Source organism: Myodes glareolus, chromosome X, assembly GCF_982192425.1.
Source record: "Myodes glareolus chromosome X, mMyoGla1.1, whole genome shotgun sequence".
NCBI classification, from domain to species: Eukaryota; Metazoa; Chordata; class Mammalia; order Rodentia; family Cricetidae; genus Myodes; species Myodes glareolus.
In genome coordinates, this window is record NC_142053.1 from 78,760,676 (window position 1) to 78,832,764 (window position 72,089).

At 39.5% G+C, this 72,089-nt stretch overlaps 2 protein-coding genes across 2 annotated transcripts; one reads left to right on the forward strand and one right to left on the reverse strand.

The window, feature by feature from the left end:
- Positions 1-36,635: 36,635 nt before the first annotated feature.
- Magee2 (MAGE family member E2) lies at positions 36,636-38,916 on the reverse strand. The gene has a single exon (XM_048418024.3). It carries the CDS (start codon positions 38,698-38,700, stop codon positions 37,129-37,131), a length of 1,572 nt encoding a protein of 523 aa, XP_048273981.1. The 5' UTR covers positions 38,701-38,916; the 3' UTR covers positions 36,636-37,128.
- Positions 38,917-65,315: 26,399 nt separating this feature from the next.
- Positions 65,316-65,644, forward strand: LOC125389316 (large ribosomal subunit protein eL38). The gene has a single exon (XM_048417829.3). The coding sequence runs from the start codon at positions 65,369-65,371 to the stop codon at positions 65,579-65,581; it is 213 nt and encodes a 70-aa protein (XP_048273786.1). The 5' UTR covers positions 65,316-65,368; the 3' UTR covers positions 65,582-65,644.
- The last annotated feature ends 6,445 nt before the right edge of the window (positions 65,645-72,089 follow it).

Here is a 72,089-nt window from a genome sequence, read left to right on the forward strand (position 1 = left end):
TTCTCAAATTATTCCAAAAACTGAAAGGGAGGAAATTCTTCAAAGCTAAATTTATGAAGCCAGAATTATCTTGATGCTGAAGCCAGAAAAGTACACAGAAAAGAAAAAAAAGCTATAGAGAACATAGAAGCAAAAAATCTCAATAAAATACTACCAGTTTGAACCAAATAGCAAGTTAAAAAAATTCATCATGAATAGATATTGTTCAATACAGGTAAATTAATACATGTATCAAATCAACAACACAAATGACACAGTGATACATATGATAATCTCAATAAATGCAGGAAAACATTCTGATGTGGTATTCCCTTTTGTATGCTCTGAATATATTTTATTACCTTTGATTAATAAAGAAGCTGCTTTTGCCTATTACAAAACAGAATAGAGCTAACGGGGGGAGATCAAACTGAATGCAGGGAGAAAAAAGGTGGACTCAGGGAGATACCATGTAGCTGTTGAAGGAGAAAGATGCCAGAAACTTTCCAGTAAGCCAGTCTTGTGGTGATATACAGATGAATAGGAATGTTTTTGTTTAAGATATAAGAGCTAGGTAGAAATATGCGTAAGCAGTTGGCCAAGCAATGTTGTAATTAATATAGTTTCTGTGTGATTATTCAGGTCTGGGCATCCAGGAAAATAAAGGAACAATCTGTTTACAACATTCAGTAAAATTCAGCACTATTTTGTGAAAAACTCTGAACAAATTATGTATACAAGGAATATTATAAATGCTTTACAAACTCTCAGTCAGCAGAGCACTGAATGATTATGAACAATAGAAGGATGTCCACTTTCACCCCTCTAGTTTAACATAAAACTGAAAGTCAACCAAAGGAATTAGACAAAAGAAAGAAATAAAGGACATGTGACTAGGAAGTGACAATGTCCTTGTTTGTAGATGACAAGATTTTACATGTAAAAAAACATGAACTCTGTTAAAAGACTAGTAAAACTGATAAATGAATTTAGTAAAGTTTAAGCATACAAAATCAGCAAACACAATTTGACAGCATTTCACACACAATATTGAGACTTCTGAGAAAGATAACATGAAAGAAGTACTACTCAAAATAATTACAAAAATACATAGGTATAAATGTAACTAAAGCAATAAGAAATTTCTACAATTAAAATCACAAAATTCTAATGCAAGAAATTGAAGAAATATAAGTGAATGAAAAGACTATTTGTGTTCATGGATTAATGTAACTAATATTGCTAACATTTCCCTTCTAACCAGAGATCTCATTGAGTATATTTATCACCCTTTAAATTCCTTTTATACATTTGCATAAGAAGAGAAGAGATCCTGGACTCATGTCATAGAAGCCAGCAACCAATCAGAACAGGAAGTTGCTTCAGTCCCTGGAAACCAATGCTTACTGAAATATGTGCTGCAGAAGTACTAGCTTTGGGGAAGGATATATTCTTAGCTAGAGACAAGTGATTCATTAAGCCCCCATGATGGCTGATATTGTTTATCAACTTAACATGACCTCAAGTAACTTAAGAAACAAACCTCTAGGACTGACTGTAAGGGTTCTAAAAAGTTTAACTAAGGAGGGAAGACTTGCTTTGATTATGTGGCTCCATTTCATGCTCTATGGTCCTATATTGAAAGCAAGCAGAGAAAGAGTTATTCTTTGCATCCTGCCTGTGGGTAAAATGTGACCAGCTACTTCCAGTTCTGTTATAAGGAGGTAACTTGTTTGTTTCCAAACCACTCAGCAGCTCAGACATGAAATAATCACGCAGAAACTATATTATTTAAAATACTGCTTGACCCATTATCTCTAGCTTCTTAATGGCTAACACTTATATCTTAATTTAACCCATTTCTAGTAACCTATGTATCGCCACATGACTGTGGCTTGCCAGGTAAAGTTCACAGCAACTGTCTCTGGTGGGACTACATGGCTTCTCTCTGTCTCTGCCTCTGTTCTCCCAGCATTCACTTTAGTTTTCCCAGCCTAGTTCTATTCTACCCTATCATGCCAAGCTAGTTTCTTTATTAACCAATGATATTCACAGCATACAGAGGGGAATCCCACATCACCTCCCCTTTTCTGTTTATATAAAAATGAAGGCTTTATCTTTAACATAGTAAGATTACATATAACAAAACAAGTATCAAGCAAGAATTGTTCATTTATCTTTTATCACAACTAGGGAAAACTATAATTATAAATTCTTCAACTCCATCAAAGACTCCAGAAGGAGATAATATTACCTAAGTGTAACAGGAGGAGCGGGCTGCTTGTCATCCCAGTCATCCCGCTAGCTTAAACCCGAAATAATCACATAGAAATTGTATTAATTAAATTACTGCCTAGCCCATTAGCTCTAGCCTCTTATTGGTTAACCCTCACATCTTGATTAACCCATTTTTATTAAATCTGTGTATCACCACATGACTGTGGCTTATCGGTAAGATTCTAACCTATCTGTCTGAGGCAGGAAATTTATGGCGTCTGCCACTCTGCCCTTCTTCCCAGCATTTAGTTTTGTCTACTCTGCCTACCTAAGTGCGGCCCTATCAAAAAGCCAAAGCAGTTTCTTTATTCAACCAATGAAAGCAACACAAATACAGAAGGACCTCTCACACCACCTAAGTAAACATGAAGTACATTGTAAGCAACTACCAAAACTCTAGAGTTGACAGAGACTTCTCACTGCCTGGACAGTCACCCAAAGTTCTTTTGAACCATTGGGGCATCCATATTCAGCCTACAGGCTCATAGTATTCAGCAGACTTCTTCATGAAGCTGAGAATTTCAAAGACAATTCTGCCTATTGTAGCAGTTTGTCAGTCACTTTCTCCTGTGTTCAGAAGAATATTTGGCAGATTCTTTCATGAAGCTGGAACCCTGAAGGGTGGTCTCACCTTTAGGCAAGTTCAGCAGTCATTTTTCTGTGGGTCCTGCATGTCCAGTTTACACAGCATACCATCAAAGCAGTCCAAGCAAGAACAGGTTCTTACCCAAAGTGCTAGTAAACTCCATGAGGAGCCTCTTTGATGCCCATCTTCCTCTTGAAGCAGCTTGGTACTGCCAGGAGCAGATGTATCTCACTGTCATGAAAAGTCCTAAGTTCTTAAAACATTTTAATGCCAAAGTCTATAGTCTTTAGAAGGTTTGAAAAATGCCTTTCCATCTGAAATACATTATTTGTCCATCTAGAAAATCTAACTAACATGATTACAAGCTTGACTATTATAGGCAATTATTTATTAGCCTATATTTCTTAATTGTACATTACATTTTAAATGAACTACACAATCAGAATGCCTTAATTAAGAGCAGAAATATACATATTAACAAAATTTATCTGAAATTTGCATCAACAAATCAAGATCCATACCAATACAAATCTCTATAGTATATCCCTTTTAAAATGTAAACAAACATTTATAAACGATCATTTAGGGATTTGGGGTATAGCTCTCTCCAAACTACTTCCTGCTGTTTATTGGGCAAAGTAATTTTTGAGGGGTGTTCAAGGCAACCTTTCAGGGGGTCTTGGTCCATCAAATCACATTAGTCTGGAGGGATTCCACAGGTTCTCATCTCTTGTGGAAACAAAAGAAGAATCTCTTTTCTAAAACAACATATCCTTAAACTCAAATTTTTGAATCAAGATATCTTTAAAATATATATGTTGGTTACTTAGCTTCTTCACAGTCAAAAATTCAAAGAAAACACAATAATATACAAAATACAAGCTCTCTGTGAATTTTCTATCTTTACATGGGTTCCTTCTCTTTTTCTTCTCTCTCCCAAGCCTACATACATTTATCCCAAACACTGTGACCCATTTAGAGGTCTTTTTCATCTGAATTTGTTGTTATTGTGTATCTGAAATTCTTTTCTGACCAGAAGTGTGTCATAAAATACTAAGTCCTTCTTATGAATATAAGCAGTGCCATTGCTAGCGGAAATACAGCACTTACTACTTGCCCTGCCTAGTCCATCATGGTGGAGCTGTTTGCTGCCTCTGAGAGCCATGCTCACAGCCTCATTTTTAGGCATACAACCAGTCTATGTTGCCATTAAGCAAGTTGTAACACTCTGTTCATAAACCCCATTTAAATGCTACATAGCCAGACTTCCAGAAAGAGTCAGAGTTCATGCTGGCAGTATGGCCCAGAAATCAAGCATTTCAAAGCTGCATGGCTTTTTTTTTCTACCACTGAGTCAGAAAAACCTCTTTTAAATGAACTGGAGCATGCTGCCAGCAAACAGCAAGAAGCTGTGTTAAACTCTGTATTTTTGTGTCTAGAATTTCTTTCCAAGGTCTCTCAGATTTTTAAGTTGCCTTAGTCCACCAGTTGCCTTAGGCACACCAATTTGCTGTATGGGGGTCATTTGTTTCCTGGCTGCCCAGCAGCTCAGACCCGAAATAATCACACAGAAACTATATTATTTAAAACACTGTTTTGCTCATTAGCTCTAGCTTCTTATTGGCTAACACTTAATATCTTAATTTAACACATTTCTAGTAATCTGTGCATTGCCACATGGCTGTGGCTTACCAGGAAAAGTTCGCAGGATCTGTCTCTGGTGGGGCTACATGGCTTCTCTCTGACTCTTCCTCCTTTCCCCCAGCATTCACTTTAGTTTTCCCTACCTAATTCTATTCTACCTATCATGCCAAGCTAGTTTCTTTATTAACCAATGATATTCACAGCACACAGAGTGGGAATCCCACATCAGAACTCCTCCTGCAATGGCCAGTGTTTCTTTTGCCATGACAGACTACAGCTCCTATTGAATAGTAATCCAAATAAACCTTGTCTCCTTAAGTTGCTTCTTGTTGGATATCTGATTACTTTAGTGAGAAAAATAACTAATGTAGTCCTTCAGTTCTCAACATATACCCAACATCATCCTTCATCCCATGCCTCAAAGTGAAAAAAGCAACGAGGGCACACTTTGTTTTCTGTGTAGCCAATGTTTATATTTCTACTAGTGTTGTAGGAAGCTGCTTGTTCATTCCCGGAATCTCAGGCCCAAAACAATCACACAGAACCTATATTATTTAAATCACTACTTAAATAATCACTTAAGTGTATTGCTAGCTAGCTCTTACATCTAGAATTAACTGATTTCCATTATTTTATATTTTACCATGAGGCCCATGGCCTACCAACAATGTTCCAGCTGGCAGCTTGTGTCTTTCCCCTCTGGCAGCTACATGTCATCTCACTGACTCCTCCTCCTCCTCCTCCTCCTCCTCCTCCTCCTCCTCCTTCTTCTTCTTCTTCTTCTTCTTCTTCTTCTTCTTCTCTCTCTCTCTCTCTCTCTCTCTCTCTCTCTCTCCTTCTCTCTTTCTATCTTTTACAGCCTGGCTATATTCTGTTAAGCCATTGGCTGAAAACAGTTTCTTTATTCATTAACCAATAAAAGCAAGACATATACAGAAGGACTTCCTATACCATTTCCTCTTTTCTGTTTAAACAAAAAGGAAAGTTTTATCTTTAACACAGTAAAATTACATATAACAAAACAAGTATCAAGCAAGAATTACAAATATAATATTTAAATCTACTTCATCTTTTATGATATCTAAGGAAAATTATAACTATCTATTCTTCAACTCCATCAAAAATCCCAGAAGGTAATATTACCTAAGTAAACATGAAGTGCATTGTAAGCAACTTCTGAAACTCTAGAAATGACAGAGATATCTCACTCCCTGGACAGTTTCCCAAAGTTCTTTTGTACCATCGGGGCATCCATCTTCAGCCTACAGGCCCATGGTATCTGGCACACTTTTACATGAAGCAGGAAATTTCAAAGACAGTTCCGTCTACATTGGCAGCTTGTCAGTCACTTTCTTCTGTGTCCCATAGAATGCCTAGCAACCTCTTTCATGAAGCAGAAACCACATTGCATCATCTCACCTTTAGGCACCTTTAGCAGTCATTTTTCTGTGGGTTCTGCTTGTCTACTTCACACAGTATACCATCAAGCCATCAAGCAGTATACCATCAAGAAAGAGCAGTTTCTTGCCCAAATGGTTAGCAAACTCCATGAGGAGCCTCTTCAATGCCTATCTTCCTCTTGAAGTAATTGGTGCTGTGAGGAACTTATGTGTTTCACTGTCATGAAAAGTCCTAAGTTCTTAAAACATTTTAAATGATATATTCTGAAGGTCTCTGAAAGATTTGCAGAATCCCTATCTAACTGAAATAAATCTCTGTACATCTAGAAAATCTAACTAACATGACTACAAGCTTGACTATTATAGACAATTATCTATTAACCTATATTTCTTAATTATACATTACAGTTTTAAATGAGATGTGTCGCGTCCGCCTTATCAGCAATGAAGACGCAACACCGGACTCTTCTTAACTGTGGTTTATTCAGGCCCTTAAAATAATCTTCTCATCTTTTCACTACCTCTCGCAACCTCTCACCCTGGGGAAAAGCCAGTCTACAGCTTAAATAACCTCTGGGTAGCCAACCCCAGCAAGCCATGTGGGACACGCAGATAGGTCCAGAAATGCAGAAGCAAACCAGATCTTAGCATTAGCCATATATGGAGTTGTTACACATCTGAGAGCATTCACCGTTGGAAAGGTGGAAGGTGGGAATCAGTGCCACCTGTAAGGCGTGGCATCACGTGGCTCTCTACAGAGATGCACAAACACAATACCTTAATCAAGAGCAGAAATATACATATAACAAAATGGACCTAAAATTTGTAGCAATAAACCAAGATCCATACCAATGAAAATTATTCATCTTTATAACATATCCCCCTTTAAATGTAAACAAACATTTATAAACAATATTTGGGAATTTGGGCATAGTTCTCTTCATACTGCTTCCTGCTTTTTGTTGGGTGGAGTATTTTTGGGGGTGTTTATGGTGCCCTTTCAAGGGTCTTGGCTCATCAAATCACATTAGTCTGGAAGAAATCCACAGGTTCTCATACTCTGTGGAAACAAAAGCAGAACCTCTTTTCCAAAGCACCATATCCTTAGACTCAAATTTTGAAGTCAAGAAACCTTTAAAACATGTATGTTGGTTTATGTTAGCAGTCACCAGAATCAAATGTCTCTCTGTAGTCAAAAAATTCAAAGAAAACACAATAATATATACAATCCAGACTCTCTATATATTTTCCATCTTTATGTGGCTTATTTTTCTTTATTCCTTTTAATCTATGACTGTTTGTACTCTGTCTCTTTAAAGACTTTGTTTCCTTAAATGATTTTCTTCCTTTTATAACTCTCTATACTTTTTCTTTTTCTTTCTTTTTCTTCTCTCTCTCAAGCCTATGTACATTTATCAAGCACTGTGACCCATTTAGAGGCTTTTCCGTCTGAATTTGTCTTTATCACATATCTGTAATTAACTTTTAACTAGGAGCACTTTTTTAATGCTAAGTGGGCATGGCTAAGACCAACTCTGCAGTCCTGCCTGCTGGCTCCACCCAGTCAAGCATGGTGGAGGCATGTTCTCTGCCTTTGAGAGCCATGCACATTGCCCCATTTTCAGGCACACAGAGGGTCTATGTTGCCTTAAGCAAGTTGTAGCACTCTGCTCACAAACCCCATTTAAATGATCCATAGTTGGACCTCCCAAAAGAGTCAGAGCCACTTGTGCTGGTGAACCAGGAAGCCAGCATTTTTAAAGAAGCCATTCTGGCTTTACTGTACACTTCTTAAAACAGCCATGGCACCCCTGATCACCATGAGTCCATCTAGGAAAAATAAATGTAACAACCAAGAAACTGTGCTAAACTCTGTTCTTTTTTACCTAGTTCACCATGTTGGCATGCCAATTTGTTGTAGGAAGCTGCTTGTTCGTTCCTGCCAGCTCAAACCCAAAATAATCACAAAGAACCTATATTATTTAAATCATTGCTTGACCAATCACTTGAGTGTATTGCTAGCTAGTTTTTATATCTAGAATTAACCCATTTCCATTATTTTATATTTCACCATGAGGCTTGTGGCCTACCTACAAGGTTCCAGCTGGCAGTGTGCATCTTTCCTCTCTGGCAGCTACATGGCGTCTCACTGACTCCACCTACTCTCTCTATCTTTTCCAGCCTGGCAACACTCTGCTAAGCCATTGGACAAAAACAGCTTCATTGTTTATTAACCAATAAAAGCAACACATATACAGAAGGACCTCCCATACCACACCAGAACATGGCTCCTTTCCTTATAGCTGGGCAGGGATACTATGCACCAGTTCCTACTACCAAACAAATACATAAATGAACATATGTTCCACAGATGAATTTCCATAGCTGCATCTTCTTCACCTAGAATTGTCATATATATTTCATAAAAACTACAAGATAGTACACTTCTCTGGCTCACTCTACCATGTCCACCACAGTTCACTCCTTAACCTATTTCTGCAAAACTGTACCTACTTACTTGAATAGCAAAAATATTGGTTGATGATACCTAGAATGTAGAAGTAAGCAATCTTTACAAAATGTTTTCAAAACTTTCCACCCATCTCTATCTGTGAGTACATACTTCTTGTTGCTTTGTGTGAACTATACATATTCTTGTCAATACCAGGACCCATGCTTTGATATATCTGGTGGTTTCTCGCTCATCATTGTTTTACCTTTCTCTGCTGGATTCTTAATAATACAAACAAGAAAAAAATTAATACAAACAAGGCTGAAAACTGCATCACAAAGAAAAAGGAGGAGCAAAGGGAACGGGGAGGGGGCTGTAGTGATAGCTTAACAGTTAATAACACTTTCTGCTCTTGCAGAAGGCCTTTGGCCTCCCAAGTACTAGGGTTTTAGGCATGCATCACTGCTCCTAAATATAGGATTGTTTTCCCACACTTTGAAGATACCACTCTCTTCTTGCTTTCAAAATTCTCTCCTTCTTGGTAACTCTCAGCAAATTATAAAGTCCTGCTCAGACTTTAAGTTCATTTATTTTGGGCTTCTTTAGGCTTCATGGTGATGAATGTTAGTTTCTGGTTCCAGTTATAGGAGGTTTTCAGGTAGTATTTCCTTAAATAGATTAGTTACTTTTCTATTGTTATGATAAGACACCATGACCAAGGAAACTTAGAGAAAGAAGCACTTATTTGATCCTTATAGTTTCAGAGGTTTAGAGTTGGTGACTACCATGACAAGGAGCATGAAAGCAGGAAGGTAATGGAGCAGTAGCTGAGATCTTACATTTTGATCCACAAGCATGAGGCAGTGAGGCATGGGATTTTGAAGTCTCAAAGCCCACCTTCTATGACATACCTCCTCTAGCAAGCTCACACCTCCTAATCCTTTCTAAATGGTCTGCCAACTGGGAAGACCATTCAAGCATATGAGCCTGTGGGAGCCATTCTTATCCATAATAACACATTCTACTTTCTGCCCCCATTGGCTTATGACCATATCATAATACAAATGCATTTAGTCCAAATTCAAAAGTTCCCATAGTCTTTCAGTCTCAAGATTATTTAAAAGTACAAAGCACAGAGTCTCTCCTGGGACTCAAGGCAATCTCTTAATTATATCCTGTAAAATTAAAACGCAAATTATATATTTCCAACTTACAATGGCACAGAATGCACTTTACCATTCCAAAAGGGAGGAACCAGTGCACAATGTAGACATACTGAACCAAAACAAGACCAAAACCCAGCGAGGCTCATTTCAAACACTGTAGCTCCATCTCAAAAGGCTTAGATGGCTCTGCCATTTCCAGCTTTGCTGACTATAACATACTTTTCTCTCCTGGGCTGGTTCTACTCCCTACATGCAGCTCTCCCTGACAGACATCCCAAGGCTCAGGCATAACCAACATTCTGGGATCTCCAATGTAATCCAGGCTTCATTTTCACAGTTTAATGCAACAATATCTTAGACCTTTCGTGCAGAAACTTCTCTGTTACATGCCAGAGACCCCAGCAGCTCTCAACTGTGGAAAAAGATTCCAAAGCTCTTTTCTTGTGCATCCTTTATGATTCATTCTAAAGCCAGAATCACATTGCCAATGCTTCCAAGTTTTGTTGCTGACTTGGGATCGAGCCTGGGCCCCAGCTTTAATTATATTTGCATAAGATTTGATTTGTTGCTGCATTTTAGCAGAAAATTCCTCAGGTCTTTTCCTTTCGCAAATTACAGGACTAGTTAGGTGGAGTCTTGTCTTGAAGGCACCACTCCCTTTATTTCATTTTTTAAAGTGTATTCTTTTCTCATACAATGCATCCTGATCACAGTTTCCCATCTTTCCATTTCTTCCAGTTCCCCCACCTTCATCATCCCTCTCCCCCAGGTCCACTTCTTTTCTTTTTCCCCTTCAGAAAAGTACAGGCCTCCCAGGAATATCAACCAAACACAAATAACAAGTTACAATAAAACTACCCACATACCATCACATATCAAGGCTGGAGAAGGTAACCCAATAGGAGGAAAGGGTCCCCAAAACAGGCAAAAGAGTCAGAGACACTCCCCAACTCCTACTGTTAAGAATCCCACAGTAACACCCAGCTACACAACCATAAAATATATGCAGAGGGCCTAGCTCAGACCCATGCAGTTTCCCTAATTGTGGCTTCAGTCTCTGTGAGCCCTTATGAGCCCTGCTTAGTTGATTCTGTAGGCCCTATTCCCTTAGTGTCCTTGATCCCTCAGGTTCCTACAATCTTTCCTCCCCCCTCTTCCATGGGGTTCCCCAAGTTCTACCTATTGTTTGACTGTGATCTTCTGCATCACCTCATTTCAATTGCTCCATCAAATAAAACCTCTGTGATGACAATTTGGCTAAGCACCAATCTATGAGCATAGCAGAATATCATTAGGCATCATTTCACTGATTTTTTTTTTGCTAGTCATGTTTGGTTCTCTCCTAGGTCACTGAGTTATTCAGTCTCTGGTGCCTGGACCTCCAGGCAATATCAGTTATAGACTCCCTCTCATGGAGTGGGTCTCAAATTGGACCAGTCATTGAGTGGCCACTCTGTAAGTTCTGCTCCATCATTACACCAGGACATCTTACAGGCAGGACGACAGCCTGTATGTTAAAGTTATGTGGCTAGGTTGATGACCCAGCCCCACTACTGGAAGCCTTGCCTGGTCACAGGAGATGGCCGATTCAGGCTCTGCGTCCTCGATGACTATAAGTCCTCACTAGGGTCACCCTTATAGATTCCAGGAATCAGATCAGGAATGGGAGGGGGTATGGAGGGAAAGAATGCAGAAAAGATGACTGGAATTGAGGGACATTCAGGGGGCAATGTGGAAACCTAGTGCAGTGGAAACTCCCTTTATTCCATTTTGCATCTTGCCTTTCCTATCTTTTTCAACACAAACCCTGGCTCCAGCTTTAACTTTGTTGGTGCTCTTTTTCTCAAATTATACATTTTGTGGTTTCCTTTGTTTGCTCTTTTTCATTGTAGACCCACATAAAAATGATCTCTAGTAACCATGCAACAGAATCAGTATTAGGCTGTCTCGAAATCCCAGTCAAGGAAATTAATCCATTATTTTTCAATTTTGCTTATTTTTAGAACTAAGGCAGGAAGTATATATTCTTTGAAAACTATCACAAAAAGGGCTCTAGCCTAATTGCTGATATTGTTCTCCCCTGAAACCTTGAGCTTGGCCTCCATAGTTCACATTGTTCTCAGCACTACTGTCTTCCAAGCTCCTACTAGGATGGCCCATTAAGTCCTGCTGACAGGGTTGAAGCACTTTTCTAGTCCAAAGTCCCTAATAGCATGATCAGATCTGTCATAGCAATACCCTATTACTGGTACTAATTTCTGTCTTACTTATTTTTCTATTGCTATGATAATGCAATATTTCAAAGGCAACTTTTAAAAGAAAACTTTTAATTGTGAGCTTGCTTACAATTTCAGAGGATGAGTCTATGATCATCATTGCGTAGCATCAGGCAGGTAGGCATAGCCATGGAACAGTAGCTAAGAACTTATATCTGATGAGAGAGAGAGAGAGAGAGAGAGAGAGAGAGACAGAGAGAGAGAGAGAGAGAGAAGAGAGAGAGCACTAAATGGGAAAGGCGTGGGCATGCTCTCACCCACAGCATAAGGAGTTATTTCCTAATCTAAGCCATGTCAGAACATGGTCCTAGAATTCATTCATGTGATGAGAATTCTGAGTGAGTGCTTGTGCAAACACTCCAATAAAACAAATCAAGAGTTTTGTGACCTATTTCTTCAAAAAACAGAATTGATTTTGTACTGTGTTTTCAGTACCCCTTCCAGGTATAGTGGATAGGAATGAGTTTACTTCATATTGTTCATTATTGCTTGCTGCTGTTATTCAATTAAATGTTTAAACTATCCTTTATATGTCTCTGTGGGAGAACATGTTTATGCCACAAGTGTGCAACTTGTGATTGTATACAGCTTGAACTCATGAAAACTTTACTCATGTGACATTTCTAAAGCCTCAGAGTATAAATTGTCCAAGACTCTGATACAGTTCGCTATTTCTTGAGACCTTAGACCAAATAATTTATTAGCTTCATTCTCCCAGGTCTCACTCCTTCTAGAATCGTGGTGACAAACCCACACTGAGAATGTTAGGATTCTTTCCTCATTGTCTCTTTAAAAGAAGTGTTAATAACATGGTGTTTCTTCTTTTTTATTTCTTCAGTTCACAAGAATGAAGGTCATTTCACTGTGAAGAATTAAGGAAGTGCAAATGAATATATAAAATCAACTATAAGCATCTAATGAGAAAAAGAGATTGTAGTATGGCTTTATATATTTTGTGCATTATCACCTTTTACTATTTGATACTTTGCCAGGACATTTGTAACAAAAATACATGGAATTTGAATTTGAGTGACAGTGCACTGTGTGATTATAGAATCTAAACAATCTCATGGAGACAAAACATTGCACTCCACTAAGAAAAGCACATGACTAGACCTTATGCTAACCTGTTGTTCTAATCTCAGATACTGGTGGACTTGGGAGAACAATTTTTAAAAAGAAAGAAATAAAACTGAACATAGTCAGCACCCTTGGTTCCTCTGACATTTTACTTCTTCCCATTGTGTCATAAACTGATGGGATGAGCATGTGCGGGAACCTTGTGGGGCAGGGTAGGTGCTGCGGCTAAACGCCAAACAGACACATGTTCCCTGAGGTGAAGTATACTATGAAACACCATTCAGTACTGCAGGTGGGGAAGGGTAGCGGGGAGGGCAAAAAAGAACCTATAGGACCAGGGAAGGTGAACTGTTGCCACAAAGACCATTGTGTATAGTGGTAAAGCTGTTCTTAACATAGGCCTCAGCCATTGCATTTACAAAGAAACATTGTAACTCAGGAGCTAAGACCACACTGTATAAACATCAGCTGCAATGCCTGCAGACCATTGGCCCTTCTGTCATAGTTCCCCTGGGTTCATTCAACAGAAAAGGAAGAAAAAACATTTAGTTTTTTCAATGAAAATACTTCACAACTACCTGTGTTCAATAATAATAATAATAATAATAATAATAATAATAATAATGGTGATGATGATGATGATGTTATGAACAGATTTTTTTATAAAAGTAATTACCCAGAAAATTTACAAGCTGCATGTAGAAAGAACTACTTGCTTATGGATGTCGTTCTTAGTAGATGATTTATGCTTAAAGCCAAATCCACCTTACAAAACCAAGAAATTTAAAGTAAATTAAGCATTTTCTCTTGCAAACTCTCAGCTCAATCAGAACAACAAACTAACTTGAGAAAGACATTTACTGTCCATCCATGTTTCTTTTTCTTTTTAATTCATTCTTAGAAACTGAGGCTCTGGTGATAGCTGAGTGGTAGAGCATTTGCCTGACATGACAAAGCTCTGGATTCTATCCTCAGTGCCATAAAAATGAAAGTGCGATGTGCTATGGCATAACATTTTTTCTATATTTAATATGCCCTATTTAGCATCACATAACCTACATGTAAGTACCTGTGTGCTTATTTCTTTCTGCACTTAATTACCTTGCTTATTATAGTACTTTTATGTTTTCACTGCTGCAAGATTACTCTAGAGTTTAATTATTATAGACAGATTCTGCTGCTTTAAATATGGAATTTTATTCATCTAAGTGTTGATTTCTTTTCGAGCAAGAGTAGAAACTTAAATAACTCAAATTCTTTTAACCCTATGATAAACCATTTCCCATTGCTGATGTAACAGCAACAGACTTAGTGGATTAAAACAAAGAAGATAGATAATCTTATTATTTCTGAGATCAGAAGTACAAAATCAGTCTCACGGGACTATCGTCCTAAAATCCTAAAATCAGGTTGTCATTAGGGTTGATGAAGCACTGAGGAGATAATCCATTTCATTGCCCTTTTACACTTCTACATGTATCCCAAATTGTTCAGTTTGTGACCCCTGTCTCATATCACTTCCACCTATTGCTTCCAGTGTTATGTCTTCTACTGCTAATGATTGCCCATCATTCTGCCCATTAGGAGCCTTATGATTTAGATGGTGGCCAAGTTTTGTTCATTTAAATCAAGCCAGGGGCATCTGTGAGGGACTGTTATTCTGCCTGCTAAGATACTATTCAAAGCACCTGTAAAATATATACAACTGCCCTGCTTTTACACATTTAAAGCAATACTGATAATGTGTTATTGTCCACAGCTTGTTGTTTGTCTTAACAACAATATGCATTGACCATCGTTTGTTTGTAATAGTCTTGTATGCCACCATGACCAATGGTTTTACCCTGTTTCACTGGAAGTAGGGTCATAAGTTCCCCTAAGAAAAAAACCAAAACTGTTCCTATGAACATTTGAGGAGAACTACTAACAGCGAGTGAAACTAGCCCAAGAAAGAGAAGTGTGTTGCAGTCAACAAGGCTGAAAGGAGTTGAAAATCTGAAGAGTACTTGACATCAGACTTGGAGGTACACTGTTTGGAATTTGCCTAGCTGATTTTTGGTCTTTCTTTGTCCAGTATTTCCTCAATATATTCTCTTTCCTCCCTTTTTGAATGGTAATGTATATTCTGTGCCATTGTGCATTGAAAGTATGTGATCTGCTTTTTGACTTAGATTTTACAGGAGGTTACAGTTAAGAGATTTCATGAATCTCATTAGAGACTTTGAACTTTGCACTTTGAAATGGTGTTGAGACTGACAAACTATGGGGATTTTTGAAGTTGAACTGAATGCGTTATTGCATTATGATAATGGTTACAAGCCTATGAGGGCCAGGGAGTGGAATGTGGTGGTTTGAATAAAAATTACACCCATAGGCCCATAGGAAGTGACACTATTAGAAAGTGTGGTCTTATTGGAGTAGGTGTGGTCCCGTTGAGAAAGTGATGGGGGGGGGGGAGGTTTCAAATTCCCAAGCTATGCCCAGTGTCTCTCTCTCTGTTTCTGCTGATCCAGATGTAGAACTCTTAGATCTTTCTCCAGCACCATATCTATCTGCATGCCACCATGCTCCCAGTCATGACGATAATGAACTAAGCTTCTGAACTGTAAGAAAATCATCCAAATTAAATGTTTTTCTTTGTAAGAGTTTCCATGATCATGGTGTCTCTTCACAGCAATAGAAACTCTAACAAAGATAATAGACTAGGGTGTCCTTGCCTGAACCTACAAGGTGTTTATGGGTCACTCCATATACCAGATTCCTTTTTTTTTGTAATTTTATTAAATTATAAAAAGTTTCCATTTACGCCCCTCCTCCCAACACCCTCCCACTCCCCCCCTCCCTCTCCTCCTCCCTCTTTGTCCCCAAGGGAAGTCAGGGTCTCCTGCCCTGTGGGAAGTCCAAGTTCCTCCCCCCTCACTCCAGGTCCAGGAAGGTGAGCATCCAAACAGACTGGATCCCAAAAATCCAGTATATGCAGAGGAAACAAGTCCCAGTGTCATTGTCAATGGCTTCTCGGAAAGACTGCAGGCCAGCCACATTCAGAAAAACCAGCCACATTCAGAGAATCTGGTTGGATCACATGCTCGTTCAGTCACGGTCCATCTGGCCTTGGTAAACTCTCATTAGATCCGACCCCTTGTATCAGTGGGTGATAGTATCCCTCGCAGTCTTTCGTCATTTTCTTCCTCCTTTTGCTCCTCGTTTGGATCTTGGGGGGCTCAGTTCGGTGCTCCAACGCGGGCCTCCATCTGTTTCGTCATCCAACGCCAGATGAGGGATCTATGGTGATAAGCAAAATATTCATCAGTATGGTCACGGGCCAAGGCCGGTTCAGGCACCCCCTCCTCTGTCCAGAGAACAATCTGGGGATCTCTCCTTGGACCTGGGATCCCATATATAATCAAGTTTCCTGTAAACTCTAATATGACTCCCTTAGTTGAAATATATTCTTCCCTGATCCCACATTCATCCTTCCTCCCTTCCCCCCATCCCGGTCAACCGAGCTTTCTCCATTCCTCCCCTACTCCCTTCTCTCTAACCCTCTCCCCTTCCAACAACCCTCCCACCCCCCTCCCCCATGCACCCAAGATTACCTGGGACTCTTGACTATTTCCTACCTCCTGGCGGATAGGTAAATAATCTTCATCAGGTTCGTCTTCTTATTTAGCTTCTCTAGGATCACGAATAATAGGCTCAAAGACCTTTAATTATGGTTAGAATCCACTTATGAGTGAATACATACCGTGTTCCTCTTTTTGGGTCTGGCTTACCTCACTCAGTAAAGCGTTTTCTATGTCCATCCATTTGCATGCAAAATTCAAGATGTCATTATTTTTTACCGCTGAGTAAAACTCTAATGTGTATATGTTCCACACCTTTTTTAACCATTCTTCTATTGAGGGGCACCTAGGCTGTTTCCAGGTTCTGGCTATTACAAATAGTGCTGCTATGAACATAGTTGAACAAACGCTTTTGTAGTATGTTTGGGCATCTCTAGGGTATATTCCCAAGAGAGGAATTGCTGGGTCCTGAGGGAGGTTGACTCCCAGTTTCCTGAGAAACCGCCACACTGATTTCCAAAGTGGCTGCACAAGTTTGCATTCCCACCAACAATGGATGAGTGTTCCCCTCATTCCACATCCCCTCCAGCATAGGCTATCATTGGTGTTTTTAACTTTAGCTATTCTGACAGGTGTAAGATGGTATCTCAAAGTGGTTTTGATTTGCATTTCCCTGATCGCTAAGGAGGTTGAGCATGACCTTAAGTGTCTTCTGGCCATTCGAAGTTCATCTGTTGTGAATTCTCTGTTCAGATCAGTACCCCATTTTTTAATTGGGTTAATTAGAGTTTTAGTGTCTAGTTTCTTGAGTTCTTTGTATATTCTGGAGATCAGACCTTTGTCTGATGAGGGGTTGGTGAAGATCTTCTCCCAGTCAGAAGGCAGCCTTTTTGTCCTACTGACAGTGTCCTTTGCTTTACAGAAGCTTCTCAGTTTCAGTAGATCCCATTTATTCATTGTTTCTCTTATTGTCTGTGCTGCTGGGGTCCTACTTAGGAAGAGGGCTCCTGTGCCTATATCTTGTAGACTACTTCCCACTTTCTCTTCTATCAGGTTCAAAGTGGACGGATTAATGTTGATGTCTTTAATCCATTTGGACTTGATTTTTGTGCATGGTGATAGATATGGATCTACTTTCATTTTTTTACAGGATGACATCCAGTTATGCCAGCACCATTTGTTAAAGATGCTTTCCTTCTTCCATTGTATACCTTTAGCTCCCTTGTCAAAAATTAGGTGCTCATAGGTTTGTGGGTTAATATCCGGGTCTTCTATTCGATTCCAAAGGTCGATTTCTCTGTTCTTATGCCAATACCAAGCTGTTTTCAATACTGTAGCTCTATAATAGAGTTTGAAGTCAGGGATGGTAATGCCTCCTGAAGTTCCTTTATTGTATAAGATTGTTTTGGCTATCCTGGGTTTTTTGTTTTGCCATATAAACTTGATTATTGTTCTCTCAAGGTCTGTGAAGAAGTTTGATGGGATTTTGATAGGGATTGAATTGAATCTATAGATTGCTTTTGGTAGAATTGCCATTTTTACTATGTTGATTCTCCCAATCCAAGAGCAGGGGAGGTCTTTCCATTTTCTGGTATCCTCCTCAATTTCTTTCTTCAAAGACTTAAAGTTTTTGTCAAATAGGTCTTTCACTTCCTTGGTTAGAGTAACCCCAAGATATTTTATGCTATTTGTGGCTATCATGAAAGGTGATGTTTCTCTGATTTCCCTCTCTGTTTCTTTATCCTTTGTGTATAGGAAGGCCACTGATTTTTTGGAGTTGATCTTGTATCCTGCCACGTTACTAAAGGTGTTTATCAGCTGTAGGAGTTCTTTGGTAGAGTTTTTGGGGTCACTTATGTAAACTATCATATCGTCAGCAAATAACGAAAGTTTGACTTCATCCTTTCCAATACGAATCCCCTTGATCTCCTTATGTTGTCTTATTGCTATTGCTAGAACTTCAAGCACTATATTGAAGAGGTATGGAGAGAGTGGACAGCCTTGTCGCGTTCCTGATTTTAGTGGAAAGGCTTTGAGTTTCTCTCCATTCAGTTTGATGTTAGCTGTCGGCTTGCTGTATATTGCTTTTATTATATTTAGGTATGATCCTTGTATCCCCAGTCTCTCCAACACCTTTATCATAAATGGGTGTTGAATTTTGTCAAATGCTTTTTCAGCATCTAGTGAGATGATCATATGGTTTTTTTCTTTCAGTTTATTTATATGATGGATTACATTGATAGATTTGCGAATGTTGAACCAGCCCTGCATCTCTGGAATGAAGCCGACTTGATCATAATGGATAATTTTTCTAATGTGCTCTTGGATACGGTTTGCCAGTATTTTATTGAGAATTTTCGCGTCAATGTTCATGAGTGAGATTGGCCTGTAATTCTCTTTCTTGGTTGTGTCTTTGTGTGGTTTTGGTATTAGGGTAACTGTAGCTTCATAAAAGGAGTTAGGCAATGACTCTTCTGTTTCTATATTGTGGAATACGTTAAGGAGTATAGGTATTAGCTCTTCCTGGAAGTTCTGGTAGAATTCTGCATTGAAACCATCTGGTCCTGGGCTTTTTTTGGTAGGGAGATTTTTGATAGCAGCTTCTAATTCTTCGCGACTAACAGGTCTATTTAGATTGTTCACCTGTTCTTGGTTCAACTTTGGTATATGGTACTTATCTAAAAAAATGTCCATTTCTTTTATATTTTCCAACTTTGTGGCATATAAACTTTCGTAGTAAGATCTAATGATTCTCTGAATTTCCTCTGTGTCTGTGGTTATGTCCCCCTTTTCATTTCTGATCCTATTAATTTGCACGTTCTCTCTCTGCCGTTTGATTAGTTTGGATAGGGGTTTGTCAATCTTGTTGATTTTCTCCAAGAACCAGCTTTTGATTCATTGATTCTTTGGATTGTTTTCTCTGTTTCTATTTTGTTGATTTCAGCCCTCAGTTTGATTATTTCCAGTCTTCTAGACCTCCTGGGTGAATCAGCTTCTTTTTTTTCTAGAGCTTTCAAGTGTGCTGTTAGGTCTCCAATGTGTGCTTTCTCCGTTTTCTTTATTTGGGCGCCTATTGCTATGAACTTTCCTCTTAGCACTGCTTTCATAGTGTCCCATAGGTTTGAGTATGTTGTGTCTTTGTTTTCATTAAATTCAAGGAAGTCTTTAATTTCTTTCTTAATTTCGTCCTTGACCCAGGGGTGATTTAGTAGTTGACTGTTCAACTTCCATGAGTTTGTTGACTTCCTGGGGTTAGCATTGTTGTTGAATTCTAATTTTAATCCATGGTGATCTGACAAGACACAGGTGGTTACTAATATTTTTTTGTATCTGTGGAAGTTTGCTTTGTTACCGAGTATGTGGTCAATCTTCGAGAAGGTTCCTTGAACTGCAGAGAAGAAGGTATATTCTTTCCTATTTGGGTGGAGTGTTCTATAGATGTCTGTTAAGTTCATTTGATTCAATACCTCCAATAAATCTCTTAATTCTCTGTTTGGTTTCTGTCTGATTGACCTGTCCATTGGTGAGAGAGGAGTGTTGAAGTCTCCTACTATTAGCGTGTGTGGTTTGATGACTGCCTTGAGTTCTAGAAGAGTTTCTTTTACATAAGTGGGTGCCTTTATATTAGGGGCATAGATATTCAGGATTGAGACTTCTTCCTGATGAGTTGTTCCTGTTATGAGTATGAAATGTCCATCTCCATCTCTTCTGATTGATTTTAGTTTGAAGTCGATTTTGTTAGATATTAGAATGGCCACACCCGCTTGTTTCTTAGGTCCATTTGCTTGGAAAACCTTTTCCCAACCCTTTACTCTGAGTAGGTGTCTGTCTTTGTGGTTGAGGTGTGTTTCTTGTAAACAGCAGAATGTTGGATCCTGTTTTCGTATCCAATCTCTAAGTCTGTGCCTCTTTATAGGTGAATTGAGTCCATTGATATTAAGAGATATTAATGACCAGTGGTTGTTGACTCGAGTCATTTTTTTTTTTTTTGGGTAGTAGAGTGTATGTGTTTTCCTTCTTTGGGTTGTGCTAGTGAAGGGTCGCTAGATGTTTGAGTTATTGTAGGCAGTGTTGGCAATGTTGGATTCCTTGGGATGTAATTTTCCTTCTAATATTCTCTGTAAGGCTGGATTAGTAGTTACGTATTGTTTAAATTTGTTACTATCCTGGAATATTTTGTTTTCTCCGTTGATAGTGAATGAAAGCTTGGCTGGGTATATTAATCTGGGCTTGCATCCATGGTCCCTTAGTTTCTGCAGTACCTCTATCCAGGACCTTCTGGCTTTCATGGTTTCTATAGAGAAGTCTGGTGTAAGTCTGATAGGTTTACCTTTATAGGTTACTTGACCTTTTTCCTTTGCAGCTCTTAATATCCTTTCTTTAATCTGAATGCTTTGTGTTTTGATTATTATATGGCGAGGGGATGTTTTTTTCTGATCCAGTCTATTCGGTGTTCTGTATGCTTCTTGCACCTTCATAGGAATATCACTCTTTAGGATGGGAAAGTTTTCTTCTATAATTTTGTTGAATATATTTTCTGGACCTTTGGTCCAGAATTGCAATTCTTCTCCTTCTTCTACTCCTATTATTCTTAGATTTGGTTTTTTTATTATGTCCCATATTTCCTGAATGTTTTGTGATGAGAATTTGTTGGATTTGCTGTTTTCTTTGGTCAGGGCATTTATTTTCTCTATGGTGTCTTCATAATCTGAGATTCGTTCTTCTATCTCTTGTATTCTATTGGTTATGCTTGTTCCTGAAGTCTCTGTTTGTTTACCTAGATTTTCCATATCCAGCCGGTCCTCGGTTTGTGTTTTCTTCACTGCCTCAATTTCAGTTTTCAATTCTTGAACTGATTCCATTACCTGTTTGATTGTTTTTTCTTGGTTTCCCAGGGTATCATTTACGAATTTACTTATTTCTTCAAACTTTTTGTTATATTTGTCTTCCATTTCTTTACTCATTTCTTCCATCTTTTTGTTATATTTCTCTTCTATTTCTTTAAGTGAGTTATTCATACCCTGTTTAAGAGACTCTATTGCTTTTATAATGACACTGTTTTCCACTTCTTCCGGTATAGGGTGCTCAAGTCCTTCTGTCATAAGATCACTGGGATCTGGTGTTTTCGTGTTGTTTTTCAGATTGTTGGAGGAATTCTTGCCTTGGCGCCTGCCCATCTCTTCCTTCAGATGCTCTCCAATGGCTCTTCCCTCCGCTGGGTCTTTTGCTACTGGATTAATGCCCCTTGCTATCCAGGAATCACTTTGCCTGCAGCCTTAGGTTGCTGCAGGCAGGCAATTAGAACAAAGGGATTTCCGTCCCTTTGCACTCACCGCCTGTACGTCCCTCGGTGCCCACCCCGGCTGAGATGGAGGAATTTAAGCCCCGAAAAAAGGAGAGGGGAGGGTATGGGTTCCATGCAGAAAGCTGGGATGGCGTTGCAGGAGAGAGGGATTAGCTGGGGAAGCTGCCCCTTTGGAGTAGTCAGGGAGATAAGGGTGGCGGGAGTATTGTGTGTTCCCTAACCGGCCTTGTGTGGTGGTCAGGAACAATACACTTACCCCTCCACAGGATCAGAGCCCCTCGCTGGTCAGAGGTGCCCCTGCCTGCAGTCTTGGCTTGCTGCAGGCCGGCTTTTGGAACAAAGGGACTCCAGTCCCTTTGCACTCACCGCCTATCCTGGCCCGCGGTGCCCACCCCGGCTGAGATGGAGGAATTTAAGCCCCGAAAAAAGGAGAGGGGAGGGTATGGGTTCCAGGCAGAAAGCTGGGATGGCGTTGCAGGAGAGAGGGAATAGCTGGGGAAGCTGCCCCTTTGGAGTAGTCAGGGAGATAAGGGTGGCGGGAGTATTGTGTGTTCCCTAACCGGCCTTGTGTGGTGGTCAGGAACAATACACTTACCCCTCCACAGGATCAGAAACGAGGTGCCCCTGCCTGCAGTCTTGGCTTGCTGCAGGCCGGCTTTTGGAACAAAGGGACTCCAGTCCCTTTGCACTCACCGCCTAACCTGGCCCGCGGTGCCCACCCCGGCTGAGATGGAGGAATTTAAGCCCCGAAAAAAGGAGAGGGGAGGGTATCCATATACCAGATTCTTAAACTGTAATTGAATGTGTAGATTTCTAAAAGTTTGACAACAATAAAAGGTTTCTGAATGTATAATAGCAGAAATTAATTCAAAATCAAACACAAAAGGCTACAGATTACCTAAGTTGGTAGAGTGTTTGATTAGCATGCATGAAGGTCTGGGTTGGCTTTCCTGCACCGCATAAATTAGACTTGGTGTTGCACATATGTAATCCAAGCACACCAGAGGCGGAGGCAGGAGAATCAAAAGTTCAGGTTCACTTTCAGATACACAGAAAATTTGAGGCCATCCCGGATGATTGAAATTAAAAAACAAACAGAATGAATCTGAACTGTTTCTGGCACTATGTATTCATATTTCACCACATGATTTCAGATTTGGTTCTGAACACACAATGTGTGTACTTTGCACTGTGCATGCCATTGCAAGAGGAAATGCTTCCTGAAATTGCAAGAGGAAATACTTCTACCAAAATTTGAGGCTACTGTATGAATGAATAGTAGTATTTTCTGCTCTGATAGAAACAGAATAGTTTTATTACAATAAACAGAGATTTTTAATATTAATATCTGCCTGCAACTATTCCTCAGTATGTAAGTTGTAGGTGGAGACTGCTTGTTCATTTCCTGGCCACCCAGACCTGAAATAATCACACTGAAACTGTATTAATTGCAACACTACTTGGTCAATGACTCTAATGTATTCCTAGCTAGCTCTTATATCTTAAATTAACCCATTTCTGTTGTTCTATATATTTCCACGTGGTTGCAGCCTACTGGTAAGGTTTTATTCAACATCTGGCATCTATCTCCTTCGGTGGCTACATGGCATTTCTTTGACTCCACCTACTCTGTCCTCCTCTATCTGCTTGGAATACCTGCCTTGCCCTATGCTGAGCTGCAATAGGCCCAAAGCAGCTTCTTTATTAAACAATGGTATTCACAGCAAACAGAGGGAAATCCCACATTACCTTCCGTTTTCTGTCTAAATAAAAGGAAGGTTTTAACTTTAATGTAGTTGTATCTGTTAGCTCAGTTTGGGAAATAACCAGGCCAGCTTAAAAATAATTATATTTTTAATGTTATAAGGGGAAACTCATGCCGCAAGAATGGGAAGTCTGAGTTCTGCTGTGTCTGGAGGGAATCACCCAGAGAGCATGCACCTGGTTTGTCCCAGTTTTCTTCCTAGGCTCCAGGTAGCCAAGCCTTAACTAGATTCCACTTCTTAAAGGTGATTGGTTAACAGAACTTCCCCTATCACCTCTCCCTTTTCTCTAAACAAGATCCATCCAAACCCAATACAACTATATACAATAAGAACAGATACCAAATATAAAATTACAAACAATATAAGCAATATTAAGCAAAGAACACATAACAAAAGTTTTACTAAACATTCTATTTTAAGGAGTCTAAATCTTGCATCAGAATTAATCTTGGCTAAATCATGAGGAAGGTAACTATGACTATCTAGTCTTTAACCCCATTGAAGATCTGAGAAGGGAAATATTACTTGAGTAAGCAGAAAGTGCAATCAAGCAACTTCCAAAATGTGCAACAAATGACAGAGACAACTGCCTACCTGGGCAATCAATCACCCAAAGTCTCATTTGCAACATTGAAGCAACCAACTTTGACTAATGCCTAAAATGGCTGACAGACCATTTTTAAAGGCAAGAAACTTTTTAAAACTATCTTACCCTGTCTTGGTAGGATTTGACAGTCTTGTTTTATCCATTTACAGATACTATGTATCTTTGTCAGTGGTTGAGGTATGGGCATTTCTTTGCCCAAAGGCCAGTTCTGCCAAGAAGAAAACAAGCGTCAAGTGTAGTGTCTTTGGTGCTCAACATTCTCTCGGGAAAAGATCGGTGCTGCCAGGAGCAATTGTGTCTCACTTCAATAGAACTCTAAGTTATTTAAATGCCATTTTCTACAGCTCTTTGAAGTGGTTGAAGATTATCTATCTATGCAGAATATAATCTCTATGTATCTAAAGAACCTGATTAGTCTAACTATAAGTATGACAAACATAGATGACTATTGATCTATAATTCATAATGCCTATATAACTTACAGAGTAAGACAAAAACAACTGTGCCATAAATGAGGACAATGACCTCCAAATATAAACAATGTATAAGTATCTTGCTCAGAGGTAGAAATGTACACTGCAATATTGTAAATATATATCAATATATAAAAATGTTTCAAACAGAGGTAGAAGCATGTATGCATACAATATTAATATTATTTAATTTTTTTATCAATATACAAAAATCTATACCAATGTAATTGTCTATAAATAATAACTCACAAACCAATCTATTATCCCATCATCCAATTTTTCCTTTTTTTTAAAAAAAAATAAAAAGATCCCTAAGCTTATAAAATTTCCTCTCAACCCTCAACCATATACCAATTATAATCAACCCCTAAATGATGTCCCTAACTCTGCTGGGAGAGGGGATGTCGTCTTGTAGAATTACTTCTAGCTATCATGGGGGTGACATTCTTTCTACGGGATCCTGTGAAAGTAAAATGATGGTTAAGTTTTAAGATTAATGTCTGGTAAGATTGCAAATCGTCTCTGAGTGTTTTGTGGAGGTCTTGGCCAGAACATTGTAAAGGATGTGCACTATTTTAGCTAACCATGTTGGAACTATCTTGTGTAACTGGTACCCAAAACAGGTCTTGTAGTAGCGCTATCAGTATTACGACGTCATATCAATCAGAGTTGTTGTGGGGCCCCATCTTCTTCCTGGAAAATTCAAAGATTACTGCAGAAAAATTCATTGTTTATTGTGGAAAACTTAAGCATTATTTATATAGACATATACAGACATATATATTCAATGAAGGGTATGATAAAGACAGAAATAGACATGAAAAAAGAAAAGATTTTTCTAAATTCTTTTTTCTTTCTGTCCCATATCATGGCTCCTGACATGAGGCAGAAATTCTGGGCTTTTCCCTTAACAACAGGCTTGGAATTAGAGAGGGACCGAGCCAGTGTCCAACTCCAAAACCAGCTCTATATATTTATAAATATAAATACATAGACACACATATATATAAACATATATTGTCAATATTTATGCTTAAGGAACATACTTGGTTTTCTTGATGATCCTTATTGGGTAGTTATTGTTCCAACTGTCAGTAGTCAAACATCTAGGGTTCCTTGAATTCTTTGAAGATGAGTGTTTTCCTGCACAGAAGGACAGAACCCTGCCCCCATCCTATATGCTTTTGTTTCCACCTGTATGATTATCATCATTGCCTCAGCCTCCTGCATCCCTGCACTTCCTGAGCTTCGGCGAGCACAGAAAAAAACTAGACCCCAAAATCTGCCAGTAGCAGCTAAACAGTGCCGCTATGTGGGAATTCTATGCCGTTGCTGGCCAGATCTGCCAAATAATCAAGCAGCCCTACAAACCGGGCGCCAACTGTAACTGTTAGCTCAATTTGGGAAATAACCAGGGCTGCTTAAAGATAAACAACTAGATTTTTAATTGTTATAAGGGGAAACTCATGCCACAAGAATGGGAAGTCCAAGTTCCACTGTGTCCGGTGGAAATCGCCCAAGGAGCGTGCACCTGGTCTGTCCCAGTTTTTTTCTGGGCTCCAGGTAGCCAAGCCTTAACTAGATTCCACTTCTTAAAGGTGATTGGTTAACAGAGTTTTCCCCATCACATAGAAAAATTACATACAATAAAACAGTTATCAAGCAAGAATTGCAGTTACAAAATTTATATCTACTTTATCTTTTATCATAACTAAAGAAAACTATAACTATAAATTCTTTGACTACATCAAGGACTCAAGAAGGATGTAATATTACCTAAGTTAATAGAAAGTACATTGTAAGCAACTTCCAAAACTTGAGAATTGACAGAGATATTTCACTCCCTGGACAGTCACCCAAAGTTCTTCTGTACCATTGGGGTATCCAATCTTCAGCCTACAGGCCCATAGTATCTGACAGACTTTTCCATGAAGGTTATTTGAAATATGTTCTGCCTTGTAATGGCAAAGTCTATCAGTTGCTTTCTTCTGTGTCCTGCAGAATGTCTGGCAGACTCTCATGAATCAGGAACCCGAAAGGATCATCTCACCTTTAGGTAAGTTTAGCAGTCATTTTTCTGTGGGTCCTGCATGTATAGTTCATACAGCATAACATCAGGCAGTCCAGGAAAGAGCAGTTTCTTGCCCAAATGGCTAACCAACTCCATAAGGAGCCTCTTCAATGCCTATCATCCTCTTGAAGTAATTGCTACTGCCAGGAGCAGATGTGTCTCATTGTCATGAAAAGTCCTAAGTTTTCAAAACATTTTAAATGCCATATTCTGTTAGTCTTGGAAAGATTTGAAGAATAACTATCCATCTAAAATATAAAATATAACTCTGTATATATAGAAAACCTAACTAACATGACTACAAGCTTGATGATTATCTATTAATCTGCATTTCTTAATTATTTTAAATTAGATGCACAAAGACAATACCTTAATCAAGAGCAGAAATAGGCATATTACAAAACTGATGTTAAATTTGTATAAATAAACCAAGATCCATACAAACACAAAGTATTCACCTCTATATCATACCCCCATTAAATGTAAATAAACATTTATAAACAATATTTGGGTATTTGGGCATAGTTCTCTCCAAACTAGTTCCTGCTTTTTGCTGGGTGAAGTAATTTTGGGGTTCACAGAGACATTTCAGGGGATTTTGGTCCATCAAACCACATTATCCTGGAAGGAATCTACAGGTTCATATCTTCTGTGGAATCAAAAGCTTTTCCAAAGTAACAAATCCTTATCCTTCAAATTTTGAAGTCAAGATACCTTTAATATATATATATATATATGTGTGTGTGTGTACACACACACACACACACACACACACACACACACACACACAAGTTTAGTTTCGCAGTCACCAGAGTCAAATGTCTCTCTGAAGTCAAAAAATTAAAAAAAAAACACGGTAATATGCATAACCCAGACTCTCTGTGCTGTGGGACAATGGTCCATACCCTGTCACTTGTATTTTTTAAATAAATGCTGATTGGCCAGTATCCAGGCAGGGAGTAAAGGTTGGGTGACCAGGCAGGAAGTAGAGGCAGGACAAGGAGAATGGGAGAATCCTGGGAAGAGAAAAGATTCAGTCTACAGTCATCATCCGGACACAGAGGAAGCAAGATGTGACTGCTTCACTGAAAAAGGTACCAAGCCACATGGCTAACAAAAAATTATGAGCTAATATAAGTTATAAGAGTTAATAAGAAGCCTGAGCTAATAGGCCAACCAGTTTATAATTAAAGTAGACCTCTGTGTGTTTCTATGGAACTGAACTACTGAAGGACCGGGTTGGACAAGAAACCTCGGTCAATGTCTCTGTGTGTAGTATGACAGGCCGGCTTGTTGGGGTTTATGTCCTGCCCAGTCCCCCAGGTCCCCCATATGTTTAGTCCCAGAGAAAATAACACAGAGAGTCTACATTAGGTTATAAACTGATTGGCCCTTAGCTCAGGCTTTGTATTAACTCTTGTAACTTATCTTAACCTATTGTTCTTATCTATGCTAGCCACATGGCTCAGTACCTTTCTCAGCGAGGCAGGTCACATCTTGCTTCTTTTGTGGTCTGTGCAGGACTGCGAGAAATGGGATTCCTCCTTCCCAGAATTCTCCTGTTCTCATCGCCCCGCCTCTGCTTCCTGTCTTGTTGACCCGCCTATACTTTCTGCCTGGTCAGTCAGTGTTTATTTAAAACACAATTGACAGAATACAGATAATTATCCCACACGACTCCCCCCCCCCTTTTTTTAAACAAAGGAAAATATCATAGTCCATTTTGGGGAAATGTGGGCATAGTATTTTAGGCTACTCTCTGCTGGTTGGGGGCACTGATATTCTTATGGGGACCTAAAGCAAATTTAGAGTTATGATCAAGTCCTGACTGGAGTATTCTGTGAGGCTTGATCATCTCAGGCAGCATCTTGAATCTGTTTTGGATGTAGATATTCAGGCCATCTGTTTTTACCAGAGATTTTTTAGGTGGTCTTTTTAGATCAAACCTATTTTTTTTAAAACGTTGATTGGCCAAGCAGGAAGTATAGGTGGGTCAACCAGACAGGAAGTAGAGGTGGGGTAATGAGAACAGGAAGAAGCCTGAGCAAATAGGCCAATCAGTTTTACAACTTATGGAGACCTCTGTGTGATTTCTTTGGGGCTTACTGGCTGTGGGAGCTGGGCAGGACAGAAACCCCAACAAGCAGCCCCTCATGTCACATTTGTGTATATTCCATCTTTATGTGGCTTATTTTTCTTTACTCCTCTAATCAATGACTGTCTGTATTCTGTCTCTTTAAAGATTTTGTTTTATTTTTAAATGATCTATTTCTTTTTATAACTCTCTATACTTTTTCTTCTCTCTCCCAAGCCTACATACATTTTTTTAAACACACTTTGACCTGTTTAAAGGTTAATTTCTGTAACACGAGTGCCCACTTGTTGGGGTTTCTGTCCCACCTGGGGTACCCCACAACTGGCAAGCCCTAAAGAAAATTACACACAGGACTCCTTAAGATTATAAACTGATTGGCCCATTAGGTCAGGCTACTTATTAGCTCTTATAACTTATGTTACCCCATTATCCTTATCTATGTTAACACATGGCTCCGTACCTTTCTCAGCAGGGCAGGTTACATGCTGCCTCTTCAGTGGTCTGCACAGGAATGGTGGAGGGAGTTTCCTCCTCCCTAGCCTTATCCTATTCTCATTGCCCCGCCTCTACTTCCTGTCTGGTTGACCGCCTATACTTCCTGCCTGGCCAATCAGCGTTTTATTAAAATACATGATTGACAGAATACAGACAATTCTCCTACACCATTTCCCTCTTTTTTTTTTAACAAAGGAAAATACCCATAGTCCATTTGTTGGGAATGTGGGCGTAGTATTTCAGGTTACTTCCTGCTGGTTGGGGCGCTGACAATCTTATGGGGACTTAAAGAAAATTTAGAATTATAATCAAGTCCTGACTGGAGTATTCTGTGAATCTTGATCATCTCAGGCAGCAGTCTTGAATCTGGTCTGGATGAAGAACTCTGTCATCTGGGCCATCTGTTCCTACTGGAGATTTCTCAGGAGGTCTCCCTTGGTCAAAGATGATTTTTCTTAACTCCGAATAAATCCAGAGCCTCTCATTTTCTGTGGAAACAAAAGCAAAATCTCTTCTCCAAAGTAGCATACCTTTTGACTTCAATTTTGAAGCCAAGGTATTTTCAAAATATCTATATTGGATTAATTCAGCAGCATTTATAAACAAAAGTCTTTTAGCAGCTGTTGCTCCTTCCTCAACAATCAAACAATTCAAAGAGAGCATAATAGCATACAGTATCAAGATTCTCTGTGTATTTTCCATCTTAATGTTAACCTCTATTTCTTTTATTTTTACTTTTATTTTTTGAGACAGGTTCTCTGTATATATTTGTCCTGGAATAACTCTGTAGACCAGGCTGTCCTTGAACTCACAGAGATCTGCCTGTCTCTAACTCCCCAGTGCTGGGATTAAAGGCAAGTGCTACCACACCTTGAACTCACAGAGATCTGTCTCTGCCTCCCAGGCATTGGGATGAAAGGCGTGTACTACCACACCTTTAGGTCACAGAGGTCAATGTACCTCTGCCCCTTGAAGTCACAAGGTCAACATACCTCTGCCTCCCAGGCATTGGGAATAAAGGCGTGTACTACCACACCTATAGGTCACAGAGGTCAATGTACCTCTGCCCCTTGAAGTCACAGAGGTCAACATACCTCTGCCTCCCAGGCATTGGGATTAAAGGCGTGTACCACCACACCTAACTACTTTTTTTTATTTTTAATGACTTTAACCTTTAGCCTGTATATATTTTAACTCATAGTAAACCATTTAGAGGTTTTTTTCCTCTTTGAATCTCTTTTTACTGTATATCTCTCTTTTTCTGACCACATGAGTCTAAAACCGTGGCTTTGATGGCTAGATCCAGTCCATTCCTTAGCTTTCCAGACTCATGGTAGAGGTACCACTGGAGGCTTTTACTGCCACAACTCTATGGCATTTTAAGGTCCTTGCTAGCAAGCAAGCTGCAACATTCTGCTCACAGACCACACTCAGTCGGACTGCCTGCCTGAAAGAGTCAGAGATTGCCCTGGCAGGACAGTCCAGAAAGCCGGCATTTTAAAACACCACAGCTTTTTTCCTGCTACGACTGAAAACCGAAAAGCATGCGTTCAGCTTTTTGTCAACACCATTTAAGTGTTTTGTAACAGGACCTTTTAAAAGAGCTGCAAGGTTTTGCAGCTGAAGCTGAGTCAGGAAGCCTCCCTTAGATGAGAGTGCTTGCTTGCCTCTAGCAAACAGAGCAGACCTGAGAAATTGCTGCTACCAACAAAACATGCTTTACTCTATTCTTTCCCAAGCTTTCTCAGGCTTTCTGTGGGTTCAGTTATCCACGTCTGGGTGCCATATGTAACATGTGGGCTGGCTTGTTGGGGTTTCCATCCCGCCCGGTACCCCACAGCCGGCAAATCCCAAAGAGAAATCACACATAGGACTCCATAAGGTTATAAACTGACTGGCCCATTAGGTCAGGCTACTTATTAGTCCGTGTAACTTATATTACCCCATTATCCTTATCTATGTTAGCACATGGCTCCGTACCTTTCTCAGCAGGGCAGGTTACATGCTGCCTCTTCAGTGGTCTGCACAGGAATGACGGAGGGAGTTTCCTCCTCCCTAGCCTTATCCTATTCTCATTGCCCCGGCTCTACTTCCTGTCTGGTTGACCGCCTATACTTCCTGCCTGGCCAATCAGCGTTTTATTAAAATACATGATTGACAGAATACAGACAATTCTCCCACACCAAATTTCTGTCTCAATCTGTCTTTATTGTGTATCTTTAATCATTTTGACCAGGAATACTTTTAAAATGGTAAGCAGTTTGGTTGCAGTGGCCCTGGATGCTGGCTCTGCCTCTCACGGCCTTTTAATATGGCGGAGGTACCTTTACTACCAGCTCTGGAACCACCAGATAGGAATTGAGCTCACTACTTTAACTCTGGGAAGAAGCATGCAGTACACAAACCCTTTTTATCTGAGTAAAAGCTAAATCTGCCATGCAGTGTGCTGTGGAGCCTGGAAATATCTCTGTGTATGCTGTGGGAATCTGCCATGCTCTCCTGTCAGTGCACACCTAGCAGACCCGATTTTGCAGTTTTCCTAGGCCAGGGTGCTGAGCAGCAGGCATGCTCTCAGCTACTTTATTCCTAACCCTAAGCAGGGATACCATCACCCAGACCCAAAATATGTGGCTGGCCACGCAGGTAAGCCCCAGTCATTTGGGCCCCAGATGTAAGTGAACACGAATAAAATAATTCCACACTAGCTCAGAATTGAGTATAATGAAGGGTTCTTATTTTAGGGGAAACTCACAGATCACAGTTCTCTGAATGAGTGGGTAACAGGAACTGAATCCAGCAGCAGAGAGAGAGAGTGCACTCAAGCTTTAAGGCTGCATTTGTAGTATAAGAGACCACACCCAAGTAGACTGGTATCTTAAAGGCTATTGGCTGAAGGAGTTCCCACAGCAGTAAGTATCAGACTTGTGTGTGAATCTTTGGATTATATTATGTTAGAATGCTTTATTTTACTTTTAAAATACTTTTTTCTGGATTGTGTGTGTGTGTGTGTGTGTGTGTGTGTGTGTGTGTGTGTGTGTGTGCATGTGAGTACAGATGCAAGAGGCATTGGATCCCATGGAGCTGGAGTTTCCTGACATGGGTCCTGGGAGTTGAACTCTGGTATTTTGCAAGACCAGTACACATTCTTAACCAATGTGCCTTTTCTCCAGCAGCAGAATGTTTGGATTTAAAAGGCACCATTGTCATTTCTGAGTTAAGTTTTATAAAAATGAAACCATTAAATGAAATTTGGCTTGGTATTAAGACAGGATTCCAAACTTTGTGAAATGGCCATAGACAAATTTCTTGTGTATATTTATATGCATGTTTCTGATATATACATGTGAGGGTGTGTATGCACAGGTGAGGGGGATAGACAGAATTTGACAACAGTTGTTTTCCTCTATTGCTTTCCACTGTGTCATTGTTGAGACAAGCTCTTTCACTGAACCTGAAGTTCATTAATTTGGCAAGACTAACTGGCCAGTAAGTCCCAGGATATCCCTGTCTCAAACTTTCCAATGCTGGGATTTTGGCAATCTGCTGTACTTGGCTTTTTTATGTGGATGTTGATGTTCTGAACTAGGGTCCTCATGCTTGCATAGCAAGTACTTTAGTCACTGAGCCACCTGTCTCATCCCTTTAAAACTTAAAACATGCTTCTTTCTGGCTCTTTGCACTATGTGTTTATGTGAAGTGGTATTCTGACTATTGATGGCTAGCTATTAAATCAAAATATTGACCACCTCTGAAAAATATTGAAGATGCTCTGTACTCTATAGTATCACATATTTGGCCAAGATTTTTATTTTTGAGACAGAATCACTGTAGCACAGGCTGAACTTCAATTCACTAATTAGCCAAGGGTGTTTTTGAACTTTTAATTCTTCTACCTCTACCTCCAAAGTGCCAGAATTTTAGGCAACCACCACTATGTCCTGCTTTATGTGGTGCTACAGATAGAACCCAGGCCTTCGTGAATACTAGATAGGCACCCTACCAACTAATCCACATCTCCAGCTATCAAGCAGGATTTCTTTATGTAAAAATAGACAAACATTTCTATCTTATTAGTATCCAAATTTACTTTTGTCTTTATATGTATACCAATTATATGTATACCAATAAGTTTAAAATTTATTTTAAATTTTATGTATACCATAAAAATTATAAATATTGGTATTTATACCAATGTATACCAATAAATTTGTTTTAAAAGAAATTTCTTTGTGATTTATTGTCAACAAATGTTTGGTTTGTGCATACCTATTTTATATGCCTATATAATTGGGGTCATGTGAACATTTCTTGGGTCATAAACAATTGTGAATGGAAAGGATTTAAGGAGCCCCGCTCTAGATCATTACTATCAGAGGGCATAGGAGCAGCAGTTCAGAGACCTAAAATAATTGCCTTGAAATCCACATATGCCAGTCCAGCTCAGATTTTCCTTTAATTGCATGCTTATTTGTGGATGGCTTGTGTATACAGAAACTGGTGGATATTTTGAAATGTCAGGAAAAGCTTCCTTAATCTAAAAAAGAATGTACTCTTGGGTCTCAGATATTGAAAATGAATATTTTCACAAATATATTTATATTTACATATAAATATAAAGCAGTCTACAGCCTAAAGCTCACCAATTAGGCTAGGCTGACTGGTCAACCAGTGCCAGGGATCCTCCTGTTTCCTCTGCCCCAGTACTGATATTACCAGTATGGCTTTTTCACATGGGTGCTGGGAGATTAAATTTGGGTCTTCATACCTGCAAAACAAGCACTTTACAAATTTAGCTTTCTCCCAAGGCCCATTTCTTCAAATTAATTAGCATGAAGGCCAAAGGTTCTTGAGTTGGGGTTTTGAGGCCTGATGGCTGATGTCCATTGGGGTGATTCTTGCAGTGCCTTCTATAACCCTTGTTTACCAACTGTCTATTTCCACGGCTAAGTGTTTCTCCTACTGGTGTCAGTTCTAACTTGGTGCCTGAAAGAGGGAAAATTCCTGGTTATCTCTTGGCCCGCAAAGAAAGAGCTGTGACCACAGAGATACTACATCGTTTCTTTCACCATAGGCACCAGCCATGCATGCGTCACATCTGCTACTTCTGGAAAGTTGCATGTGGCTATTTTCTACTTTTATTTTTGTGCTTTTGAGCAGTTCTTGACAAGTGGAAAGTTCTGTCAAGTTATTGTTCCTTCAGAGTTGACAAAAAAAAAACCACTAAAGACTTCTGATGATCCAGGAATGCTGACTCATCTGGGTGAAAAGCAGAAGATAAGGCTGGGGTTTACGGAGAGCAGACTGCGCAAGAGTAACAGGACAGAATAGAGAAAGTACACAGAAATGTGGAATCTATTTCTCCGCAGCTCAGTGAAGCCCTAGTGATAGCATAAGAATGAGCCTGGGGAAATTCCAGCCTCACTCTGTCATTCTCCTTCTTCCTTTGAAGAATATTGTTTTGCCTCCATTCCCTGGACATGCTAACTTTTCTTGTGTCTTGAGAGTCTGCAAATCTGAGTGAGAATATAGTTTCTTGGACTAGAAGCTCAGGTCTCCCTGGTGGTGTGGCATTGAGAATATTACCTGGGAATATTAGTTAAATTCAGTCTGCCTTAGTGTCAAATGGAAACATTTAAATGCTCTTGAAGAGTGGAGGGAAAGATTAGAAAGTTAAACACGTGAAAAATTCAGCACAGTTCCTGGCACATATTTAGTGCTAAAACAGTTGGAGCTTTATATCAATGACTGTTGGCCCATCCAGATGCCATGACTTTCGCTTGTCAGGTTTCTATCCTGGAGATCCCCGAAAAGCTGATGTGGCTGAGGACTCTGCACCAATCCAAAAAGTCACAGCAAGAAACACTTGGCACCTTGATAGACTTGCCTCCTTTCTCTCCCTCACTCTGCAAGCATAAACCAATTTAGGGTTTAAGAAAACTGAAGAGACCCTTGTAGTTTATTGCCTGGGTAGGACTATAGTCCCAAATTCCGAGTTGTATACTCTCCCCCACTTCTCCAAACCTTCCTCACTCCGTTTCTCAGAATTCCATCAACTCAGGCTCTCCAGGTATTAATTTTCGGGTCACCAGAAATCCCACCCTCTACTCCCACCACTTGCCTGTTAGCCTTTAGTTCTTGGAATGCTACTATAGAAGAGATTACTGAGACCCGGCGCGGGGCTTATATCGCCCTGGCAACCGCTGGGTGCGCCTGCGCAGTCTTTTTCTCAAGCCGGCTGCTCTTAATTGGGTCCCTGCACCACCGCAGGTCAGACTTGGGGGCCAAAAGGGTGTATCTCTCCCCTCATTGTCCAATTCCTGAGTTTGAATTATACTGTTATCTTTCTGGGGCTAAGAAAAATGTGAGAAATGTGTGCTTATTCCCTACCACCTGCTAGGAGGTGGCACTTCGGAGAAACCTCTGATAATTAAAAGGATGCAAAGGGGAGAAAGCTTGAGGATGCCCGGAGATGAGAACGCATACAGCATCATGCAGCATCCAGTACTGGAAGGCACCACTGTCTTTCCCTAGTCAGAGGAGATTTTTTTTTTTTTTGCACGATACCCACCCCCGTACCAGGAATGCCTCTCAGAAACTCTTACCAGCAAACTTTCTAAGGAAAGCTTGTGAGCCAGGTTAGAAACTGTCAGAGGAACCAGGATGAAGAGACCTAAAATGTTAACTTTTACATTAACAGCTTGAGTGTTGAAATAAACAGTGCTAGCGTGGGGTATGGGGTGTGGATTAAATCTGACTGAATACTAGACCAGCAGTATTTGAAGAAGGCGTTTACTATTTCCTAAGAGCCTCCCCCAGGAGATGGGACCTTTGTTATCCCCTGTCACATATTTCTCTCTCCCACTCCCCTTCTGTACTCAACACTGTCTTTCTGGGTGACTTTCACCCCCCCCCCACTCCCATGGGTATTTTATCTACAGCCTATACCTTCACCAGGTTCTACATTTGTTCTTCACCTCAGTCTCAGGTATCACTCACTCCCCAGATACCATTAAAGCAAATTGTGTCTCCAGCCTTTCACTTCACCTCGGCCTCCCCACCACCTCGCTTGACTATACCCTCACCCATTTCCTGCTTCATCCTCCTGACCTTCCCCCAGCCTTCCTTGCACTGCATTGTCTTCTTCACTGCCCTCCCACCATGTAGCTGGGAGTTATACTTGTGGACTCTCACAGAACACCCCAACCCACTCCATGTTCTTATACCACTTGCCACAGAACGATGTAGTTGCTGGTTCCCTTCCATGACCTTCCTGTTTTAGGTGGAAGTTCTGAGGCCCAGACAGGGCTTCTTTACCCTTATATCCCCAGCACACAGCCTTGTTCTCAGCACACGGGCACCTGATGAATGTTTAGAGACTAAATGAGGACATAAGCATGGCATCTAATTCATTATACTTTATTTTTACTGCACTCTGCAACAGAAAATTAAACACAGGTAAGTGGCAGTCTTTTGTTTTTGTTAGTTAGTTTGTTTGTTAACACAACAATAGACTCAAAAGGAGGGCAACCACGAATGAGGGGCTTTGTGTTTGGGGGGGACGTTTGTGTTCGTGTGTGTATTGTTACTGTTATTTAGCTTATTTTACTGGTTATTTCAAATACGTAAATATTACCAATAATTTCACACAGTTATCTGAACATTTATACTGAAACAAGACAGAAAGAGAAATTGAGCAATTTTCATTTACAAACACTTATCTTGAAGACAATTAGAGTATATTAGAAGGAAAGAAACACCCTTAGAATTGGAACACAATAAGCACAAGGTGTATGCTTTACCCCAACCCTCCCAACTTCTGATCCGGGACACTAGGGCCCCTTCCCCAAAGGCCCCTTTAACTGATGCCACTCAACTAAAGTGAAACATCAGACTTCACATGGAGCCAAAGAAGAACATGGCAGTTGCCTCGGATCTGGCCCTGGCCTCTTCATCTTCCACAGCCTCCCTGTATTGCTCTGGCCAGTCCTGTGGCCTCTTTCTGTAGAGCCTTGCCATGTATTCCAAGGCTTTCATTTTGGTGATTTCAAGGTGAGCCCGAGGGCCCCAAAGCAGCTCATATTCAACCGGATTAGAGTAGGAGAGTGGCCTGCATTCCAGGTAACGCTGTCTCATAAGCTTACAGGTGATAGCGTGCTTCCTCCCTACATCCACACTAAATCTCCGGAGCAAGTTCCAGATGTTGGCCTCCTTGACACGGTTGCCCATCAGGAAGATCAAACCCAGGATTGGCATCACATATTCTTGGGTCGGTCTGCCCAGGCTCTCTAGCATTACTTGCTCTTCTTCTGATTCTGGCTGCTGGACAAGGAGGTAGATGTGCTCACTGGTGTCAACCTCAATCAGAGAGAACCCATAAAACAGATCAAGGATGAGGGTGGCTCTGCTGAGGATGTTTGGGAACACATCCTCGAACTCTTTACCAGTATGAGCCAATAGCTCATCCTGATGAATAGGCAGCAACTCCTCGGTGACATTAATGGCCAACTGGACCAAGTCATTTGCTTTATCATTCATAGTGTCCTCTGACCAGAACTCTAAGCCAGCAGCCTGGCTTCTCTCTTTGGCTTTGTCAGCTTCGAGAGCCTTGCTATATTCTTCTGGCCAGCTCCAGGGCTCTTCATCATGGGCCTCTGCTACAAACTTCAGGGCTTCCACCTTTGTGATTTCCCTGTGGGCTCTAGAGCCCCACAGGAACTCAAATTCAAGGGGATTAGTGCCATATACAGGCCAGTACTCCAAAAATCGCATACGGACAAAGTCAGTAGTGAGGAGGTTTCTTGTGTTCCCAAAGAGGTTGTTGATCCTCTGAGGCTCATCCATCACATCAACCTTTAACAGCAGGTCCCATATGGAGGCCTCCCTTGCCCGGTTGCCATTCAGGAGGATGTGCCCTAGGACCAAGGCCAGGAGACCTGCTTTTGGCATGTCCAGGGTCTCTGCTAGCCGTTCAGTGTTCTGGGGACCTGGTTTGCTGATTAGGTTGTAAGTGTCAGTCTGAGGATCAAGAACTCTCAGATTCAACCCAAAGACCCGATCCAGGTGAACTGAGGCTCGTCTGAGTATCTCAGGGAACTGATCTGAGTATTCTCTGAGAAACTCCAGCATGTCTGACTGCCGGATAGACCCCTCACTTTGACTTTTCATGCGCATGAAATTCACCAAAGCAACCGACCTGTCTTCTAGAGGGTCGTGGACCCTGAGCGCCCCCAAACGTCGGGACTGCTCGTCGATGAGAACCTCGATGTCATTTGGGTCCTGCGCAGCCTGGGGAGCGCTGGCCCCCTGTGGATCGATTGGAATCTCAGGGCCCTGGGGAGCCTCGGAGACTAGCATGGAGGTGGGGGGCCCGGAGGCATTAGTAGCCTGCATTTCACCCCGGCCGTCGCTGTAATCTGCAGTGGTCTCTGCGCTGCCGTGGCGCGCATTCTGGCTTACCAGAGACATGGTTCCAGGAGACAGGAACGCGAACGCGGAGGTCAGCGACCCGTCGGAGAGACGATCGGAGGTGTGTTGGCACCTCGGCACAGAGCCGAAGCCTGATGCCCCGGAGCTGTGTGGACCAAAAGTGAGAGCTGATAAGAAAGACGATCTTTTTACACAGGCAGTAGCCAGCTATGAGCGAAAGCCCAAGAGCAGTTAGCTTTGCCGCAGCCTACGCAGGCGCAGTCAGCCTCTGCGACGTGGTGACCACGCCCCGCTCAGGTTTCCACTCCCGCCCCCTCCCACCTCTGACCGGCCAGTTTGGTTCATGCTTGCGCGGGATTCGAACTTCTCTTAGGGAAGAGAATTCGCAAAGAGAAACAGCCAACATGAAGCAGAAGCATTAAGGGATGGGAGTGTTCAGTGATGCTGCATTTGAAGTTTTTCTAGTTTTTCTGTGAGGCATTAAGTTTTTCTGTGAGGCTTAACAGAGGATTCTCGGAATGGGGGGGCGGATATTCATGATAATTGTAGAGTCATTAAGGCTGCCGCCAACTCAACAGATTATTTCTTGAACATATGCCTATGCCAGACACAGTGCTGGGTATTTGTGTGGTGCATTAGTGATTGCCTTGAGGACCAATTGAATATATTCCCTTCCTTGTGGAGCTTGCAGAAGGGTTAGTTCAGTCAGTGGTAATGAGGGCTAACCCTTTATGCAGCACTTACTAGGTGACAGGCATTGTTTTTGGTGTTTTACTTTTATCATATTAAAATCACTTAATCTTAGCTAGTCTGAATAACATATATCTTATAGGTGAGAAAACTGACTCGGGGCGGGGGATGAGTTTGCCTGTCCAGACTTACGCCGCTACAAGTGAAAGAGATCAGGCTTTGAATCCTTTTATGAGAGTCCAGAACATACGACCTTTCTTTCACACCATCTGACTCTCAAGGAGTTCTTAGCTCTATTTCATTAAAATGGCTCAGAGAAAACTGATGGAAATCAGCAGGAGTTAATTTACATATAGTCCAAACACAGAAGTAGTGAGTGACTGGCAGTTTTGTTGGAAGTATCCTTGGATTGGAGGCAGTTCCTGAAGAGTCAAAAAGGAGCTGAGTTCTAAATGATGAAAAGAATGGGAAGAGTTCATGGTTTACAAGGCACTGCATCTTCAGGGAACATCAACAGGAAAGGTCCAGAAGTGTAAGAGTAAAAGATAAGTTCATGTTGGCTAGAGTCAGAACAGGTTAGCATGGGCAAAGGCAAGGACAGAGTTGACTAAACAGGAAGAATTGAATTTCCTCCTGTATGTCAGAACTGCTTGTGGCTGCACAGCAGAGTCGGTCCTGTTCATTCAGGCGTTTATGCATTTGTATTTGAGGATGCGTAATCTAAACACTATGCCAGGAAGAAAAGTCAGTTGCTCGATTTTCTGGGAGTGCTGCCACAGTAGTTGGGCTAATGCTTAGCCATAAACCAGGAATGCAGCGGAACATTGTAAAGGAGGACAAAATATGTCAGATTGCCATCTGCACCACAATTGGAATCCTTCCAAGTTCTTGATGGTAGTGATTATTGTTTTACATTCAGTGACCCAGTGCCCTGAAACTCCTTCAGAGGCTACTCATTCTGACAGCTACCCATGACATTTTCCAATCCTTGTTTTTAAATGTGGATGCTATTACAATAGCAATGTAGGAGGTTCAGGACCAAGTATTTGGCCAAACCGGGAAAACCTGTGTTCAATACACAAATGAATGTGCATGCCTACATGACAGCATGTGTGCTGTTTTGTATTGATCTGTTGGTCATGCCTTCAGAGAGTCTTGTGGAAAGCAGTATTCTCTTCTCAGCTCTGCAAAGGTATGTGTGAGGACCAATTGAAGGGTCTTTTCCTCTGGTCTCTCTCATTCACCAGAAGGGTAACACGTTCTTTGTTTTAGATTGGTATTTTTGGAAGTGAAACTAAGTTTAGTGTAACATGGGGTCCTGCTTGTTGGGGTTTCCATCCAGGCCAGTTCCCACAGCTAGCAAGTCCCAAAGAAAATCACACAGAAGTCTCCTTAAGATTATAAACTGGCCTATTAGCTTAGGCTTCTTATTAGCTCTTAAACTTATATTAACCCATTATTCTTATCTATGCTAGCCACATGGCTTGGTACCTTTTTCAGTGGGGCAGGTCACATCTTCCTTCATCCGTGGTCTGGGCAGACCTGGAAGGAACGGGCTTTTTTTTTCTAGAATTTTTCTGTTCTCATTGCCCAGTAGTTGGGTGTGGTGGTACACACCTTTAATCCCAATGCCTGGGAAGCAGAGGCAGACAGATCTCTGTGAATTCAAGGTGTGGAAGCACACAACTATAATCCCAGCTCTGGGGAGGCAGAGACAGGCAGATCTCTGTGAGTTCAAGGACAGCCTGGTCTACAGAGGAAGTTCCAGGACAGCCAAAGATATATAGAGAACCTGTCTCAAAAATTAAAAGTAAAAATAAAAGAAATAGAGGTTAAAATAAAGATACATAAAGATGGAAAACACACAGAGAATCTTGATATTGTATGTTATTATGCTCTCTTTAAATTGTTTGAATGCTGAGGAAGGAGCAACAGCTGCTAAAAGATATTTGCTTATAAATGTTGCTAAATTAATTTAAGATAGGTATTTTAAAAATACCTTGACTTCAAAATTGAAGTCAAAAGGTATGTTATTTTGGAGAAGAGATTTTGCTTTTGTTTCCACAGGAAATGAGAAGCTGTGGATTCATTCTAAATTTAAAAAAATTAAGTTTGATCAAGGAAGACCACATTAAAAAAAATCTATGGTAGGAATAGATGGCCCAGATGTTCTACATCCAAAACAGATTCAAAATGGTGCCTGAGATGATCAAGCCTCACAGGATACTCCAGTCAGGACTTGATTATAACTCTAAATTTTCTTTAGGTCCCCATAAGATTATCAGTGCCTCCAACCAGCCTAAAATAGCCTGGAATATTATGCCCACATTCCCCAAAATATGGATTATGGATATTTTCCTTTGTTAAAAAAAAGAGGGGGAAGTGGTGCAGGATAATTGTCCGTATTCTGTCAATCATGTTTTAAATAAACGCTGATTGGCTAGATAGGAAGTAGAGGCAGGGCAATGAGAATAGAAAAATTCTAGGAAGAAAAAGCCCATTCCTCCCAGTCTTGCCCAGATCACGGAAGAAGGAAGATGTGACCTGCCCCACTGAAAAAGGTACCAAGCCATGTGGCTAGCATAGATAAGAATAAATGGGTTAATATAAGTTTAAAAGTTAATAAAAACCTGAGCTAATGAGCCAATCAGTTTATAATCTTGTAGAGACCTCTGTGTGATTTTTTGGGGGACTTGTTGGCTATGGGAACTGGGCAGGATGGAAACCCCAACAAGCAGGACCCCATGTTACAAAATGGCACCCAACGTGGGGTAACTGTATCGACATAAAGCCTGAGACGGCTTGGGAAGTAATTCTAGTACAAAATAACAACATTACGCATAGTTTCTTGGTAGCAGCAATTTCTCTTGTCTGCTCTGCTTGCTAGACTCAAGCATGTGCTCTCATTTAAGAGAGACTTCCTGACTCAGCTTTAGCTGCAAAACCTTGCAGCTCTTTTATGAGGGCCTGCGACAAAACACTTAAATGGAATTGATGAGAAGCTGACCGCATGCTTTTTGGTTTTCAGCCATAGCAGAAAAAAAGCCACGCTGCTTTAAAATGCCTGCTTTCTGGGCCTTCCTGCCAGGGCAAACTCTGACTCTTTCAGGTAGGCAGTCCGACTACGAAGCATTTGAGTGTGGTTTGTGAGTGCACTGCTGCAGCTTGCTTGTTGGTAAAGACCTTGAAACACCATAGAGTTGTGGCAATAAACATGGCTCCAGCTGGTACCTTAGCCATGAGGCTGTCTCTCCTCTACTTCCTGTCTGGTTAACCCACCTCTACTTCCTGCGTGGCCAATCACTGTTTATTTAAAAACATGATTGACAGAATATAGACAATTCTGCACCAGTTTAGTTTGGTTTTCTAAAACCCTCTTCATTTATAAGTGAAACCCTGCTCACAGTTTGAGTCAGATTTAATTATTTCCATCTACTAAAGAAAAATAATATCAAATGGAAAAACAATACCTTAACTCTGAAATGATGTCTCAGTCTCATTCTTTGGTATTCAATTTTTTAACTAATTCAACCCTACCTGGTATTCTATCTTCCTCACTATTCTCAGCATATTCTTCCATGAAGTCATCTCCTGGACACACTGAGCTTCATTTTTTTCACTTAGCTATTTTTGTGTTTGACAGGACAACGAATATTTCTAGTTATTGCTAAATGAACAATGAAACTATGTTTTATAATGTACATATGTCAGTGTAAAGGCAAAAAGACAGGCTCACACTCCTTATCTGAAACTTCTTTTGAGACTTTCTTTTAACTATTTTATATATTCTTAGGATGAGTAATTTCTATACTATTTTATATTCAAAATAATGTTAATAAAGTATTTATCTTGACTACTGTAATATACACATAATAAAGTACATAAAACATAACACTTGATAAGTTATGACCCATTTAACACATCATGTGATCATGATGCCACTTAAGATCATTTCCAGCATCCTGAAAGTTCTGGGGGTGTTGTATCTCAATAATTTTTCTCTCACTTGTCCTTAGAAAAAGATGACTATATTGGTGTTTTAGACTAGTAGACTAGTTCTCTCTCTCTCTCTCTCTCTCTCTCTCTCTCTCGCGCGCGCGCGCGCGTGCTCGCTCTCTACTTTAGATAATAATAATAGAATTATACAGAATGTATTTAGCAGATTTAGCAGTATCTTCTTCCAAGCATCACCCCCACTCTATCGCATTTTTATCCATGTTGTTTATAATAGTAGTCTGCTCATTTTCATTTTTATAGAGTTTATAATTGTGTGAATATGGGCTTCTTTTTAAGAAAGCAAAAAGTATCTTTTTTATGATTATGAATTCCCAATATGCATAACACCTTTTTAAAATGACTGTTAGTCAAAGGAATAATATAACTATGCAAAACCCCTTACATATATAAAATATCATTTCTAGATTTGTTGTATGTATAAAACATTGTGGTGGTTATACCCAGTTTGTAAGATGATAATGACTAATTATATTTGAAGGCTCTCTATGTAGTCTTGGCTGTCTTGGAACTTGCTCTGTAGATCAAGCTGGCCTTGAATTCACAGAGACCTTCCTTCCTCTGCCTCCCAAGTGCTGGGATTAAAGGTGTGTTCCACCACTGCCCACACTTGATTTTAAGCAATAATTGTATAATCAGAGTCCAAAAATACAGCTAAGTGGCTCTAACTATATTCTAGTACTCATCTAGTATGCACAAGGTCCTGGAAAACCCTTTATTTAGATTGGATGATAAGACTTTATTAATATTATTTTAAATATAAAAGAAAATGTTTAAAAGTTTTTTAAGAAAAATCCATGTTCTCATCAATCATATAAACTTGCTGCTATCATTTTTGAATAGATCATTCTGATTTTTCATTTTCCCAAGTTTGCATTGAAAACAATTCTATAAAAAACAATGACTAGATTTTAAGTATAGAGTCCAATGGATTTTCAAACTGTACATATATGTATAACGAGCATCTAATTAGCAAACAGTGTTACCAGCAATCAGAAGTTTCTGTGTCCCTTGTTAGAGCACTCCATAGCTTAAGGGTAAAAACCACTGTAAATTTTAACACCATATATTCATTTTGCCTATTTTTGAGCTCTGTATAGTTGGAATGAAGCAGTATCACATTTCATATCTATCTTCTTTCAGTGCTATTGTGAGACTCATTTATATTGTTGCTTGCTTATAGTTGTCATTTATTTTCCTTATGTGCATTCTATTTTTGTGATATTTCAGAATGTACTTCTAAAAGTTCTTTTATATTATTAATTGACAATTTCATATAAGCATATAATTCATTTTGGTCATAGCTTCCCTTCAAATTCTCTTATCTGCATCCCACTCCACCTGAAATTCTTTCTTCTTCTGAAAAATTCCCCCCTCCTACTTTTGTGCCTGCTTTCTAAAGACCCACTGAATTTAGTTAGGGTTGCTTGCATGAATGTGAAGTTATTTGCTGGATCATGGGCAACTTGCAGGCAACACCACTGAAGGAAAAATACGCCCACTCCACCAGTTGCCATTAACTGTCAATAGCTACTCAGTAAGAGGTGTGCCTGCATGATGCCCTCTCCTACCCACAGTGGAATGTTGATGAACTTGAGTTTGTAAAGGTCTTGTGTAGAAACGACAGTTTTGGTGAATTCATGAGTGCAATGGCCGTCTTATGCCCAGAAGAAAGCATTTCGTAGCACTCTTCCTCACCTTCAAGCTCTTATGTTCGTTCTTCCTTCTCCTCTGTCATGTTCCCTGAGTTTTTGGAGGATGTAGAGCAGTGGTTCTCAACCTTTCTAGTGCTGTGGTCCTTTAATACAGTTCCTCATTTTGTGATGGCCCCACAATCATAAAATTATTTTCATTGCTACCGTATAGCTGTAATTTTGTTACTGTTACGAATTGTAATGTAAATATTTTTGGAGACAGAGGTGTGCCAAAGGGGTCACAACCCACAGGTTGAGAACCATTGATATATAATCTATTTTTATCTATTATTGTTAGACATTTGGGTAATTTATGGTGTTTGTAATAGTGCTGCTAAGAATATTCTAGGATATTTCTTTTCATAAACTTTTAAAAACACTTTCATTGAATACCTCAGACCACCACTATTGGGCCAGAGGTTGTGCATACTTTTGGTTACTATCAAAGAGTCAGAAATGTGTGTGTGTGTGTGTGTGTGTGTGTGTGTGTGTGTCTTGTGTGTGTGTATTCCCATAAGCAGAAAAATAAATGTTACATGTGGTGGTTTATTTAAGTGAAAATGGGCTCCATAGGCTCACAGGGAATGGCACTGTTTGAAAGGATTAGGACTGTGTCCTTGTTAGAGTAGGTATGATCTTACTGGAAGAAGTGTGCTACTGATGGATTTGAGGTTTCAGAAGCTCAAGCCAGTCTCTCTCTCTCTCTCTCTCTCTCTCTCTCTCTCTCTCTCTCTCTCTCTCTCTCTCTCTCCTCTCTCTGCCTAACCAAATGTAGAACTCTTGGCTCCTTCTCCAGCATCATGTCTGCCTATATGTCACAATGCTTCCCACAATGATGATAATAGTGTACGAAACTCCGGAACCTATAAGCCAGCCCCAGTTAAATGTTTTCTTTTAAAGAATTGCTGGAAAATGCAGCAGGGGAGCTGAACCTGCAGTTGGGGGAGACGGCCCCACCCCTCACCACCGGCTTGCTCCTCACCTCGGTAGCACAATAGAACTGTGCCTGTTGTCAGGGATGTAAGTGAGTTGGCAGGTATGGTTTGAGTGCAGCACCCACCCTACCTGCTAGTGGTGGCATGGGTGAGGGAAACATGGTCCCCATCCCTTGCTACCTGCAGCAGGCAAGAGAAAGGACCTGGGGATCATGAGAGTGGGAATGCCCCTCACCAACTGCAACAAACAAGAGAGCTGACCCTGCCCCGCCCCTACCTCCAGTATGCCCACTACTACAATTGGGAGAGAGGGCTCTGCACCTCGCCTGGGCAAGACAGTGAAGGTTGCCCTGGTGAAGTGAGTGTGAGCACAAGAACTGCACCCCTAGCTTCCCTGCTGCAGGCTGTGACAGGTGGACTGGCCAAGACAGTGCTGGAGAGCGCACTGGGCAGGGGGCGGTCTCATTAGTTCAGAGGACACCCAGGCCCTGGACTAGGGCTCTGAGTTGGCTCACCCCAATATCTACTTCATCTATGAACAGTTAGAGTAGAAGAAGGGTACTATCCAACAGATCTAAAACTGCAGTATCTCCAAGACACAAGAAGACAGGAGAAGGTGTGGGGGGCAGTGAGAGCCCATTATCGATGGTGTGACAGAGGACAGAGGCCTCCAACCAGACTGATGAACATGGCAATGAACACTTGCAAATGAAGAGGGAAGGACTAAAGGGCCAGGCCACACCACAGCTTCCACAACGAAATTCTCTTTTTTTTCCCCCTCTTCTTTGTTGTTTTGCTTTGTTTGGTTTAGTTTTTGGATTTTTCTTTTAAATTTTATTTTGTTTTTGGGGAAAAGTTGCAAGGACTGAGAGTGGATTTAGGAATGAGGAGATGGGTGGGATCGGGATACCTGATTTGAAATCACAACGAACCAATAAATTTTTTTAAAGAGTTACTGTGGTCATGGTGTCTCTTCACAGTGACAGAAACCTTGACTAAGACAATATGGTTTCTCAACATCTCGAAACAGTATTTTCTTTTTATCCATTATAACAACTTTGGTGACTGGAATTATGGTATAATATTGTGTTCTGGTTTATTTTATACTGATGACAAATGAAATTGGGCTCTTTTTATGTGTTTATTAAATATCAGGACACTTCTTTTGTACAGAGTGCCTGTTCGAGTGTTTTGCTAATTTTTCTACTAGGATGTTATTTCTTGTTGGTTTGTGACAATTTGAATGTAAAACAACCCTTGTATTTAACCATTTGTTTCCCAGCCAGTAGCGCTGTCTTGAGAGATTTTAGACTTACCCTATCAGATATGGGTGAACCCCATTTCTAGTCTCTACTGTTTCCTGCTCTACAGTTATAGGAACAAAATGAGTTCCTTGCTCCTGCTACTGTGGTCTCTGCCACACCTTCACTGCCATGATGAACTGCACTCTTCCAATTCATGAGTCAAAATAAATCTTTCATTCCTTAAGTTGTTTATATCAAGTATTTCATGGCAACAGTGAGAAAATTGGTCATGATATTTTATCACAGTAACGGGAAAGGAACTGATATGATATGTATTACAAGTCTCCCATGTACAGTTTCTTCTATTATCTCAGTGTTCCACTTAAATCAGTAGTTCTCAACCTTCCTAATGCTGCCACCCTTTAAGACAGTTCTTCATGTTGTGGTGACCCCCAGCCATCAAATTATTTTCATTGCCACTTCACAACTGTAATTTTGCTACTGTTGTGAATTGCAATGTAAATATCTGTGTTTTCCAATGGGCTTAGGTGACCCCTGTGAAAGGGTCATTCAACCTCCAAAGGGGTCACAACCCAAAGGTTGAGAACAACTGCTCTATGTGAACAAAAATTTTTAGTCATTATAAAGTCCAATTTATTAAGTGTCATTATGGCCAAAGCTTTAGGGGGCATGTTTAAGAAATTTTGCTACTAGGACCACATGAAATGTTTATATATTTTCTTCAAGAATGATTTGATTTGGGCCAGGCAGTGGTGGTGCACACCTTTAATCCCAGCACTCAGGAGGCAGAAGTAGGTGGATCTCTGTGAGTTCGAGGCCGGTCTGGTGTACAAGAGCTAGTTCCAGGAAAGGCTCAAAGCTACAGAGAAATCCTGTCTCGAACAACCAAAAAAAAATTTGATCTATCTTTCATTTTGAGATCTAAAACTCATCTGGAACTACTTTGTGGTGAGAGAGACAACAGTTCGAGGTTTAAGAGTGCTTGCTGCTCTCAGAGGACCCAAGTTTGGTTCCCAACAGCCACCTCAGGCAGCTCACAACCACCTTTTACTGCAACACCAGTGGATATAATGCCCTGTTCTGCCTCTATGGGCGAGCACAAATGTGTGTACATACCTATCAATACACATACACAATTTTAAAAATAATAAATATTAAATAAAGAAATACCACCTGGAACTTATTTTTAGTATGCTGTGAGATGAGAATTCAATAATTATTTATTTTTGCCGTAAAGCAAATAGTAGGATACCATACCTGTCTTTTAAACTGATACAAGACCATCTTTGGAAAAGACCATCCTTTCATAATCCCACTGTAGGGTCCTATTAGACATAAATCAGGTGATGAAAGTGTGTGGGCCTGTGTTTATATTTTCAGTGTTCTTACACTGGTTCGGTTTTTATCCTGTAAAAATATGTGCCCATGTTTTATTTTTATAGTAAGTATTAATATATTGCAATGTTAGTTGTCTAGCTATGTTCTTTTTAAACTGTCTTGGCCATTCATGCTCTATTGAATCTTTGACTTGCATTCCAAGTTGTTTATGAAGAAATGTTTTCAGTTTTAATTATGGTCATTTAATTTGAAAAGACCATCTTAAAAATGCTGTCTTTCATTCTCTTAATATGGAATGTTACTCTACTTATTTTGATTTTTTTCAGTAATGCTTTGGATTATAATATTTTTCAGTAATGCTTTGGATTATAAATGTCATTCGACAAAAAACTAATAAGAGCATACTTTTAGTTGGATCTGTTGAGTTTGGGTATGTGTTGTCTCAGTAAGATTCATGATTAGGGCTTATTGTATTATTTGGGTTTTATTTGGACAATTTGTTGGAGATTTTAGAAAAAGTGAGCATTCATTATAGACTGGATCTTATCAGACAGTGGGGTCAATTCTATGTTTCAGGATCACAATAAATCTTATCTAGAAGGAGTAAAGACTAGAATATGGCTAAGAATACAACTAGCAAAGTAAAGGCTGCCACTCATATAGCTAAGGATGTTAGTTAATCGTTGTGGCTTAAACATCTACATGTTTTGGGATTTGCTTTGTCTGGTTTTCTGTTACAGTCTGATTATGAAGTCACCATGTTTTTGTCCTTCTCAGACCTCATAACAGATTGTTCTTATTTGAAGTTGATGATCTGTAAAATTATTCATGCAAAGAGGAGAACATCAAGGTTTACCTGATAACCAATAACAGCACCAATTGGATACCATGAACTACCTTTCTTTTTTACAATAACCTGTTTCATCTAAGAGCATAAAGCATAGAGTCATAGTAAACAAATCCACAACATTTGGATGTATTAGTTTCTTTCCCCATTGCTCTGATGAAATATCCAACAAAAAACTTAAGGAAAGAGGTGTTTATTTTTGGCTCACAGTTTGAGGGTGCAGTCCATCATGGCAAGGAAATCCTGGTTGCAGGCACTTGAAGCAGCTGTTCACATTACATCCACAATCAGGAGAGAGAGAGAGAGAGAGAGAGAGAGAGAGAGAGAGAGAGAGAACTGCTCACTTTTTTCTTTTTATTAATCTCAGGACTTCAGTCCACATAATGGTGCCATATATAGTTAGAACGTGTCTATACACTCTAATTAACAAAATCTAGAAATTCCTTCAAAGACATGCATACCCAAGGTTTGGCTCCTAGGTAATTATGAAATTTTGATACTCAGGGATTAAAAAGTGTAGTTTGAGATAGACCCTGGTTAGGCTCCCTTGTTTCATTTATTTCAAGGTAGGTTGAATTCTCTGATGTGAGATGAGCTAAGAAGTAGCACCTGAGTGTTTGGACATTGTCCATATCCATTATCCTAGCTCTATACCTCAGCAGAATCAGGTGAAGGATTTTATATATAGAAGTTGGTTAAATTGAGAGTGGCAATGGTTTAGTAAGATCTTACAGGAAAATGTTGCTTTTCCTTAAGGACAGGAGACTATATGGAATAAAATAGCAGTATGAAGATGAATGAGAGTAATATTAGTACCAAGGCAAATACCCCAAAGAGTGTTGAATTAATTCTATTACATTGTCTTGGGTGACGGCAATTCATTTTTGATGGCAGGAGGTTATCCAAGGCTTCTGAAAGACTCATAAGAACCTTCAATTTAAAGTCATTTGACATTAATACCCCAGAAGTCAAGAGAAAGTGACACACATCTTTAAGTTAGGAAGATAATTAAAGTATTAAAACTTTTGAATATTATTGTTAGGGCACTTGTTAATAGTTCCTAATAGGATAAGTTTCAATTAATCTTAAATTCAACTTTCCTCTGACATCCAATGGAGAACAAATTTGCAGACTGTAGATTATGCAGGATGTATTTTACTAAGTGCTTTGTAAATGTTCCCCACACCTCATCTTGTTAATTAATAAACCTGTGATTTGATCAAATCTAAGACCTTGAAATTTCTTAGTTCATGAAACAATATTATTAATCCATAAGAGCTAACCTGTGGGTCACATGGGGCTTTATCTCATTATCATAAAGCTAATAGAAGTAGTTGGGACTTTCAAAGATTGAGGGTTTCTAAGGTTAGTTTTACTTTTAGAATTCCAGTAATTATCTCTACTTTTCCTGAAGGCTATAGATAATAAATATAGTGAAATTTCTCAACAAAAGGTAAAAAAATTACAGTGTACTAATTAAAATTCTGATAATGTAAGTGTCCCTGTTACTAGAGAAAAAGAAAAGGGGATTCTACAAATCAGACGAATAAAAATGGATATTTTTATGTTCCTCCTTTGCTTAGTGGTCCAGTGAGGAAAAGCTTCGATTCACCTTGACATTATTGTCACAAACAAACACACTCTTATCTTCAAGGGAATAGGAGACAGTTTATTCAGGAGCCATTTTGAGTGATCATGGCCTAGGAACACAGACTTAGGCTACCCCAAATCCCATGTTCCTGCGTGAAAGCAGTTTAATTTAAGTGTTATAGTTTTACAAAACAAAGTAATAAATGAAGGCAAGTTTAAAGCACATTGATGGGTACATCAGAGAGGCAGTTATAACAAGATGGAGGAAGCTTTTCTATAGGCTTAACATGCTGTCTGATGACATTTTGGGTTTGGGGTTGGTGGAAGCTAGTAGTCTGCTAAGTTAATCGATTTCAGAAGGTTTGGGTCTATTAGTCACAAGCTATGAGTTCCTACACACAGGCGGGATGTTCCAGAGGGCTAGAACTTCACCCAAGGCAAGGTATTAGTTTCTGGCCCTGCAACATTTCAGTCTCTCCACAGTACTGAAATTCTAATCAGCTAATCAGTCTATACAGACACTGCTTCATTTAAGGAGTTTTGTTCACATACTAAACAAACAATAACAAGAATCCATTCATAGCCCTTTGGGAAAGGTAGCTGAGTAAATTGGCTAAAGTCCATTTAGAAGTTTTCAGAGCAAAAGATTTCTTGGAAAATCATCCACATCCAATTTCCACAATGTTACCAACATTTCGTTTCTAACAAGTTGGATATATTTTGGAATTCTCATAAGCAATACCTTTAAAGTAACATACCAGTGCTCATTTAATTGTGCAACCAATTTGTATTTTCAATTTTGGATATTATCATGAAGAATTTTAAAATATGGTTTTGCTAAATTCCATTATAAATGCCATAGTGCTACCATGAAGACATCTGAAAGTACACTATATCTTAAATGTTCTTCAATTTTTAAAAGAAAAGGTCTTATAGCAGTTGCTAACAGTTTCTTTTAAGTCATCAAAGAATTTGGCTTTCTGGATTTTCACACCTGGAAGGACTGTACTAGGATTTTTGTCGATGTAAATTAATATAGTATAAGAAGAAATTTAAGGAAAAAAGTTTATTTTATTCCAGAGAGCTGGTCAACATAATTGCTTATCTTTTCGTTAGTTGATATGTTCATGTGGGGACAATTAATGTAGTCATGTAAACAATTTAATTTATGAAAGCTATTTTATTATAGCTATTCAATGATATTAATTGCACAAATTTATTCATTTCACTTTTTGCTGTACATTTGCTTTCATATGTGTTTATATTGTGCTTTGTTCTGACGAATTCTCCCTATCATCTTCTGTTGTACTCCTTTATTTTCTTCCCCAGCAACTTCCTCTATTTTCAGGCCATCCTTTCTCGTTTGCTTATTTTTATATGTGAGAAAAACATAACAGTTTTTGTGTTGGTTAATTCTACCTAAATTCTAGTTCTACCCATTTTTCTTGCTCATGATATGATTTAATTACCCTTTTATGTTTATGTTTAAATAAAATTCTCTCTCTGTCTCTCTGTGTGTGTGTGTGCACGTGCACGCGCGCACACACACACACACACAATTTTTCCATTCGTCTGTTAATAGACATCTAGGCTGATTCTCTATTTTGGCTATTGTGAATAGTACCACAATGAATATGTGTATGCAAGTATCTCTATTGTATTCTAAATTAATTTTCTTTAGCTATATATGCACACTAGTGTGGCCTTGTGGGGATGTATGGTAGATCTATTGTTAGGTATTTTTTTTAAAGAAAAAACTTCATACTGATTTCCATAGAGGCTGAACTAATTTGCATTCCCACCAGCAGTGCATAAGAATTCCCCCCAATCCTTGCTAGCATTTAAAAAATATAATAGCTATTCTGACTGAGATGAGATAGAATCTCAATAGGATTTTGATTTGCATTTCCCTAATGGCTAAAGATGTCAAACCTTTTTTCCATATATTTATTGAGATGTGTCTCTTCAGATCACACATCCATTTACTGAATGGACTGACCTGTCCTTTTGGTGTTTGCATTGCAGAGTTTTTAAATGTATTCTGGATATTGCTTTCTGTCAAATATCTAGCCGATATTTTTCTCCCATTCTGTGGGCTATCTCTTCTTGTTGTTGTTATTCCCTTTGCTGTGCAGAAGCTTTTAATTTCATGTCATCCCATTTATCTATTTTTGATTTCATTTTTGAACTGTTAGAGTACTAATAATAAAATTACCACTGCCTAGACCAATATCTTATCATGTGTTTTAAGGCTTAAGTTAGATAAATATCATAAAATAGATGGTCATAACATATTTTATGACAATTATTAGTTTTGAATTTAATTTATAAGCCATTAACAAGCAAATCAGCATTATTCAAGGGAGTCTCTAGATCCATATAAAGCTTGGCTCATCACAGAACAAAGAAAAGAGAGTATATCTTTTTCAGGTAATAGAAAGAATGAAAATTGCAAGAATGGAATATTGCAACACTGTTGTCAGTGTTTACTAGTAGATAAAGGCTTTTATTGGGGGGAAAGAAACACACATATACTCCAAACACACAGAAAGACCATCTCCTGAGGCTTGAGGATTTTTAAAGTCTTTGAAGGGTTTTCCTGCCCTAATTTAAAGCTGGTCATTTTGAAGAAAGACAAAGTGGTTGATTAGAAAAAAAGAAAGAAAGAAAGAAAGAATATTTTGTAAGCATGTCTTGATCAGGCCTGGAATTTGTTAGGCTAGTCAATCAGCAGGAGGAAAAACCCACAAGGTCATTGTTTGAAGCTACTAGGCTTTTCTCTCAGATCAGGAGAGTGATGAAGAAGCCAGTGACCTTGGAAGTTTACCATTCTTTATAACCTATCTGTTGGCCTACCAGGGAATCTGTTTAACTTCTAATTCCTCATTCCTCCCTCTCACAGGAGTTTCTAACACAGACCTCTCTAACTGCTTTCAAGATAGCAAAAATGGTGATGTAGAAGGTATAACTGTTAGGTACTTCAGAGGAGGATAGACCTAAGGGCAAGACAACTTGACAGATGGCAAAAATGCAGAATACAAGCTATCTATCTCTGTGATGACAGCGTGCATCCTTGGAGCATGCCATGTGAGTGAGGTAGCGTCTGTAACAGACAAAATTAAGATTGTTCATATTACCATAATTCCTATTGAAAGCATAATTATGAAAATAGTTGCGACAGTTTTGCCCTTATTAGAAGGAGAGAACAGTCAAGAAAACAAAGATAAACAAACAAAAATGTCCAAAGACTCTTCAGCAGCCTTTGTCATAGGCATTAGCAAGATGGGTAATTTCTTTGCTCCCTCTGTCCACTACAAGATGTGCATTGCACTGTGGAGAAAGCCATTAGTTTGGATTAAGGGCTTTAGATGCTTTTCACCAGCCAGTGTCACGTTCAGAAATCAGTCATCAGATCTCCTTGACTACACCTTCACAGAGAACATTACCAAGTTAGCGAGGAAAATTCTTCGACAGTAGGATTAGCATATGTCTTGATTGGTAAGGGGAAGCATAATTGTGCAGCTGGCTGAACTGTGAGCCAGAACCTTTATATCAGATCTCCAGGGAAGGATGAGGGCTTTTCTGCACCTAAATTGACATAAGTTGTACTTGGCAGATCAAAGTATGCAATCAACTGTTTGTATCAGAGTCCTGCATAAAGAGTGAGTGCCTTGAAACTTCGTAAGATAAACCATTTAGAGTAATTTTCTCATAGACATGATAGGAAGGTGTGACTATTGAGCTGCCGGCACCCTTCTCCTATCCTGGGGATGGCAATTTTATTTTCTTCTAACAAGGATGATCCCCCTAGACACTTCTCTTCCTAACCTAATGTCTATATATGCTAGGAGGCAAATTAATGTCTTTGGTGAGTAGAGACCTCTGAGAAGAAATGAAAACATAGCTTACTAAGTCCAGCTGCATAGATGTATGGACTCCACAGGGTCTTGTGCCTTGGTGGGGAATGGGAAAGTTTTACCACGGAACTGAGTTCATTACTAGAAGAAATAAACAAAGCGATTTGACATCATCTTGGCTGGTGACCTCATTAAATTGAAGGTAATCATGTGACTTGGCTGCCATATTTACTAATGATATCAAAGAGCGCATGCCATGTGGCTTTACTGCCATCTTGGTTAATGTAACCACATGACATAAAACAAAATGGTGGCACCAATAAAACTTTCTGGTTCCACCGACTTTTTGATTTTTTTACTTTTTAAAATAATTTATTTCTCCTTTTTTCTGTTCTTTTAATTTTATTTTATTTTTGTTTAAGTAACATTTTTCATTTATATTACCTATTAACCACAGTTTTCCCTCCCCTCTCTCCTCCCGGTACCCCCTAACTCCCAGTTCCTATCTACCCTCCTCCCCTTCTACTCCTCTTCCATCACCATTTGGAAAGGGGCGGGCCTCCCATGAACATCAACAAAGCATGGCACATCAAGTTGAGGCAGGGCCAAGTTCATCCTCCAGTATAAAGGCAGGGTAAGGTAATCAGATTGGTGAGACTACCTAATTGTCATCAGAGATACTCTGTGCAGTAACTGATGGAAGCAGATGCAGAGATCCACAGTCAAACACTGGGTTGAGCTCCAGGAGCCTTGCCAAAGAAAGAGAGGGGATTATGTGAGCCAGGGGGTCATGATGGGGAACCCACAGAGACAGCTGACTCAAATTCATGTTCTCTGGACCAACAGTTATGGAGCCTTCATGGGACTGATCATGAAGTTCTCTCTCTCTCTCTCTCTCTCTCTCTCTCTCTCTCTGTGTGTGTGTGTGTGTGTGTGTATGTGTGTCTGTCTGTCTGTCTCTGTGTGTGTGTGTCTCTCTCTCCTGCCTGCAGTTCAAGATGTGGAACTCTCAGCTACCTCTCCAGCACCATGTCTGCCTACACACCACAACGTCCTGCTATGATGATAATGGACTAAACTTCTGAACTGTAAGCCAGCCCCAATTAAATGTTTCCCTTTTTAAGAGTTTACATACTCATAGTGTCTCTTCATAGCAATAGAAACCCTAAGTAAGATACTCCCTTAGTCTAAAATAGGAAGGAGTGCAGTTCAAACCAGACAAAATCCCCCACCCCTAGCCAAGAAGCTATTTGCAACTAATACCTGCTGGGTAGGGGAAAATCAGTTTCTTCAATGGAGTGTCATTGGGTAAGTATATGAGCCATACTCCAAGGCATGATGAAGAGTAGTTGGTCAATAAAAAACAAATTCAATATACGTTACTATTGTGCAGCTTGGTGTTCTTCTGGAAGTCCTAAGAGTGGGAGTGGGTGCTGTCTCTGACTCTTTTGCCTGCTCTTGGGACCCTTTTTTTCTTACTGGGTTGTCTCATCCAGCCTTGATATGAGGGGATATGCCTTTTCTTTTTGCAACATGATATGTCCTGTTTGGTCGATATCCCTAGGAGGTCTCTCCTTTTCTGAAAGGAAAAGGAGAATGAGTGAATCTGGGGGAGAGGTGAGATGGGGGAAAGGGTGGGAGGAGAAGAGGAAGAAGAATCTAAGCTCGGGATGTAATGTATGAGAGAAGAATACAAAATTAATGTAAAATAATAAAATAAGTATTTTTTTTTAAAAAAAATCTGTCCTGACAATCTGGAGATTTTTGACCACAAGATTTTTGTTTCTAATATTGTCATTATTAATTATTCTTGTGTTGGGTGATATATGTGCATATTCATGGGGGGTACATGTGTGTATGCATCTGCATATTGTGCATGTGTGTATGGCAGTCAGAGGTCAACTACAGGGACTGTTCCTCATGAACTGTCCACCTTATTATTTGAAGCAGAATCTTTCTGGTACCTAAGGTTTACCCAATTCAGGTATGGATGAATAGAAAGCAAGCCTCAAGGATCCACTATCTCAGCCTCCCAAGCATCAGGGTTACAAATGAGTGCCCCCATATCTGACTTCATACATGGGTGTTGGGGATAAACTCAAGCCCTCATGATTTTGTGGAAAGCACTTAACCCACCAATCCATCTTCCCAACCCCTTATTATTTTTTATGCTAGGCAAAGGATCAAATATTTTGTTACCTAATATTCATTTTGAGAAATTCAATGAGAGACACAGAAATAACTTGTCTGAATATTAACCTGGTTTTTTGTTTAAAAATTAATTTGAGGATTTCATATATGAGTACACTGCATTTGCATCTTTCTACCCCATTTCTCCTACCAACTCTTCCCATGTTCTCACAACCACTTGTTCCAGAAACCATGATGTCTTCTCATACCCCCTATATTATATATATCTTGTGCAAGTGACCATACTGTTGGGAGCTCATTGGAAACAGAAAATATCTTAATACAGTATAATTTTTAGTTGCATCCTAAATACTTACCCCATACTCACAAATAACTATAACTCTCATCCCTCATCAAAGATGCTTCATTTTGTAAGCATAAGGGTAAATATTAATAATGCAGCTAGAAACTATACTAGTTTAGGAAAGTGGCAATAGTAGGCTTCCCTCAAGGGTCTATCAACTATGGGTAGTTGGGTAGGCTTACAGTACCAGGCATGCATTTCTTCTCATTTAACTGGCATTAAATCCAATTAGATAGCTGTTGTTTACCTTGAAGATGTAAGTATCAATATTGTACTCTTTGGAAAATATTAATATGTTAGTTATTGTTGTGTTTTATAGCCATCACAGCTGGTTAAGACTGTTGCTTTTCTCCACTGGCAGATTACATAGCACCTTTTGATACTATGAGAGTTAGTCCTCAGAGAGGCTGCTTTGTGGTCAAATCCAGTTTGATTCCTCTAGGTCCATGGAGAAAAAGGACAATGATACCTGAGAATCATAAAACAAACAAAGTTAGCACTATAATTGCCTCATACTATTTACATGAGTTTTCAATCCTTGGTGGAGGGAAGAAGAAAATAATAAAAGGGTGAGGGCAGTAGAGAGAAGAGATATTCAATCAAATATGTTGTTGATTGTGAATGAATGTTTGAGTGCAAGGGATGTACCCAAAACAGAAGAAAGAAGCAAATGAAAGAGCACAATGGAAGAATGTTCCGCATACACTTATAAATAGTGCCTATTCTAACCACTAGAAAACCAAGTAACCAAGTAACTCGTAGATAATGGTAAGGTTCTCAGAAGGGTCTAACCTCAGTAGTGGGGAATAATTATCTCTAAAATAAGTTTGGTTTGTGTTCCCACCTAACAAGTAATAAAATGGGAACAGAATAGCTGAAACTATTTTCATGTAATGTAATCAGACCACAGAGCAAAGTTCAAGAATATTTATAAGAGTTAAAGTATGTGTAACATTAAGATAGCAGGACAGAATAATGCTGGACTATCTTTACTCCCTGAACACATTGCTTCAGCAGCAGCACACGGATCACTTTCCTTTGTAAGAAATCTAGAGAGGCCCCGAGGCTCCTGCATCCTTAGAGAATACAAAAGCAATAACATAAAAATGGAGCAAATACAGAGATAGTTCCGAGTCAGAGTTCCCACCCCTGCTATTGCAGTGTGTGACCAAGAGGTACATCCCAGTTCTTAGATTCTCCTGGAGAATGAAAAAAATAGATTGCACAATTAAGACCAAATAAGAGGGTAGTGTGTATCTCATCTATCTCAGCTTGATGACAAGACCTTGCATTAGAGTCCATTGAGGGATAAAGAACAAACAGCAGCCTGAAGTATAGTGTGTCATCTGCCATAGCTCCTCCCCACAACACAGCATAAAGTGAGTACGTGCTATATGCTAACTTCCAGCTTCTCTTTAAGGAGGGAAAGTGTTGATGCATTGTTCCAACTTCCTCGGGTGCTACTTGAGTGACTTCTGACCTACATGTTTCAGAGTGCTGACAGGATCAGACATACTCTAGATATCCAAAGACCACTAAAAATCAGCGTGTTATAATGCACTTAAGATTTCAGAGTTCAACAGCAGCTTTGTCCTGGATGATTAATGAAAGTATGCTGTTTGAGGCCAATGTAAGAAGACAGGAGGGGTGGCACAATATACTATTGCATAGTAAAACATTAATACAAACACATCAAAACAAGAGTCAAAGATATTGTAAAAAGGGACATACGCTCCAAAAGGAACTAGATAAAAGTCACAAAGCAACTTTACTGCAAAGGAAACTTGTAAATTATTTGATAGAATGGGTCTAAGGTCCTCAGGAAATGACCACATAACCCAAAGAATTTTGGCAAGGCACGTTTCACTTCTGGAGGACAGGTCACTTCAAATAAAGTAGCAAATATACCCAGAAAGGATCCTGCTCAGTTTTTATTTCTAATGCAGAGGTAACCTGTGACTTACTGAGTGGTCAGAGCGAGACTTCCCATTTTCACATGATTGGCTAATTTGAAGTGCTGCAGTGGTTAAGAAGGATGAAATTGGAGTACCCTGTCCAACCTTGAGCATGTATTTTAGTTTCAAGGAGTACTGAGCCTGGATGTATTTTATTTTTTGCCAAACAGCTTCTTTAAAATTTCTAATAAATATTTTCCATATTTAACCCTTTGGTTGAAAAATAGTGCATTTCTTTTACATTTCCCATGCAAAACATTCCAAATTTCCACCATGAAGATTCTCACTGAGCTCAGAGAGCAATGTGCAAGAAAAAGGGAGAGAATTTCAAAGAAGATATACACTTTTAGAAACAGGCAAGCTGAAATTCTGGAACTAAATATCATAACTGGACTTAAAATTTGAATATAGGAGTTCAACAGCAGAGTATAGCATGCATCAAGAACCAACAAAAACAAAACAGGCCTTTTGAAATTAACAGTCACAAGCAAACAAAAGAAAACAAATGAACAAACAAAAAAGGTAGCTAAAAAGATTTGTGGAACACCAACAAGTGAGTAAGTATACAAACTATGAAATCTGAGGAGGGGCTAGAAAGCAGATGCAAAGAAATATTTGTAGAAAATTTCCCCAAATCAGGAGGAGATATCAAGGTTCATAGTGTGAAACTCAAAAGTCTCAACATGGATTAATAAAATATATACCAAACCATATTGTAATTAACTTGTCATAAATCAAAGACAAAGTGATAATTTTTCAACTATTTAAAAAGAAGGAAATTGTTGGTAGCATTGTCAGTTCACTGGCTTAACTTCTTTGATAAGGTGTGTGTGTGTGTGTGTGTGTGTGTGTGTGTGTGTGTATACAATACTCTTACATATGTTATGTGCAAGAGCCATAGACTAACAGAAACCCCAGTACCAGGCACCAGAAACCTTACAGAGTAGACCAAGTGACTCCCCAAACAGATTAGAGATATAGATGCAGCACTTTGCTGCTTTTCAGTGGTGGGAGGTGGACCCTATTGCTAGATATACTTTACACTAGGACACAGGACTCAGATGATTCGAGCTGGATCTGTCCTGAAAGCCACTTTCCTACAGTCTGGTTTCCACGATTCCAGAAAATGTATGTGCGAACTGCCAAGGGAGGGAATGAATTAAAGAGTTTTACCCAACTGCAACTGATGAACCATGACAATGAGCACCATGGCAAGACACGCATAAAGATGCAATAAGTGGCACTTACATATCAGTGACAACCAACAGCTGCCTAATTAGACTTAAGCACCACTCAACAAGAAGGAAATATATTTGGTACAGGAAGCAAGCCAGCTTGCTTGGAGATAGTGAGATCATGAACCCTAGAAAAAAATCTACTCTGCGGGGCCCCATTGCTTAGGACAACAACCATACAACTCACTAAATGTGAAGTCAATCTTGTGCCTACATGGAGCCTTCACCCCTAAATTCTGTCTTCCTTGGTGTGAGAAAGTGCTCTGCAGGCTTCCAAAAGAGAAATGTAGACACCAGTCCAGCCACAAAGTCTTTGACCTTCAAGATCTGCTTGGGCAATGGTGATATAGAACTTGTGGGAGGATCCAATCAAAATCTGATTTGACTTAAAGCCCACTCGACATGACTAAACCTATACTTGACACTGCTTGGTGGCCAAGAACTAGAGACTAGATAGCCCAGGGACCTAGTGTAAAATCAAACACTACTGTTCTGAAAAAAAAAGGTATTAACAAAATTATGCCTAAAGATATTCTGCTATACTCACAGAACAGTGCCTTATCCAGTCATCAGAGTTTCCTCTTGCAGCAGATGGAAACACATGCAGAGATTCACAGTCATAGACTATGGAGAGAGAAAGAGAGTGAGAGAGAGAGAGAGAGAGAGAGAGAGAGAGAGAGAGAGAGAGAGAGAGGGAGGGAGGGAGGGAGGGAGGGAGGGAGGGAGGGAGAGAGAGAGAGAGAGAGAGAGAGAGTCAGTCCTTGGAACACATAGCTCTAAATGGGATGTCTCCATTAAATTCCTCCACTCAGAAGGCAGGGAACACCATGGACAGGTAAGCATAAAGAGTCTAAGAGCCAGAGGAGATGGACGACACTAGGAGAACAAAGTCCTCTAAATCAACTGAGCAAAGCTCAAATGAACTCACAGAGACTGAAGCAACATGCACAGGGTCTGCACATATATGCACCAGGTCCTCTGTGTACAAATTATGGCATCCAGTTTACTGTTTATATGGGATTCCTGAGTGTGCTAACAAGTGATTCTTCTTATACCTGCTTTTGAGGTCTTTTCCTTCAGTTGTGTTGCCTGGTCCAGCCTCATAATTATTTTTGTTTTATTATTAATTTTATTTTGTAAAAAAAAACAACAAAAACTTTAAGTGTATAGTTAGAGCACTATACTAAGGCAGAACAAGTAAGGCAACTGTGTAGCCAGAACCAAACAAAAAAAAACTCAGCTCTACTTGCATGTGTGTCTTATAAAATTTGTCCACTTGCAATTTGGCTTCCAGTGATGCCTCACCCATAAATCATTATTTGTCCAAGTAAATAATTTAAAATGTAAAAGAAGAGAATTTATGACTGCCATTTTACTAAACCAGTATAATTTCTTACTATACTCTTAATCATATTTTTTATCCCCACAGAGAACTGTAGCTACCAGCCATCATAAAATAAGCCTATAATTACAGCAAATGGAGAACGTCACAGAAAAACACAACTGGCCACAATACAAGGAGCAACAGATCTTGGGGAGTCCAACCTCAAACCTCAATGGATACATCTATATCACAGCTGTTCCATCTACCGTTCCGGGGAACATTGTAGAAGAGAAGGGGACAGGAAGACTGTGAGAACTGTAATACCAGGAAGTCTATTGTGATGCAGTCTGTTCTATAATGGCTACACAAAACGACCAGAATAGTGGCACTATCAGTAGACATGTTAACGTGGAAAAGGGGAAATTTCTCAGGGTCTGGCTCCTAGACAAAGAACTACAGGCAACTAATGACTACTGAGAAGGGGAGGATTATCCTCTCCCGGGGCTGAGCACCCTTATTGGTTGTCCAGTGCAGAATAGTCAGTGTTGAAACTGTATTAACAAAAGAACAAAAACAGATTCAGCAAGTTGTATTAATATATGTTTTCACATGCACAGATATGGGAAAAATTACAGACAAACAAATGCTGAGGGAACTCATCATTTCTGTATCTGCCATACAAGAAATGCTAATGGGACATGTTCGCTTTGAGATGAAAGGATATTAAACAGCAACACAACAGCATAAGAAATCACAAAATCCACTGGCAAGTTAAGAATATTAGCCTACACAGAAAAATCTGTTATAATAAAAGCAGTGAAGAAATTACTTTTGTTTCTATTATAAAAGTTAATCAAAATTATGTAACTAAAGGTATAACTAAAATATATTAGACACATAATATATACCTGTATTTATATATAACTTCTGACATTAACGCTATAAAGTATTGCGGAGGGAAGGGCAAATGTAATTATTTATATGATTCAAGATAATACATTATCAGCTTATAACAAGTCATGATAAGTAACTTTATGGAAGTACACTGTAACCATAAAGAAAATACTAAAAATAAGTTACATAAAAGGAAAAGAAGGCTGAATGTGGCCTTACACATTTATAATCCCAGTACTCAGAAGGTATAAGCAAGAAGATCATGAGTTCAAGGCCATTCTTGTACATAGTAAGGGTACATAGTAAGACCCTGTCTCAAACAATAATATAAAGAAATAAATTAGAAAGAAAAAGATAAAATGAAGGAATAAAAGCATATCAATTAAAAAGATGACATAGAAGAAAAGAGGGACAAAATAATGACAAATTGGGCAGAAAACAAAGAAGAATGTGGCAATTATAAATCCCTCTTTACCAATAATTACTGAAAATATCAATGTACTGTGGTCCCAGGTCAAAATACAAAGAATATGGAGCAGGGTTGTAGCTCAGTGATGCATCACTTGCCTAGTAAGATTTGCTCCACCAGCACTGGGGGATGGGGAGAAAGACATACAATAGCTAAAAGTATTTTAAAAGTCAATATCCAACTATATATTTTCTATAATCTTTAAGGGCATGCATAGGCTATAAGCAAAGGATTAGAAAAAGATAGTGTATTCAACCAAAGGAGAAAATATAGCATATAAAATAGATAACTCAAAGTTTGTTACAGAGACAGCAAATTACATTATACAACAATATAAGGGTCAGCCCACCAGAAAAGTGTAATGGTTACAAATGCTTTTATAAGTAATAAGCATTATCCTGGTGTAGTGGCACATGCCTTTAATCCCAACACTCAGAGGCAGAGGCAGGTGAATCTATGTGAATTTGAGGTCAGTCTTGTCTACATACTGAGTGTTAGGCAAACCAGAGCTACATAGTGAGACCTGAACTAACAGGTCTTTATTCCACAAACTAACTTAATTTCTCACGGAATTAGAGTGGAGAGGCTATAAGCATACAGTGAATGTAATGATGGAAATAGATGGATTAGAGCTGAAGTAAACAAATAAGAAAGGTATGTGTGCACATATGTGTGCCATAGGTGTACTTTGGGTGTCTTCCTCAATTGCTCTCCTTTCTTTTTGAGGCATGGTCCTTCATTGAATCTAGAGTTCACTGATTGGTACTGGCTGGCCAGCCAGTCTCTGTGCTGAAGGTTTTGACTTATTTTTTGTGGGTGTTGGAGCTAGAAATCTGGACCCCATGATTGTATAGCAAACACTTTGGTAAGCCATCACCCCCAAACCTAAATGTTGTTTTATTACTGGAGGCCGAGAACCAAGAAAAGAGAGGATAAAGAAATATGAAAAATTTTTTGCCTGGCAATCTTGTTTACTTCCAATATCCAGGAGGATAACTACATGTTTTTCTTTGGGTTCACCTTCCTATTTAGCTTCTCTAGGATCACGAATTATAGGCTCAATGTCCTTTATTTATGGCTAGAATCCACTAATGAGTGAGTACATGCTATATTCATCCTTTTGGGTCTGGGTTACCTCACTCAGGATAGTGTTTTCTATTTCCATCATTTGCATGTAAAATTCAAGATGTCATTGTTTTTTACCGCTGAGTAGTATTCTAATGCGTATAATTGAGAGCTTGGGGGTAGGGTAGGGGTAAGGGGAGGTGGGGAGAGAGAAGTGAGAAGGGGACGATGGGGAGAGCTTGGGGGAATGGGACGGTTGGGTTGGAGGAAGAGTGGATATGGGAGCAGGGAAGTATAGATCTTAATTAAGGGAGCCATTTTAGGGTTGACAAGAGACTTGACTCTAGAGGGGTTCCCAAGTGTCCAAGGAGAGGTCCCCAGCTTGTTCCTTGAGCAGCTGAGACGAGGGCACCTGAACTGGCCCTATCCTATAGCCACACTGATCTTGCATATCACCATAAAACCATCATCTGGCGATGGATGGAGATAGAGACAGAGACCCACTTTGGAGCACTGAACTGAGCTCCCAAGGCCCATATGAGGAGCAGAAGGAGAGAGAACATGAGCAAGGAAGTCAGGACTGCTAGGGGTGTGCCCACCCACTGTGACGGTGGGGCTGATCTAATGGGAACTCATCAAGGCCAGCTGGACTGGACTGATGGAGCATGGGATCAAACCGGACTCTCTGAATGTGGCTGACAAGGAGGGCTGACAGAGAAGCCAAGGACAATGGCACTGGGTTTTGATTCTACTGCATGTACTGGCTTTGTGGGAGCCTAGTCTGTTTGGATGCTCACCTTCCTAGACCTGGATGGAGGTGGGAGGACCTTAGACTTCCCACAGGGCAGGGAACCCTGACTACTCTTTGGACTGAAGAGGGAGGGGAAGTGGGAGTGGGGGGGAGAAGGAGGGAAATATGAGGAGGGGAGGAGGTGAAAATTTTTAATAATAATAATAATAAAATAAAAAATAATAACCAAAAAGAGAAATCCGAGGTAATCCGCAGCCGGGTACGGTCTCCAGCGCCGAGCGCCCGTCGCCATGCCTCGGAAAATTGAGGAAATCAAGGACTTCCTGCTCACTGCCCGGCGAAAGGATGCCAAATCTGTCAAGATCAAGAAGAACAAGGATAATGTGAAGTTCAAGGTTCGCTGCAGCAGGTACCTTTACACCCTGGTCATCACAGACAAGGAGAAAGCCGAGAAGTTGAAACAGTCCCTGCCCCCTGGCTTGGCAGTAAAGGAGCTGAAATGAAGCAGACCTCTGTGTTTGACTATTAAAAACTCTAAAAGATAAAAAAAAATAACCAAAAAGAAATATGAAAGAATATACTAAACATATAACATGTATGTTGAGGGACATTAGATCACACTGTGAACTCTGAGTTTGCATTTGTGTTAATTAAATAAAATTAACCTTGGATCAGGAGACTGTGATAGCAACTAGTTGACAGAAAGTAATCATAGAGCATCAGCAAGCCCAGCTCATGGTGTATGGTAACATCCCTGTATATATATGGTAACATCCCTGGGCTGCTGGTCCTGGGTTCTATAAGAAGGTGGGCTGATCAAGTCATGGGAAGCAAGCCAGTAAGCAGCACCCTTCCATGGCCTATGCATCAGCTTCTGACCCCAGATTCCTGTACTGTTCGAATTTCTGTCCTGGTTTCCTTCAGTGATAAATAGCAATGCCGAAGTGTAAGCCTAATAAGCCCTTTCTTCCCCAACTTGCCTTTTGGCCATGGTGTTTTATTGCAGCAATAGAAACCCTAACTAAGACAAATTCGTACCAGGAGTGTGGTTTTGCTGTGACAGACCTGACCATGTTTGTGGGAGGATTGTGGAAGGACTTTGAAACTTTGGACGAGAAGAACCACTGAATGTTGAGACATTTCAGTGGGATGTTCTATAGGAACTTGGAAGATAAGAATATTGAGAAAAGTGTAGAAGATTGTGGCCTGGCATGTAAAGTTTCAGAGGAAAGTTTAAAGACTCTAATTAGGGCCATTTGTTATTTTGAATTAAGATCCTGTGGTTCCTCTGGTCAGCTGTGGCTGAAGAATCAGCTGTGATTAACAAGAAACCAAAACTACTAAACTGAAATCTTTACATTACTGGGACAATTGATGCTGATTAGCAAGAGCTAAGAAATTGTGGTGATTAAGAAGAGAATAAAATCTCTGGTGAAATCATCTGGGAAGTGTTTCTGAACAACACAGAGAAGCTGTGTTGGGGCCAAGGTTATAACTCATGCTGGCAGCCAGACTTGGTAAGGTGTAAGTGTCACCCAGGTGGTAATGCTTTTGAAGGCATGAAGGGGCCATGGAGAGCAGCTGAAGACTGCCACTGTGAGAGGTCAAGACAGGGAAGTCATTGGTAAAGGTGCAGCCTCAGTGGCAGTTGAAGGCCCAGGATTGAAGGGGTCATGCAAAGAAGTGAGCTTGGCACCTAGAAGAGTTCCTATGAGAGGCTATTGGTGAAAGTGCAGCCCAGCAGCAGCAGGGGACCCCAGCATTTTGGAGACCCCACTACCATTGAGTAACTAGCAAGAACAGCAGCAACAATAAAATGGAACTTGTCAGAGTCTAGAAAACAAGCTGTGTGTGCTGCAGAGAGCAGAGCTGGAGAAGTAACCCAAGCCCTATGGAGGAGTTCAGAAGATCATGGGTTGTCGCAGACATTAGACCGAATATTGTTTTGCTTTGATTGTGACTATGCTCTGATTTTTTCCCTCTTGAAGTAAGAATATATTTTTTACTGGAACCCACAGTTGAGAGACTTTAAATTTTGAAAGACCTTGGATTTTAAAAGATTGGTTACTAAAATTTTAATGTGATTGAATTTGTAAAGACTGGGACTTTTAAAATTATTTATGTTCTTAATATGAGATCTTGGGGGATGAATAAGAAAGGAAGGGTTGTGGCTTAATAGTGATGTGTTTGTGCATCAAGTTGACAAGGGGTCAGTTGTACTGGCTAAATTTTATTGTGGAATATTATTTTATAATGTGTTACATTTTATGCTATAAAACATTTGTTTAAAGACGCAAAGATGTGTCGCATTATTCTATGTTGTAATTGCTTAACTCTGAGAAGCTGTGTTACTTTGCCTGTCTAAAATACCTGATTGGTCTAATAAAGAGCTGAAAGACAAATAGCAACACAGGAGGGGCTGACAAGCAGAGAAAATAAAATAGGAAGAGAAATCTGAGAAGAAAGGATCTAGGAGAGAGAGAAGGAGGCCAGGCCAGACACCCAGCTACACAGCAAGATATGAAGTAAGAAGTGAAGAAAGGTACTTAGGATAAATATAAAAGCCCAGAGGCAAAAGGTAGGTGCAATAATTTATGTGAAGAAAAGTTGACTAAAAATAAGGAAAGCTAAGGCCGGGCATTTATAAGTAGGAATAAGCCTCCATGTGATTTATTTAGGAGTTGGGTGGTGGGGCTTCCAAAAGAGTAAGAAGAGAAAAAAGAAACTGATGTGGAATGTCCTTCTGTATATGTATTGCTTTTATTGGTTGATGAATAATGCTGTTTTGGCCAATGGTTTAGCAGAGTAAAGCCAGGTGAGCAATCTAAACAGAGAGAGGAGGACAGATTCAGGGAGATGCCATGTAGCCACCAAAGGAGAAGGATGCCAGAATATTACCAGTAAGCCACAGAGTCATGGCAATACCTAGATTAATAAAAATGGGTTAATTTAAGATGTAAGAACTAGTGAGGAATACGCCAAACAGTGCTGTAATATAGTTTCTGTATGATTATTCAGGTCTGGGCAGCTGGGAAGTGAAAGTGCATTCTCTGCTTACATATTGGTGTCCAATGTGGGGAAAACATACATCCACATAAAGACTAAAAAAGTTTTAAAAGAGTGCTTCTAGAGCCACAAAAAGAGGAGTCAATTTCAGCTTTTTGGTAGCTTCATTTTTTCAGATAGGCTCTGTTTGCTGGTGGTGAGTTTCTTTAAGAGACAGATTCCTGGTTCATACCAGTGACATGAATGGCTCTGGATCTTTCAGGAAGTTCTGTTATGGAGCACTTAAATGGGGTTTGTAAATAGCATGCTACTATTGCTTAATGGCAACATAGACTTGCTGCATCCCTGGTGCTGGAGCAGTGAACATGCCTTGCAGAGGTGGTGAACATACCTCTGTCTTGATGGACAATGAGGCAGAGAAACAGGTAAAGCTAGAGCATTAGTCTTAGCTATGCCTGCTCGGCATTTAAAAAAATCTCCTGGTCAGAAAAGAATTACAGATAAACAGTAAAGATGGATTCATACAAAAAGACCCCTAAACAGGTCACAGTACATTTAATAAATGTGCATGGGCTTAAGATGGAGAGGATAAAAGATAGAATCTTAGATTAAAAATAATTTAAGGATATTAAACTGGGGTTTTTAAAGGAAAAATAGAAAAAATATAATGGGCCATGAAAAGATGAAAAATATACAGAGTATGGATTGTATACATTATTATGTTTTCATTGAATTTTTGACTGCAGAGAGACATTTGATTCTGGAGCCTGCTAAACTAAATCAACATATATTTTAAAGGTATCTTGACTTCAAAATTTGAATCTAAGTATATGTTACTTTGGAAAAGAGGTTCTGCTTTTGTTTCCACAGAGAATGGGAACCTGTGGATTCCTTCCAGGTTAATGTGGTTTGAGGGAATAAGACCCCCCCCAAAAAAGGTCTCTATGAATTCTAAAAATACTTCACCCAACAAACAGCAGAAAGCAGTTTGGAGAAAACTAAGCCAAAATTCCCAAAATGGTTGTTTATAAATATTTGCTTTCATTTAAAATGGGTTGGGTATAAATGGTTAATGGTTATAGTAAATCTCTTTCTAAAAAATGGGGGATATGATATAGAAATGAATACTTTACATTGGTATGGGTTTTGGTCTATTGATAAAAATATAAGGTCAATTTTGTTATGATATATATATATATATATACTCTTGTTTAAGGTATCATGCTTATGTATCTCATTTTAACTGTATCTCATTTTAAATTTTATATGTAATATATAATTAAAAAATGTATCAATAGATAGTCATCTATAATAAACTTTTACTCATGTTAGTTATGTTTTCTAGATATAAAGAGTTATATTTAAGCTAGATAGATAATCTTCAACACTCCAAAGACCTACAAAATATGACATTTTAAAGGTTTTAAGACTTTTCTCAACAGTGAGACATGACTGTTTCTGGTCTCTAGGCATTAAAGAAACTTATAATGGAATTTGCCTTCAATGTGACAAGGCTAGCCATTTGTGCAATAAAGTGTTCTTGACTGTCCTGCTTGATGGTATGCTGTATGAACTAGACATGCAGGACCCACAAAATGTGACTACTGAACTTTTCAAAAGATGGCATGGTCTTTCACAGTTCCTGTTTCACAGAAGAAACTGCCAGACATTCTGTAGGATGCAGAAGAATGAAACTGATGAACTTTGCCTGTACAAGGCAGAAGAGATCTTCAAATTTCCTGCTTCACTGAAATGTCTGCTGATGTGGGATTTCCCTCTGTATGCTGTGATTAACATTAATGAAAAAAACTGACTTGGCCTATTGATAGGGCAGAACTTAGGTTGGTGGGGAAAACTAAGCTGAATGCTGGGAGAAAGAAGGGCAGAGTTGGAGAAACATCATGAAGCCACCACCGAAGATATATGTGCTAAAACTTTGCTGGTAGGCCATGACCTCATAGTGATATACAGATTAATAGAAATGGGTTAAATTAATACATAAGAATTAGCCAATAAGATACTAGAGTTAATGGGCCAAGTAGTGATTTAATTAATACAGCTTCTGTGTGATTACTTCAGCGTTAAGTGGCCAGGAACTGACAAGTGGTGCCCTCCTCCAACAAATTGGTACACCAAAGTGTGTAACTACATCCACATACATTTTCTTGGATGGACTATGTTTGATAGAAGCAAGCAGAGGCATGGCTCCTTTAAGAGAGGTTTTCTTGACTCAGCAATAGCAGAAATGCTGTACCATTTTAAAATGCTGGCTTTCTGGGTCATGCTGCCTGCACTAACTCTGACTCTTTCAGGCAGGAGGTTCGTCTGGCTATAGAGCATTTGAGTGGGGTTTGTGAGCTGACAGCTGCAGCTTGCTTAATGATGACATGGACTGGCTGTGTGCCTGAGAGTGGGGCTCTGTGCATGGCTCTCAGAGGCATGAGCAGCTCCACCATGCTGGGCTGGGTGGGCAAGCAGGTGTACCATATATACCATAGTAATGGTGTAGCTTAAGTCTTAAGAAGAACTTAATATTTTAAAAAGTGCTTCTGGACGGTAAAGAATTACAAATATGCAATAAAGACAACTACAGATGAGTCATAGTGTTGAATAAATGTATGTAGATTTAAAAGAGAGAAGAAAAGAGTATAGAGAGTCATAAAATAAAATTAATGCTTTAAAAAAAGGATAAAGTCTCTAAAGAGACAGAGTACAGATTGTCGTAGATTAAAAAGAGTAAAGAAAAATAAGTCACGTAAAGATGGAATATACACAGAGCGTCTAGATTATGTATACTATTGTGTTTTCTTTAAATCTTTTGACTGTGAAAGAGCTAAGTAAAGAGATATATTTCATTGAATGGGCTGCTAAGCTAAACCAGCATATGTGTTCTAAAGGTATCATGACTTTCAAATTTGGGTCTAAGGATATGTGCTTTGGAAAAGAGGTTCTTCTTTTGTTTCTACAGGGGATGAGAACCTGTGGATTGCTTCCAGACTAATATGGTTTGATGTACCAAGACCTTCTGAAAGTTTGCTGTGAACACTCCCCAAAAGAAAATACTTCACCCAATAAACAGCAGGAAGCAGTTTGGAGAAACTACACCCATGTTCCCAAATATTGTTTATAGAAGTGTATTTATATTTAAAAGGGGATAGGCTATAGATATTTTCACTGGTATAGATCTTGGATTATTGATACAAACTTAAAGTCAATCTTGTTATATGTATATTTCTGCTCTTGATTAAGTTATTATGATTGTGTAGTTCATTTAAAAATGTAATGTATAATTAAGAAATATAGGTTAATAGATAATCATCTATAATATTATATCCTTCTAGGGTCTTTGATGGAGTTGAAGAACAGATAGTTACAATTTTCCTTAGTTATAATAAAAGATAGATTAGATATAAAACTTTAGACTCACAAAGATAGGATAGATAATAGAGTATTTTCCTAAATTTGCCAAATGTAAAGGGACTAACTATTATAACTATAATTGTTGCTTGATAATTGTTTTGTATATGTAATTTTACTATGTTAAAGTTAAAACTTCTCTTTTTAATTAAATAGAAAAGAGGAGGTGAGGGGGCTGGTGAGATAGCACAGTGGTTAAGAGCACTGACTGCTCCCTCAGAGGACCCGGGTTCAATTCCCAGCACCCACATGGCAGCTCACAGCTGTTTGTAGCCTCAGTTCAAGAGAATCTGACATCATTATACCAATGCGCATGAATAAAGTTTAAAATAAATAAAGTTAAAAAAAAAGAAAAGAAAAGAGGAGGTGATGTGAGATGGCCTTCTGTATATGTGTTGCTTTTATGGTTGATGAATAAGGCTATTTTGTTCAATGGCTTAGCAGAGTAAAGCCAGGCAAGAAGTCCAAACACACACACACACACACACACACACACACACACACACACACACACACACACACAGAGAGATAGAGAGAGAGAGAGAGAGAGAGAGAGAGAGAGAGAGAGAGAGAGAGAGAGATGGGGGG

Bases quoted from the DNA above. Each gene is read 5' to 3' on its own strand.
- LOC125389316 (XM_048417829.3), top strand. From the start codon at position 65,369: ATGCCTCGGAAAATTGAGGAAATCAAGGACTTCCTGCTCACTGCCCGG.
- Magee2 (XM_048418024.3), bottom strand. From the start codon at position 38,700: ATGTCTCTGGTAAGCCAGAATGCGCGCCACGGCAGCGCAGAGACCACT.